The sequence below is a fragment of the Callospermophilus lateralis genome, chromosome 13 (assembly GCF_048772815.1).
Source record: "Callospermophilus lateralis isolate mCalLat2 chromosome 13, mCalLat2.hap1, whole genome shotgun sequence".
Classification (NCBI taxonomy): Eukaryota; Metazoa; Chordata; class Mammalia; order Rodentia; family Sciuridae; genus Callospermophilus; species Callospermophilus lateralis.
In genome coordinates, this window is record NC_135317.1 from 75,494,560 (window position 1) to 75,566,648 (window position 72,089).

At 45.3% G+C, this 72,089-nt stretch overlaps 1 protein-coding gene across 1 annotated transcript; it reads right to left on the reverse strand.

Moving 5' to 3' along the window:
• Positions 1-4,174: 4,174 nt before the first annotated feature.
• On the reverse strand, positions 4,175-48,485 carry Mapkapk2 (MAPK activated protein kinase 2). Its single transcript, XM_076831410.2, has 10 exons — positions 48,133-48,485; positions 9,390-9,529; positions 9,182-9,246; positions 8,820-8,899; positions 8,247-8,373; positions 7,528-7,603; positions 7,004-7,128; positions 6,593-6,678; positions 6,397-6,477; positions 4,175-5,761 (listed from the first exon to the last, which is right to left on the reverse strand). The coding sequence occupies exons 1-10, from the start codon at positions 48,394-48,396 to the stop codon at positions 5,618-5,620; spliced, it is 1,188 nt and encodes a 395-aa protein (XP_076687525.1). The 5' UTR covers positions 48,397-48,485; the 3' UTR covers positions 4,175-5,617.
• Positions 48,486-72,089: the final 23,604 nt, after the last annotated feature.

A 72,089-nucleotide genomic window follows, 5' to 3' on the forward strand; every position in this document is an offset into this window, starting at 1 on the left:
TTTATGACCAGAAAAGGAGACAGCTGAGTGCCAGAAAACCATAGGCCCCTCTGGGTCTTACTGCAAACACCAGCTCTATCTGCACCAGACTCCCGCCAACCAAGGTCTAGGCTGAGATGGTGGTTTCTTTGAACAGTAAACCTTTGACTGGTGAATTCAGAACCACAGGCCTCCAAAGCAGAGGCTGAGAGCTGGGAGAACTCAGCTCATTCTGAAACTTGAAGCCTTGTTACCCCAAGAGGCTGTAGCTGTTTGAGGAACAAGAGAGCCACAGCGGCTTGGCCTGAGCGAGATCACGTTTCACATGAACTCAGCAGGCAGTGGCCTGTGAGGGCAACACCAGACTGGGTGCTCATTTGCACAGCTTTAGTGGACACTTTGCATATATATCTTCCTTGGGATCAGAGAGGTTAAGACTAGTTAGAATTTGGTCACACGGGGGCCTGAGTGACAGAGAGAAAGGAGGAAGGTGGCAAAGGGGAAAACTAGTCCTAATATTTCACTTGCAAATCCAGGCAACAGTGTGAGAGGGTTGGAAACTTAACTGTTCCTGAGAGCAAGAAAATTATGCAAATGAATGTGTTTGCATGTCAGTCCCGGTCCCTAAAAATGACTTAACCCTACACAGGTTCCACTGCCCCAGAGGCCCCACCTGAAATCTTGCAGGCCTGATAGCCACAAACTTCCAGGACAAAGGTTTTAGGTAGCAACTCATCTTCAGAGGAATAATGCCCCCCTCCAGAGGGCAGATGTACTTTCCAAGGTGTCCCCGGGTTTAAGGTGTGAGTGTGTTGAAAATAAAAAGGGTGAAGCTTAAGCACATTAACATCACAATTTGTCCCCAATGGTTCCAGAGGGCTTCTCTCATAGATAGATGGTAGAGGGCCCACTAGGAGTAGGGGATGAGGGCAGCAGAGAAGCATAGCTTTTTAGACTCAGAGGAGGAGAAGCCAGGAAGCTGAGGACCAGTCCTCCCACACTCTCAGGAGGCCTCCAATGCCTAGAGCCATTTTTTTTAATGGATCTTTATTTACTTAATTTATTCATATATATGCAGTGCTGAGAATAGAACCCAGTGCCTCACACATGCTAAGCAAGCGCTCTACCACTGAGCTACGATCCCAGCCCCTACAGCTATTCTTTTTTATAGTGATTCATAAGTTGGAGAACTACAAATGATCTAAGTATCATTTTGTAATGCTTTTTCAGAAAAATGAGCCAGGCATGGACACACACACATGCAATTCCCCCAACTCTGGAGGCTGAGGAAGGAGGATCACAAGTTCCAGGCCAGCCTCAGCAACTTTGTGAGATCCTGTCTTAAAACCAAAAATAAAAAGGGCTGGGGATGTTGGGGATCTAGCTTAGTTGGTAGAGTGCCTGCCTCATATGCATAAGGCCATGGGTTCAATCCCCAACACCACAAAAAAAGGTGGGGGCGGGGAGAGACTGGGAATGTAGTTCAGTGGTAAAACACCCCTGGGTTCAATCCCCAATATTAAAAGAAAAAAAAAATAATGAACTGAAAATTGAGTGGGGAAATCCCTGTTAGATTATGTTCCCAAACTTTGGTTTGGGGAGCAAACATTCTGAATGAGGGTAACCCAGATTGGAGGGGTGGGAAAGAGAAAAGGAACAGAAAGTTTAAGGACACCCCACTAGGAGGGGCAAACCAGATTTTTGTGAAGAAACCACAGGGGTCAAAGATTAAGCTAAATTGCCAAGCAGACAGAAGTTCAGAGCAGAAGACAGAAGGGGCAAACCCACGGTCAAAGGAAGGAAAGATCTGGCTCTTGCAGAGAGAAACCAAAAAGCCAATGGGAAAATCTCTGCCATACTCTCCCCTCATTTTTCACCATCAGAACTGTCCCTCAAATGCCACTTTGAAGGGCTGCTAGGAAGCTCCCCTGTGACTGACTACAGCTCCACCTCTGCACAAAAAGAGCTTCTGCTATTTGGACAGCTTGGTTCTAACATAGTGACATCCATCCACTCCTGTGCACTGAGCTTCAGGAGGACCATACCCTCTGCTTTTCCTCATCAACATCTCCCCCAAAGTCCTGAGAACCAGGCCTGACACAGAGCAGGTGCTCAAGATGAACAGAACTCTTGGATGTGACTGGAAGTCTTCTCACTGGAGAGGCAGCACCACTGACCTGCCTGAAGGATCACCTGGAGCTCTGTAGGAGCAGCCTTGACCTTGCACACCAAAGAACAGGGCTTTCAAAGTCTTGGCACAACCTTATTTAATCCTCATGTGCCTGTATGGGGCCAGGAGCAGCATCACCCCTAAACCAAGGCAGGAATGTGAGGGCTCTGTCCAAACAAAGGATGAGAAGCCAGTGTCCCTTTCCTTTGACCTCATCTCTACCTCTATGTTCCTAAGAGGCTACAGTGCCACCTGGGGTGGAAGACAAGCCCCTCGCTATTTGGAGCAGCTTCTAAGTGTCCAGTCATGTGGATGCAGAGACAGGGAAGACAAAGCTTGCTGCTGCACACAGGCACCTCCTCTCCCTGACAGCTCCTCTGGCCACAGTCTGGTCTTGCAGATTGTCCTTTGACCCCAAGCACAGGGCTCATATAAGAGCCTTGATGTTCAGTGATATAGTACGTTGGTTAGCCTCTCCACACTGGCCTGAGTGCCGAGAGAGGACAGGTGGAGGAAGTCACCCAAAAGGCTCCCAGTGCTGGAATTTGATGTCTCTTCTAAAGAGGAGCTACTCTCAAACTCAGCCAGTCTCACCCTGGACATCTGGGGCACCTAAGAATAGATTTCAAGGCATTCTGTTCTGTGGGTTGAGGGCACAGAGGCTGCCCCTGTCTCCCCGCCCTGGCAGTGCCCAGCAGAGTTTGTTTACATCCACCTCAGTGGAACACCCACTTTCCCCAGCCCTACCAACCTCATCCTCCTCCCTTGAATAACAATTTTCTTCACACCTTGAGCAGACTTGATCTACCCACTCGTCATTCATAACCCTCTGCATTTCCTGTCTCCAACCCAAAGGAAAACCCCAAATTTACTGTTATTATTTACCAACCCAATTGCCCCCTCACCCTAAGGCATGGAGACTCACCCCTGCTCTCAGCAAGAGGATGGGCCCAGCCCGGATCACTGCCCCTACATTTTATTATGGCAGCAACAAGGACATAATAACTTCTAATGACAGTGGACTCTGACAAGGTCCCTTCTCTCTCTGCCTCCCCCACCTCTCCTTCCTTCTTCCCCTTGGAACTTATTGCTCTGATACTATAAAAACAGACAAAAACCTCAATTTCTCTGAAAGTTGAAGTTCCAGCTGGTTGGTTCTCAGCAGAGCTCTCTAGTTACTGGTGTGTCTCTAGAGAGAAATGAACCTCCACAACCATTCACAGATCACAAGCTGAAGGGTGGCAAGTAATCCCTTTAACAGCTGAGGGGATAAGCAAGCCTCTCCTGCTAGGAGGAGGCTGGTGGAGGACAGAGAACACCCAGGCCCTGGGATCCGGACCTGAGTTCCAGTCCATACCAACAGCTGGGTGACCTCCAGTGCCTCCCAGTCTCAGTTCATTTCCCTGCCCATGAAGCAGGGATAAAAATTCATCCTGCCTAGCCTTTCTCCCCTGTCAGCTCTGAGGATGGAGTAAGTCAAATGATCTTGGAGAGAAGCAGTAGACCAGCTTCTACTCTAGGCCGTATCATAAATCAGGTCATCCTGTGACCTTTGAGGAGACTGAATGGCTGGAACCAAAGTCACTTTCAGCTCTGAGGTAGGGTACCTTGATTTCTGCCTGAGCCCTATCACCCCCTCCTGGAATTCTCAGGTATTACACCAATCTGCTCCCTTGATCTCTCCCAGGAGTGAAACCCAATTCATCACCACCCCTTTCTCTCATGACCCCACACGAGTGGTTTCTCCCAAACCAAGGATGCCAGTGCCTGACAGTGGTTGTGTAGATGAAAGAATCATGTGCTGAAAAGCAGCTCGACTCCTGATTCAGTATTTAGCAAAAGAGGAAGGGTTTCCCAGTCTTCCTTTCCCCCGCCACGCCCCCAGAGGGCAATTACTCATGGTCCCCACACCAGATGCCTTCCTCTCTCCTCCCAGGGCCCCCAGCACATAAAACCTCTCTCCACGGGTAGGAAGAACACAGGTGAGCAATGAGGGCCTGAGCCTCAAGAAAGAGAAAGAAAAACTCTCAACTATTAAATCTGTTTAGTAAAGACAAATTCGTTCATACAAAACAACAGTTTACAACAGTCTGAGTGCTTGACACACCATCACAGACAAGGGCGGTGCTGTAGGCACCAGGGCCCTGCCCCCAGACCCAGAGAAGACTCAGGGGCCCTCCACCACCAGCCCCTGAGGGAGCCACCCCCTCCTCCAGAGGGAGGGAGGAATGTGGGACCATGGCACTGAGGACTCTCCCCACGCTGCTGCTCCTCAAATACTGGGGGCACCCCCTCTCATCACAGGCTGAGTCGGGGGGATACAGTGGCTAATGGGCAGGGGGCAAAGTGGGGACATCTTTGGTGCGAAGACTACCCCCACCCACTAGGCCACACAGTGGAAATTTGAGGGAGGGCCACAAAAGTGGTCCTACCCTTGCCCAAAAAGGGTAGCTGGCTGATGCCCCAGAGCCCAGGAGAGATGCTTGAAACACAGAAGTTCTGCAGTCTGACCTACCCGGGCTCACCCACGTGACCTGAGAGGCAGCCCACTGAGAAATGGCTAAAAAATTAAGAAAAATCAACAAGAATGGATTAATAATGGCAAGAAGGGGAAACAGAGGCTGTTCCAGTAGGTCAGTGCCTCAAGAGGCCCTAGGACCAGCACTACATGGGCAGTAGTCCTGAGGGTCCAGACTTCCTGAGCACTGTGACAGTGCCCAAGTCGCTCCTCTCTGCCTCCTGGAACGCAGCTAACAGGCCACAGGGGCCTGGCTCTGGATCTGGACAGGCTTCCCAGGCACTTAGGCAGGCTCAGTGCAGGCAGGGACGGGGAGGTTCTGGAGCCCCACCTGCCCAGCCCCTTGAATGCACAGTCCCAGGCACAGATCTGGGCACGCGCACATGCACACACGCACACACTCACTCCTATCTGTCCAGCACACTGGTGACACCTGAGGACTCTCCAGGAGAGGAGGTGGGTAGCAACCCTTCCAAGGGTAGCCTTGAGCCCCCAGAATGCCTGAGCCAGTGGGGACCCAGGACCGTAGTGAGAAAACCGGGAGGGCAGATGGGACAACACAGGGACAATCCCTGTAACAGTTTCCACAAATGCCCTTGGACAAGCCCCAAACCTTTGCAGTATCCAGAGGGGAAGGTGCGTGATGGGAAGGGGAGTGAGGGAAAGGGCAACAAAAGAGGTTTCATAAAAACTCTTAAGTCAATCACTGATAAAATTGCAAAATGAGCACAGGTGTGAGAGCTGCTTGCTCCCCTCTCCGCAGCCTCCTGGCCCCTCCGTCCCTGGAATGGCCAGGACCAAAGGCAGGATTCAGCCCCTGACGCTGTCTCAGGCTCCATGAAGCTTCAGAGGACAGGAGGCAGAAGTGGACAGTCTGTGTCTCTTCATTTAAAAAATAAATTCATGTAGAGTTATTGCTTGTCCTCCCACGGACAGGAGGGCTCAGCAGCTCAGTGGGCCAGGGCTGCAGCCTCCAGGGCCCGAGCCTTCTTCCGCCTCTTCAGCAGCAGAGGGTTGGACGCATCTTCAATCTTTTTTATCTTGATCTGCTCATAGTCGACACGCATTGTGGCCAAGGCACTGGTCATCTCCTCCTGTGGACAAGGGCAGCGGGGGAATAGCACCAGGAAGGGACAGAAAAAGAGCAAGCCAAAGTGCGTGACAGAGTGCACAGGAGAAGTGAGAGGCAAGAGAGGCAAGGCGAGCAGAACAAGGGTGCAGGGAGGGAAGACAGGCAGTTAGGGGTTCTGCACTGCTGACAGCAGCATCACCCAGTGCTGGCTGCAGAGCCTGCACTGCTCTGCTGCTCTCCCAGGATCCTTCCTACCACCCTACAGAAGATGGCAGAGCCCTGGGATGGGAGTCAGGAGCCCTGGGTCTGGTCCCAGTCAGTCACCAGCTGTGTGACCTAGAACAGGTCACTCCCCCTCTCTGGGCCTCAGTTTCCTCATTTGCTAAATGAGGAGATCATACCAGATGGCCTCTAAGGTCCCTGTTAGGGACTCTGGGAGTAGATGGCTTGTAGGCTACAATACACTTTGAATAAGTGCACAAAACTTCTGCTACAACCTCAGGGAAGTGGCTCAGAGTCACTGCTCTTGTTATTAGGGAGACACTAACGAAGTTAGTGGGCAAGAACACAGAGCCACTCTCCCAGCAGGGCCCCGCTCACACTGGGCACTCGGGCAAGCTGCCTCCCTGAGTCCTCCTGTGCAGTGGCACCACTCACCTTGACATCCTCCCACCGTTCCTTGTCCTCCTTCAGGACCCGGCTGGTGTGCAGTGGAGTTTGAGGGACCTTTGTTGATTGCTGAGGGGACAGAAAAGGGATCCAAGTGAAAGTCTGAGGCAGATAAAGTCCTAGATAAGGACCCATACTAAGTGACATCCCCTTGGACCCAGGTCTCCATGCCTGCCAGGCTTACCATGATCCAGGGGTGGTTCATAAACTCTGTGATGGTCATTCTCTGAGTGGGCTCTGTTTTCAGCAGGTTTCGGATAAGCATCTTCACTGTGGGGTGGGGCAAGTTCAGAGACAGCTCAGGGGTCACTCCCCATTCTGCTCATCACTTTTCAGAGGAAATTAGGCTCAAAAGAAGGTTGTGTCTCAAAAGAGGCAGACTGCCCAACAGCAGTGGCCCAAGGACCACTATGCTATACCACTTGACAAGGCCCTATGCAGCCCAATGGCCCTGGCCCCGCCCAGGCCTTTCACGCAGGCAGGCCACACCCAGCAACCCACAGTGGCACCAGTCACGTGAGACAGATGCCAATGAGCATGTGTGCATACGTGCACATGCGTGTATGTCCCCTGTCCCAGAAGGCTGGGCTCCTACCTTCCTCTGATACTTCTGACCATTCTGGGTTGGGAAATTCATACTGGCCCATTCGGATGCGAGTCTTCATGCCCGGAGAGATAGCAAGGCCGTGGTTGGAATAGAAGGGGGGATACCCACAGAGCCTGTGTCAGACCGAGGCAGGAAGAAAGGGACAGACTAGGTGTTATTTAGGGGCCCTATGCCAGGAATAGGGTGAGAAACAGTCTCTTCTCCTTGTAAAGGTCACAAGGAATGACACAGGAATGACACACAAAGCCAAGGACAGAGCCCAGGAATCCAACACGCCAAGTATCTTAACCACACACATCTAGCCCTTGAGCTAGTTCCTCCCCACTGTGCAGCAATCAGACCACACGAAGCACTGAGAGAAGGGGGTGTGTCGGGGATTCCCAGGGGATCTCCTGTCCACTAGGAAATGCTAACATTCACCTCTTCCTCTTGTCCTGGAGAGGTACGAACCTCCCCAGCTCCCTGCCCCAATACAGCCCAAACCACCCTGACCCCCTCCCCAGCACACTCACAGAATGTACATGATGACACCTAAGGACCACATGTCACAGGACTTGTCATACTTCTCTGGGCCCAGCACTTCCGGAGCTGCAAAACAAAGATCAATGTGGATGGGAACAGTGTGACCCACCCATTTCTCTGTGGGTGATGCTCCCCATACAACCCTCTGGCCCAACATGATGGGACAACTGCAGGAGTGGGAGGAGGAGAGCAGAAGACTCCCCTCCAAGCACTGAACCTGCAGTCAGTTCTTAACATGAGAACACCCCAACCACAAAGACCTCCAGACTTGTGCTAGCCATGTAATTTCACAAACATGCCTTATTCTGTGCCTGTCAGCTGAGACTCCAGAGTTAAATCTGGGTCCCAGACTCTACTGAGAACCTGATGGAAATAATGGTTCTTCTCAGGGACACAGTTCAGGCACCAAAATCCTGCCCATGATTCCAGGCAACAAGTTCTATGATATCTTGGTCCTACCTGAACTCTGACAGTCCTTCTTTTTTTTTTTTTTTTTTTGATGGTGCAAAAGATGGAACCCAAAGCCTCACACATGCTGGGCAAGCCCTCCACCACTGAGCTGCATCTCCAGCCCTGAAAACCCTACCTCTGATGGGATCCTACCAAAACCAGCACAGAAAAGGCAAAAAGACTCTCCCCGGATCTGAAGAGGAGGGGTTGAGAAAAGTCCTGGGGAAACACTAGGCCCCTGGGCCTCCTCTGGACTTACCCACATAGTATGGTGTATAACAAGGAGTGGTCAAAGAGTTATGGCTGGTGGTTTCCTTGGCAAAGCCAAAATCAGTGAGTTTCAGAATGGCGTTGGGCCTTTTAGAGGTGTATAAGAGATTCTCAGGCTACAGAAAGAAAGACAGGCAAGTGAGCACCCTTGCTGAGCCCAGGAGGACTGTCGGAAACCTAGAGGGTGATGGCGGCTCCTTCCCACCCACCCCAAAGCCATTTGTCCAGCCCAGAGCTGCACACATGGGGAACATGGAGCTCATAGTCCAACACCCAGGATAGGACACAACAGTGTGAACACTAGAGGGTCAGAAAACCCACAGTGCTGATAGGGAGAACCCAATCTGAGTGCAATCAGAGAAGGCTTTGCTACTGGGTTTGCAGTTTGTTCATCAGCAGAAAAGCAGGTCACCACAGAGCAGAGAATGACACACTGACCCATTCCACCCTCATGAACCAGGCAGTTGGGTACAGAGTGACTCTAGCAATCCTCCTGCAGGTCTCCAAGTCCAACCCCCGCAACCAACAAAGCACTCAAGCATGGGACATAAATAGCTGGTACCTTAACGTCCCGATGAGCAATGTTGATTGAGTGCAAATACTGGATGGCTTCGCCAATGCTCTTCATGATTTCTGACGCTTCTAGAGAGGAGGGGTGGCAGTGTGGAAGAAAGTCTCAAAGATGTGCTATCAGGTTTGAAAATCCCATACACCAGCCCCCACCCATGCAGCCTGAGGTCCTCACACCCATCACCCACCCAGGAAACCGAGAAAACAGTAGCTGTCCTCAGCAACTGAAGTGACACCTCTGGCGGTGAAAAGACAACAGCCTCAGGCTCTTTCCTGAAAGCAGGCCCAGCAGAGGCCCTTGGTCCCCTACTGCCCTGCCCACCCAAGCCTACCCCCATGACAGACCCTTTCTACCTCTTTCTGTGAATGCTTGGTCTCCTCGGTCCTGGATTCGGCTAAATAGCTCTCCACCATCCAAACTGAAAGAAAACCCACCTTGAGATCCACTACCCCTAAAGAAAGCCAAGAATGTAACATTCCAAGCTTTAGGTCCACACTGAGCTGTCCTCAGAGGGAGAGGCACCTGAGCATGGTGGGGACAGGCTGGGCTGGAACTGCTTACCACTCCATGACAATCAGCAGGCACTTCCTGCCTGCATACAGGTTCTCGTAGACATCTACAATGCGCACGATGTGTGGGCACTGGGAGGCCCGCCAGTGCAGCTCCACCTCCCTGCGGGCCTTGGGACAGTCCTGGAGCATCTGCAAGAAAGCACCTCCTGAGTGACACAGGCTCTGCAGAGGAGGCCCCCCACCCCAAGTCCCTGTTCCCACTCACACTATCCCAGCCCCAGCCCAAAGTCATGGGTGCCTCCTCCTAGATCCTGAAAGGACTCTTGACAGGATCCCTTCAGTGCCTCAACAGCTAGGAGGAGATCAGCCCTTGGGCCAGGAAAGGCCATGAAGGTTACAGAGGCAGGCTGCAGTGGGATATTGGAGCCCATGGTGAAGGGAGGCGATATGGGGAGAAAGAAAGACTTGAGAATGGAAAGGGGCCTGAAGAGGGAAGACTCCAGAATCGGCAGGAAAAGGCACCTCCAAGATCACTCAAACCCGCACATCAGACACAGAAAAATGTTCTTTTTACCCACAGTTGACTTCACTCAACCAGCAGATGGCCTCCAGAGTCAGCCTTTGCTGGTCTGAATCCCCATTCATACCAGCTTTGCAACCTTGAGCAAGTAACATACCTCACTGAGCCAGACCCCTCTTCTTACCTGAACCAAGTGTCTAGATACTAAAAGAAGCTGCACCTTCCCCAGCCTCAAGGGCTGAACTTTGGCTAGTCTGAGCCAATGTCATTGGTTCCATTCCTTTTGCTAGTGACTGGCTTGGGAACAAGCCTATGACCCAAATGACCCAGAAGATCTTTAGGAAATCTACTCAGAGGCTGCCACCAAAGAGTGCATGGAGTATACAACATCTCTCCTGGATGTGGCACCAGGACCATGCCAGTCACCTGGGTACTAGTAAGGGGGTCAGCTGAAAAGGAGAAACCAATGCACTGAGATGACATCACCAAGAACCCCTCATGACTTCTTTGATAAGATTTAAAAACTTTCTTAACTGTTGAAGCTATTTTTGGTAGAATTTTCTTATTGTTTGGAACCTGACATACCTCTCCTGTGTAAAGTGGGGGTAACAGTTTCTTTTTCACAGATATGTTGTAAGGGTCAAATATACTGTAAAGCACCTAGCAGAGTATCTGACATGTGCTCAATAGCTGTTGTTTTTACTACAGATGCCAAAATAATTGAGGCAAGGGTCCTTGCAGACTTTCCATCTTCATGAGAATTCAAGATAAGCCCTTGTAGTACACACTTCAACTGCTTTGGACATTTCAAGGGCTGGGGTGTCAGGGAGAGAGTAAGGTTAGGAAGTAAATGCACAGGCAGAAGGAATTCACCCAGTCAGGGGAAATGACAAGAATCAGGCACTGACTGACCAAGATGGAGCAGAGGAGGGGATGGGTGAGTGGGAGGTGCAGCAGGGAGGGCTGAGAGGCCTGCTAGAAAGCGCATGAGGCTTGGTAAGTAAGATCAGATGACCTAGAGGGAGCCAGATTACAGATGAGTCAGATTCCAGTGAAAGGCAAACACAGAAATTTGCAACAATAAAACTAGCATGCATTTATGCGATGGCCAGTGATATGCCGGGCCTTTTCTAGTTATATAACAATTACCATTTTATAGGATGAAAAAACTGAGGCTCAAAGAAGTGGTATTCCTAAAGCTAAGTTTCTGAGAAAAACAGGCCCAGAACTGGAATCCAGGCCTGACAGACTCCAAAGCCAGGCTTTTCAACCACACAATGCAGTTGTGTTTTGTTGTTGTTTGGTACTAGAGATTAAACTCAGAGCACCTAATCCCTGAGCCACATTCCACTCTTTTAAGACAGGATCTTGCTGAGTTACTTAGTGCCTCACTAAATTGCTGAGGATGACTTTGAATTCATGATCCTCCTGACTCAGCCTCCCAAATAGCTGGGATTACAGGCCTGCACCACTGCACCCAACATATTACCCAGCTGTTAAGAGAAGGCTAGAAGCTGAAATTTCCCAGAGTGACTTTGCAGAGGCAATTCCCCAAGCAGGTATCCAGAAAAAATCACTTAGATAACTCAGTCTTCCTCGGAGCACTCTAAGAATAGTAGTTGCAAGAGGAAAGATCCCCATGGGGTCACACTGCCACCTTGTGGCCGTATGAGAACACTGCACAGGTCCTGAGTTCTGCTACTTTTCACTTTATTCATTTGAATGAATCCAGGAAAAAAGAGAAGAGTAGGAGGCGGCACTGGCTGATTTTGTGTGTATGTAATTCAATTCAACAAGTATTTATGAAGCTCCTACTACAGGCTTGCTGAATGTCAAGGCCAAAGGGAGCCCTAATCTGAAAGTTCAAAGCAGTGGAGTAGAGACCCCCCCCACCCCATGCACACACACACTGGGTATAAAGTTCAAAGAATTTCAAAAATCTTTGTTCAGAGGAAGAATTCTGAAGTGAGAGCCACCTCTGAACCCTGCAGTCAATAAGCCTGCTTCTTGGCGTGTCCAGTCTCTTGGGTCCTACTTCAGAAAGGGAGGACAGGAGAAGAGGTAGACACAGTAAGTGCTCATAATCTGTCCCTCTCTTCCTGTTCTCCAACAAGGGTGTGGAACTGAGATAAAAAAAGAATCCTACATAAAACTCTTTCCCCACAGGGTCGGCTCCCCATCAGTGGGGAAAACAGCAGAGTAGCTAAGGCACTGCCAGAGCCTCTGGCATCAGGAGAAAGAAAAAAAAAAAAAAAAGATGGCCACCCACTACACCTACCATGGTGCCAAGGTAGAAGAAATCCTGAAAAGGCTAAAGGTACGGGAATATGAGTCAAGAAAGAATTTCTCAGATAATGAAAACTTTGATTAGGGAACCATGAACACATCAGTCTGGGGATCAAATATGACCCTAGCATTGGTATCGATGGCCTGGGATTCTAGGTGGTTCTGGGAAGGTCATGTTTCAGCATCACAGACAAGAAGAGCGGGACAGGATATGTTGGGGCCAAATACATAATCAGCAAAGAGGAAACCATGTGCAGTTCCAGCAGAAGTAAGATGAGATCATCCATCCTGGCAAATGAACTCCCATTCCTATCCAAAAAGGCCAATAAAAAGTTCTCAGTGAAATGTTTTCTTTAAAAATGCTTATAACCCAGTGAGCTAATGTGCTATAAGAGTGCTAAATTTAAAGGGCTCAGGAGCAAATAAATGTTTCCAGAGCAGCCAAGCAGGAAAGATCTCTGTCGCCCTCTACAGGCACTTGGGAACAGAGGCCCAGAGAAGGAAAAAGCCGTCAAATTCACTCAGAGGCAACTGTGTGTGTGGTTGTATATCTACAGCCAGGAGAGATCTGGGCCCTGGTCTGGAATTTGTTAATATCTGGTTGCGTACCATTCTGAGATGCTCCAAGTTCAGAAGGCAGGACAATGAAACCTTCCTAGTTTCTTTCTCACAGAGCCCTTGTGAGCAGCTACTGAAATAAAGCCTCTAAAGGGTTTTATTATCAGGAAGGCACTCATCACTGCAAGCCAGCAGCATTACTGCCACAGCAGCAGGGTCATGGCTGACTGAGGCCAGAACTAGCAGGATAGTAGCCTGGTTTCTGTCTTTAGCCCAGTGACTACCACCTGGGCATCAGATCCCTGCTCTAAACCAGAGCCATGCTCAGTGAGGATGCACTGAGGCCAAGCCTGAGTGCACATCTCTGGCATCCCTGAACTTGGAGCACTAAATGCAAGTTCTACTCTTTCTGCCATTGTCAGGTACACAGTACAAGGCAAAAGAGAATTTGCCATCAGAAAGTCTGGTTCACAGCATACTCCCAGACTTAGAAAGTCATCTGCTAGAAGGGGCAAATTGGTATAATACAATGAAGCTGGCCTTAGAAACCCCCGTGCATTTACTATTTTGCAAATCTGTGCCTATCTCCCCCAATATAAGTTTCTGAAGGGAAAGGTCTCCTGTTGTTTCTGTTTACCCCTCCCTTTTCCCTCCCCTCACCCAAGGGTATATGGATTGTTTAGGTTTTTTTTTTTTCCTACATTAGGGAAAAGGAATTTCTGGGCACAATCCTTTCCCTGTTGCTTCTTCTCTCTACATATCTAAACTCTGTCCATAGAGGTTCCTCACCAAAAGTGACTGTGAGTGGGCTGCAAGACATCTATTCTCCATGAAGTTAGTTGAAAAGCAGAATATTCTTAATTCTTAAAGAAACATACTAAGAGTTTTTCAAGAAGACTGGTAATTGATATCTATCCAAGCACATGTTTATCAGAAATCTGTGACTGGATATGAAAATCAAGCAAGCCATGAAAGCAATACCTCCCAATTGGTCAGGCAGGCAGGCTGACATCATGGGGCAGAGCCATGAAGTGCTAAAGATACTTGCAGACAAGTGTGGAAGACAGAAAGTGTAGAGAGAGAAGTCAAGAATGTGCTAATCTGGAGTTCAGGGCTAAGTAAAGAATAGCAGGGAAGGTGGCCTGTGCTCCCAGCCAGAGGGGGATAGGGAAAGGGAGCAGAGCTCCCAGAGGGCTGTCAGGGGCCATAAGCAGAGGAACTAGGGCATCAGGTAAACAACCAAGGCCAAGAGAGTCACAAGGGGAAGGTCCTCTGGCATGAACAAGGACAATGGTGGCCAAAGGGCTTGGGACCACAGTTCTGAGAACCACAGGCTAGAAGAAGGAAGGGTCTTCCTACTAAAAAGCCACAGGCCTTTAGTCACAGAGGGCCTGGGGGGACTGAACAGCATGAAGCCCATGCTAAGCCTGGAACTAATATTATGACTTCCTTCTGTACCACAGAGTTTGTGTCTGAAATTCTTCCGCACTATAGAAAGGTTAACTGCTGCATATGCTATACTTCAGTGCAACAGCCTAGGGCACCTGCCAAGTGTGGCAGGGGTCAGGACCAGGTCACAGAACCCACTGCCTGGGGATGCCAGGATAGTGACAGTGAGGGAGACACAGGAGCTACCCAAATGTAGTTCCAGACCTCTCCAGAGGAAAAAGGGACAGGGCCTTTGATTCAGGTTGTACCTGGTCTCCTTTATCTCCCCTCCCATCTCTATCACAGGGTCCCCCGAAAAGACATTGTAAGCCAAGCTGAAAGCCAGAGAAAAGGAAGGAAATCAGGGAGACCATGGCCTCAGGTGCTACTCACCAGTCAGGCAGATGTGAGGACCATACTGGAAAGGGATAAGCCCAGCCCCAAGGATCACCTCTGACAAGCACTGCTCCTCACTAACTGTGTGAACTCAGGGGTTTCTTAACCCCTTTGTGCCTCAGTTTTCTTATGAGTCGAATGGGATAATTTGATTATTTGCCTCATTTGATGGGGCTGTCATATTAAATGAGTTGATGCACATATAATATGTAAATTACCTAGAACAGTATACCATGCACAGTGACCACTACATTAGTGTTGGCTATTATTATTCTGTTCCCCTTTACCATGTGTTAGTCACACTGGGGTGGGCAGCTGGGATCCTGACCACACCCATTTCACTTACATGGTTATTCATAGCCCTAGGCAGCAGGCAATCAGGGCCCAGGATAAAGGAAGGGAAGTAGACTTTGGTGTGGCAGCCCTGAGCTTTTCCTCCCTACTAACTATACTGGGCAGCTGGAGACAGGGTGTGCGTGTTACAAGGGAAGGAAGACAGCCCTTCCCAAGACTGATTCTGATTTGGTGCTAAGAATGATGGTCTGATTCAGGCACCAAGTGCTTCAGTGTGGTGATGTATGGTGCCCACTGTTCCACAGACCTCTGCATGCACACACACCCCCAATGCAGCTGGGGTCAGGGAAAGCTCTGGGTGGGTGTCGTGTACTAAGCTACCAGCTTTCAGACCAGAACCATCACTCCTATCTGTAGCTACAGACACCTCTTCCGTACCACATAACGGATGGCTGGCCTGGATGCTCTGCAGGGTGTAAAGAAAAGAGTAGGCTTGGGAGGCAGCATTGTGGACAAGTGCCATAACCCCCTGAGCACAGTGCTCAAATGGGCAGCAGGTCCAAGAGGGGGTGGGGGCTCCTTGGGAAATGGCTAAGTACTTCCAGGGGGGCAGCTCACCCACCTCACACCTACCCTGTGTGCTACCCTGGGAAGGGACAGCCTATTTTATAACTAAGATAACTTACTATTGAAGGATTAGTTCAAGGCCTTCAACCAGTTGTCTGTGACAGGCTACAATTGAAACCCTGCTCTTGCAGCTCCTAAAATCCTCTCCCACCTCTTCATGGAAGACAGAGAGATTAAGTTTGCCCAAGACTGTCCATGACATCAGCAGCCAGCAATGGAGGCTGAGAATGCGTTAAGTGCAAACCCTCTGTTGTTGAAATTCCACTTGTGCAATTTTATCCTAAAATATTAATCACAGGTGCAGCTTATTATTCGCCTTAACTAGAAATGGCTAACAAACTCAATACCCAGCAACAGATTGCTTTTTTAAAAATGTGAGTTTATCAACATTTCAAATACAGCATATATGGCTTCAGCTGCCAAGTGCACTATGGGCTGGCAGAAGAGCACCCATTAGCTAGATTGGACTTCTCTTACCAGATGCTGAGCAATGGTATTTCACAGAAGGCTGGCTCCATGCTGCCCTCTGCAGGGCAAATGTGGAGGATAGTATGCTAATGGTATCACCCACAAAACAGTGATGGGGATGGTGCTAAATTCTTGGGGTTTTTTTTGTTGTTTGTTTGTTGTTTGTCTTGGTGGTCCTGAGGATTGAACCCAGGGCCTTATGCATGCAAGGCAAGCACTCTACTAACGGAGCTATATCCCTGGCCTGGTACTAAGTTCTTATACTTGTCACAGCCAGTGGTTCTTAAAGTAGCATTCCTGGTCCCCTGTTAAAAGTACAGAATCTGGACCCCACGGTGCCCTCTTGAATTGGAAATTCCAGGGTGGGGACTAGCAAGCTGCCTTTCAAACCCTCTAGGTGACTGGGATGGGAGCTCAATTTTGAAAGCCATTAGCATTTGTGGTGTCTAATTTGTTGATTTTCTGCACCACCAGAATCCTAGTTTGTTGAAGTTAAGTTTAGTCTTATTTTTTATACAAAATGATACACCTACATTAAGCTTGAGAAGCAGAGGATCCCGTAAATGTGTATGGCCCAGGCCAAGAGCTGTTCAATAAAAACCTTTATGCTTAAGCAGTTTTGTAGTGCATCTGTGTACATGTATCTTTTTGATGGTATGAAGAATTTATTTTGGCTTGATTATTTTAAAAAACACCACAATGAATGTATAATTAATTTATTTTAAATATTAATATGTTGTTACAAGGGCAAAGTAATTTTAGGATTGGTTGCCTCTGATCCCATCTGCTCCAGCTGTTTCTGTCACATTAGTTCTTATCTCTGCCGTTAGTTGGCTTGACATATTTATATTTAATTCTCACAATAAATTAGCTACCATAGTCCAATGAACTAGATATTTTCAAAACTCTGTCTTTACAAAGTCCAAAAAGATAAGTAATTCTTCAGCTATTTGAAATAATTCTCTCTGGGAGGCCAATATTCCAAGAATATGTTCAAAACTATAACTCTAACTTCCATTTTTATTATCCTTTTACATTCTCAACAAGTTGAGAATTAAAAAAAAAAAAGTTTCTCTATTCAATTCATAGACCCCGAAATGATATTTTGAAGAATATTTAATGAGATAATGGATTCCCTTATGTCTATTAAATTTTCAGTCATCATTATTGTCACTGTCTAGGGTAGCACCATGTTTTTTTTCTTTTGCAACACAAATTCTAATCTGCAATTAATTTAAATTTATCTACCAAAAAGCAGTTGAGGGGCTGGGGTTGTGGCTCAGCGGTAGAGCGCTCACCTAGCATGTGTGAGGCGCTGGGTTCAATCCTCAGCACCACATAAAAATAAATAAATAAAATAAAGGTATTGTGTCCAACTACAACATCTATATATAAATTAAAGTAGTTGAAATAAATTAAAAACTAAGTTACAAAACTTTATATACAATAGAATCTCAGTTCAATATGTATATTTATTCATATCCATATACGTAACTAAATCTACTTATGCATACACATATACACATTATATATAAAACAGTGACATTTAATACTCAGTAAATAATTATTAATATCTCTGAAAAAATCAGCACCAAAAGCCTTAAACATCCTTTCCACACTGGTCAGGAGATCGGGCCTGCCTCCAATAGGGGTGAGCATCCCTGATATACCCCCTCATCCTCAAGATTCTCCAGGGTGGTCACAAAGGGCTGATGTTCAACAAAAGGCAAGAAGCTGAAAAGTCACACTGAAAATGACAAATTTTCCTATTTTTTTTCCTAAATATTTGCAGTACATGATGGATAAAAGGCTAACTTGACTCTAGAAAATCAATTTGAAAGATTAACAGCCCATTATAAAAATGGCTAAAGGATAAGAACAGGCAGTTCAAAGAAAAAGAAACACAGATGGCCTAATGAAATATGTTGAATGTAACTCATTAAAAGAGAAATGTTTATAAAAAAACAAGTATAATAATTTCACCAAGCTGGCAAAACTGTTTTAATGTTTGACCAAAACAAAACTCCTGGATTTATGTACAGAGTTTGGGAGAAAAAGCACTTTCTCATATACTCACTGGGTAGGAATATAAATTACTCAATTTTGGAGAAATGTGGGCATATCTATCAAAATGGTAAATGTTCAAACCTTGGACTCGATAATTACACAGCTAGGAATTCATCCTGCAAATTACATTCATAAAGCATTTTAATGGCAAAAAACTAAGTAATAACCTAAATGTCTACCAGTGAGGAACTAGTCAGATAAATGACAGCAAATCCATTCAACAAAATACCATGCACCCTTATAAAAAATGAGGCAGCTCCTCACCTACTCCTGTGGAAAGAGCAGGGTAGTATTAACTGAAATTGCAGACAAGGAAAAGGTGACACTTTGGCTTAATGTTTAATGCTCTAGTTTTATTATTATTATTATTATTGGAACTGAATTCACATTTCTTAAGTAAAGTTTTGAGTATATTCACACAAAAAAGAAGCACACACAACACACAAAAGGTAACTAGTGGTTTACTATAAATTGTAGTAATATGGATGTTTCCTTCTTATATGTAGTTTTCAAATTTCCAAAAGTCAAAAAGGAAAGTACTAAATAGAATGTATAATTCCCTTCATGTGTTTTTATTGTTGTTATTTTGTTTCTTAAGACAAAGGAGGGAAGACATATGGATTTGTGGACGCTTATTTTTTTCTTGGAGGAATTTCCCAAAAAATAAGTTAATAATATTGACCACCCGGGAGAAGGTACTAGAGAGAAACATGTATTTTTCTTTTTTCCTTTTCAATTTAAACTTTCATTTATTGTTTGAGTCTTTACCACTGTATGAATTTCTTTTTTAAAGTGAAATCAAAGAGCTTGATTCTGAGGTGTGGCATGCCTTGGGTCTTACATTAGAAGCCCTGGTCTGAGATGGCTGACCGTTACACATGCCCCAAAGGCCAGATGTCCTCCTGGCTGGAGAGGGAGGGAGCAGAGAAGAGGGATGTCACAGGGCTCCAGGAGGAAGATAGGTCTGGCCAGAGGGTGGAGGGCAGGAGGTTAGGTAGCTGAAGCAAAGGCCTGCATCTTCCTGGAGGACATAACCAAAAGATGATAAAGGGCAGGCAAGGCCCCAAACCACTGCTGCTAGCTACACAGCAGGAAAAAAAGAAATTTTCCATTTGTACTGCACTGATCATGTGCCAGGTACAGTGTATCTATAGAAAACACTGCTATATTTAAACCTCCTAACAGCCCTATAGAGTACAGGCAATTGCTGGCTCCCTTATACAGGTGTGGGTGACCAAGCCCCAAGCAATGTGCCGAAGGCCACCAAGCCAGTAAATGATAAAGCCAAGATTCAGACACAATTCAAACTCATCTCCAGGCTTTCCCCACCCCTGACAAGAAAGGAGGCTTTAACAAGTAAACCCTGTTCTGTTAATGCTAGTCTACTGCTAACCTGTCTTGCCCTCCCCTGAATGTCTCCCATCCTTGCTCTGGTTCCAGGCCTGCCCCATTTATCTCTCCATCCATCAGGCCCCACGTAGAGCCTGGCACAGAAGAGTCACAATGAACACTTACTGATTAAAAGGGCAGGCTGTGCCGTTCAGCAGCTTTACAGGCCATGGCTTTTAACAAAATACTAGGCATCCCTCCCTGGAAGACAAGGGAGATGGTGGGAGGAAGGCAATACACTAAACTCTCCAAACTGTTTTTTTTTTTTGGACCTAGATACAACTCACAGAGGTCATCAAATTAATACGGAAGGATCCAGGTGCAATGGCACATGCCTGTAATCAGGGTGGCAGAGGAGGCTGAGACAGGAGTATGGCAAGTTAAAAGCCAATCTCAGCAACTTAGTGAGGCTCTAAGCAACTTAGTGAGACCCTGTCTTAAAATTTAAAAGAAGAAGAAGAAAAAGGGGCTGGGGGGTGTGACACAGTGTTTAAAAGCTCCCCTGTGTTCAATCCCTGGGAGATTGAACACAGGGGAGTTTAAAAAAAAAAAAAAAAAAAAAAGACAGAAGGAGGTCAGTAGCACTGCTTCCTGCCTAAGCAGCCTCTATCAATCTGGTCCTGCATGACTGCCAAAGCAAACTTAAAATTTTAATTTGAAGTAATAAATGCAGGCTCATCTTTATCACTCTAATTTAGTGGGATGCAATTGGGAGGTACAGGGGGAGGGAGAGAAAAGATGGAAGAAGAAAATGAAAAAGTATTATGTGTGTGTGCATGCACACACACACACACACATCCCTGTTCACAATTCCACACACCTACCACTGGAGTAACAGCTGGTAAAGAAAGAAGGAAGAGAATTGGAAGACAGATCAGTACTATGGTAACATAATACAGGAGAATTCATGGTCAAGGAGAAGATATGAACCAGTCCTTCCCACACTGTTAGTAAAAATGACCCAGACACAAGACAGCAAACACAAAGACATCTGTGACAGAGAAGTTCAGTCTTTCTGCTAAGAGCAGAGCACCTGGCAAATTCTTGTTTTATCTAACTCAAGACCTCAAGGGAACAGTAACTTCGAACTAAATTCTGACCAGGAAGGAAAATCTAGTATATTATGTTTAAAAATGCACACATACCTTAGCTAGCAAAAACCACATTAACAAGAACACCACCACACTGGGAGGAAGCAACCTTATTGATTTAGAGTTCAAAGTAGAGAAGAAGGAAAAAAAAAAATCTGGGGACAAAATCCATAGTTTAGCCTAGACCAACCTATAGACAGAGATCTCAAAAGGGATTGATCTGGAAAAATCCAGTCTATCTCTCTCTAAGGAGTGAATTCTGACCATCTAGCATAATCATCCCCTGAAGAAAAAAGCAGGTGGCAGCAGCCACAGGGAGTCAGATCACAGCTCAGGGAGAACTGAGGAACTCAGATACTAAATGATGCATCCAAGACCCAGCTACAGCCCATAGGGAAGCCAGAGCACACCCACTGGGCAGGCCCTCACAAAACAGAGGGAAGAGAGCTCATGGAAACACGAGTACTACTAGAAGCTAGGTCTTCAAGCCACATCCAAAGTTTAGGCAGCAGGGGCTAATGGGAGAAGTTTATCCCTAGTCTGTCCATTTTTTCTAGCAAGGTGAATGCTCTTCAGACTAGAACAAGCTAAACACTTATAATTACTCACAGCATGTACATGCTCTCAAGGGAAATCTCAAATACAGCTTATACCAAGAACCAGCTTATAATCACCCTCAATGATTCAGTGAAAAGATCCCAATCTTAGAAGAATCACATCCCAGGGTGCAGCAAGAAACTGTAGTGTGATTCCAGAGCCACTGTTTGTGGTGATGGTCGGCAGCCCTGTGCCCTGCTTTGGGGGCAGCACATTTCCCTCAGAACCCGCTATGCTCCATCCAGGCCCTAGACTGAGCACCTGGGGTTTCAAGGGCTCACAGTCAAGAAGGAAAATGAAACAATATGTAGACAAAATTGTGTGAGAGCATGTAAACAACATGTCTGGCATTTTTGTTGTTGAAAGGGAAAGGAATAAATAGGACAGGCTGCTTAACATAATAGCAGTCCCTGCAAAGCTCTAGAACAGATCATGAACTGGACCTTCACAACCCAGCCTGCAATCCCCACAAAGCCATGGCAAACTAGGTTCATTTGCTTCTTAGCAGAATTATTAAATTATAGCCCAGAGGAATGCCTTGACTGCTATGAGGTGTACTTACAAAATCTCCTTCCTGCCAAGCCTTTGGGATGACAATGAAAGAGGGAGTGAGATGACAAAGCATTTAGATAATATTTGCAGTTGCTATAAATGACCAATAATAAAGTGTCAGTTAATGGCTTGAGGACAGCTGCTGAACAAACGCCAAACTGAACTCACTGCCCCTCCAATTTGCTCCAGGATCTCAGTAAATGGCAATGACATCACCATCTAGCTGGGTTCCCAAATGTAAACTGCAAAGTACTCAACCTCAGTCTCTCTCCCTCTTTTCCTCCATCATCCACAGAATCAATCCAATTGTGTCTCTGGAAAGATCTCCCAAATCCATCTTCCCTTTTCCAGTTTCACTTCCTCTTGCTCAGTAAGCTCCTTTCTCTTGGGTGTGTTCTAACTGGTTTCTAGATGGTAGACTTACTCTGTCCCACTACTTCTGAAAGGCAAATCTGCACAGGACATTTTTTTCCCTTAAATATCTCCACTGGATTAAGTTCTGAACTTGGTCTTTCCCAGTTCCTACAACATATCATCTCTACCCCATCTCCCAATAGTCCCTATACTTAAGCTACACTGAACTTCATGACTTCAAACGAGCCACGTCTTTTCATGACTTTATGTCTTTATGTCCCTCCAAGACCAGCACAATTTCACCTCCTGTTCAGGCAGAGTTCACCTTTCTTTCCTCTATTCCCATAAGAATCACTGAACACCTAGGTCGATACTCTGGTGTTATTTGCAAGACAGTTCCTCCTACTAGACCTCTTGGAGGCTGGACCAATGTCTTGTTCATCTTCTAAGTCCCAACCCCAAAATGTGGCATTTAGGAGGTACTCAATAAATAGTTGCCTGTCGAATCAACTCAAGAGCACCTACAATGACAAACCAAGCCTTGCCTAATATTTTACCAACATACTGGCTGAAGACATAGTAGACAGCAAGCTTATCAAGCTTGCAAGTAATAAAAAGAACTAAATAAGAACAAGATGGTCAGTGTGCTAGATATTAGATGATTAAAGATTATAGTAGGAGAAATATGGGCCAAAACTAACCCCCAAAAAGTCATATACGAGTGTTCCCAAAACTCCTCCACAACAGCACAGAAAGAAAAAGAACTCTCATTCAGATCCAGGTAACAAGGGAGGGAGCAAAAGCTCTGAAGCCAGCGTCCCTGGGGCGGGGGCCAGCACCACCACTCACCAGCTGTGGGGCCTGGTAAGTTCCCTAACCTCCTCACACCTGCAGCTGCCTCCTCTATAAGACAGGGTAACAACGGTCTCTATCTCATAGGGCTGTTGTTTGGTTAATAATAATAATACAACTGCATTTATAATTAGGCCTACTCAATAAACTCTTTTTACAGTTTGTTCTTTTTGTTATTCAAAACTGATTCTAATCAGAGGGAAGAGAAGGTAAAGCACTGTGGTTAAAGCAGTGGCTCTGGGACACCACCTTCAGCTAGTAGCCTACCTGGCCTGAGTCAATTTTCTCACACTCAAAATCGCCACCATCCTATCCATTAAACGGGAATCATGACAGAAATGGTTCAAAGGTACTTCCGTTGTCATGTATTTTCATTTGGGAAAAAAAAATGGAAATAAACTTTTTATCAATTTAAAAAACTGGTGAAATAATGGCACATCCACATCATAGAATAATGAGCAATTATCAAGAAGAATGAGGTAGAAATCATAATTTTTTCTATTTTCAAATAGAAAAAAGTAAACTGTAATTATGTACATACATTTTTATACATATATTTTTATACATACATTTTGTACATATATTTTTATAAAATGTTTTGAAAAAGCAAAAGAAATATTATGTGTGTGTTTACCCATGCTTTCATAAATATAGGCAGACCTTGCTGTATGGCCATGCAATCTTAATTTTCACTGGAAAGAATCTAGATTGTTCCATGACCTTTAAAAATGTTGTCAAAATGTTTTAAAATTTTTCTGTCAAGTTATAAATGAAGAAGGAAATTTTAAAACAATAAACCTCATATGTATTTAGTAAACATGTTGAAAACATTAGAGCACTGAGAACGAGGACTTCATCTCTGTAGAGCTCTGGTAGTGGTGGTGCTGCCCCGCCCCAGGGCTGCTGGCCCCAGCGCCTTTGTTCCCTCCCTTCTTACCTGGATCTGACTTGAGAGTTCTTTTTCTTCCTGTGCTATTGTGGATGAGTGTTTTGAACTCTCACAATGACATTTTTAGAAGTTAGCCTGGGCTCACACGCCTCCTACTGTAACTTTTGATTTCAGTGTGTCTGTAAAAACCTTATCCAGAGCAGTCTGAACCATGCCTGGCTTCTCGCTAACATGCACTGCAGTGAGAACATCTTTCCCAGGCCTTCCCAGGCCTTCACAAACTGTCACTTTCCTTTCTATTTCACCAAATGTCAGTTTCTAACATTTTATCCTTTGTGCTTTCAGTTGTGAAACATCTCCAAGAGTGCTGTTGATGTGACGTTTTGTCCCAGTGTCACTTCCTCTGGGACTCTTCCGCATTTGTCAAGACCCTTTCCCCAGTGTCGTCAGCATGCTGCCTTCTCTGAGTTTCCCCATCTGCACGTGCAGAGACTCGGATGGTGACAGTGTCCACATCCCCACGTCATCTGTCCATTCTATAATTCCATTTATGTTTGGCTCAAACTCCACTTCCAACTTTACTATTTTTCATTTCTTTGTTGAAATTTCATCTTTCTTCCCCAATTCCCTCTACTGATTGCCCATTTTTATAAAATATCACAAGTTTCTCACAAGGAGACAAAAAGGCAACTATACACCTCCCTGTGAGTGAACTGAACAGATGGACAGTGACCAATCACCAGCTGACTCTTAAAGGACAAACATGATTGGTCAGTGACCATAATGAGCATCTGTTATGTACATAGTGATTTGTAAACTGAAGAGCTAACAGCAAAATTTGTACTCTATGCAATGACTCAGAGCTAATACACCATGGCAACTGACATTTGAGCCATGCTGTTGGGGGACTGATGTTATTTAATCTGTGGTAACAGAAATCCATGCGTATTACAACTATGAAAAAGTTGAAGACTGTGTAAAGAACATAACCTGGAACCATATTCACAAAGAGCAAAGAATGATTGCCCTTTTGGGAAGAACTATGTCTTGGGAATAGTTTGCAACCAGGGCAGATTTTGTCTCCCAAGGGACATTTGGCAATTGTCTGGCGAAATTTTTATTGCCACAACTTGGAAGGACAAGTTGCAACAGGCATCTAGTGAGTAGAGGGGCCAGGGATCCAGCAAATTCCTACAAAACACAGGACAATTACCCACTACAAAAACATATCTGGTCTAAAAGTACAGTAACACCAATGCTAAGACACACTATTTTATTTTATTTTAAATATTTATTTTTTAGTTGTAGTTGGACACAATATCTTTATTTTTTTTATTTATTTTTATGTGGTGCTGAGGATCGAACCCAGGGCCTCACACATGCTAAGCGAGTGCTCTACCGCTGAGCCACAACCCCAGACCAAGACACACTATTTTAAACCAGAGTTTTTATCAAGCTAATTTTCATAGTGCCTTTGTCATTAGGTAGTGGCCAAGATGAATGAGATGATGGCACAGAGGAAGAATGCAATCGGTACTGTTAACTTGGGAAGCTTGAACTGAGCATCTGAACACCACCTTAGATCTGCGGTATGTTTACAAACATTAACTCATCTGATTTGACACTATGATGTTACTGCCAAAGAGTTGCTATTGCCTTCAGCTCATTGACAGATCAAGTACCTGGGTCAAGAAAGGGATCCAAACCCAACCCCACTCTGACTTCTCACACATCTAGAATCTGAGTGTAGACCACAACTACATTCCAGTGCTCAATTCTAGGCAACATGTTTGAAAAAGAGTATTAAACTTCTAAAGGAGGGCACCAGGATGGAACAGATCTGAGAACCGAACCATGACACACAAGAAATGGCTCAATAAACTAGGGCAATTGGCCTAAAGGAGTAGTTGAGGGACTGGATGTGGTAATGGTCATAAAATGGCACAGGATTGTCACAATAAAAGGGCTAAATTAGTTTTGTCCTATGTGGTTCCTCAAGGGAGGAATTCAAAGAACTATTCTATAATAGCAGGAGCCCTATACGGATGTCCCCCTCCCTAGAAATAGTCCTGCAGAGGCAGCCAAGTGGGCTCTCAAGGAGAATCTTATTTTGGACAAGAGACTACTCCAGATGAACAATAAGGCACTTTCTAATGCAATCTCGGGTGCCAGGTACAGTGAGAGGGCAGGGCAGAGTCTCCAACAGGAACAAGAAGCAACAGCCTCCCAAGCCTGGCAATCACACTCCTAGGTATATTTACTCAAGAGAAAGGAAAACATTACATCCGCAAAAAGACTTGTGTGAGATTGCTCTACGAAGCTTTATTCATCATGGCCAGAAACTGAAAACAACCAAATGCCCATCGACAGGAGAATGGATAAAGAAACCCTATCATATCCATAAAGGGAACACTACTTTGCCTAAAAAGGGACAGACTACCAATAAATAAAATCATGAGAATGAACCTCACACATAAAAGTTCATACAGATTAACCCATTTATATGAGGTTCCAGAACAGGCTAAATTAATCTATGGTGAAACCACTTCATAAGTGTGATGATTTATAAGGGGTTAGGTATGGGGATGGTTGGGAAGGAGCATAAGGGAACTAACCAATGTACAAAAAAACTTTTGTGTGTTACACATGAAGGCATTTTGTGTGTTACACATGAAGGCATTATTCCAAATACATCAAATTATGACCAAAAAGTTGTGCATTTCACTGTGACATAAATTTTACCATAAAAAAAAAAACATACAAGGGGCTAGGGTTGTAGCTCAGTGGTAGAGCACTTGCCTAGTGTGTATGAGGCACTGGGTTCAAACTTCAGCACCAATAAATAAATAAATAAATAAATAAATAAATAATGTTCATCTATAAATTAAAAACAGAGTTTATAAATAAAAGTATGAATAAGTATATTAAACTCTAATTAACTCCTGTGTACACTGAAATGTTTGAGAGTGAAGTACACCGATGTCTACAACTTATTATGAAATGGGTCCCCAAAATAAGATAGACTGTAAATGGACAGAGAGATGTGAAAAAGAGTAAAAATAGAATTTAGGTGGTTGTGCTTCTCGGTGTTCGCCACGTAATTCTTTCAAGTTTGCCACATATCTGGAAAGCTTCAAAATAAAAAATTGTGGAGAGGAGGAAGTAATAGCCAGGAGTAAGCACCAAAAAAGGAATGGAGAGGTGGCTTAGAGGTCATGAGAAGAGACCACAAGGAGAAGGAGAGAGCCAGTTTCAGCCTACACAGGACCCTTAAGGCCAGAACTGCAAAAGGCCTGGCTGACCTGGGAACAGGCAATCTTGGCCAAGATGGAGCACAAGTAAGGTTAAGGCTCAGACCTTTGCTATCATGAGCTTGTTCCTATGGGACCAGTTCCTTCATTATGTGACTATGTGGCCGGGGGCAAGTCCTTACCCCTCTTGCCTTGGCTAAAGTGATCAACATACAAGGAAAAGATCAGCTTAAATGATCCCAGGTGCAGTCTACTATTCCAGCATCTCTGGAAACCAATTTTTTTAGACAGGAACCAGGGAACGAAAATGCCAATCATGACTTCAGTGGGCTCTAGTGGTTTCATAGAGGCAAAAGGCAGGAAGCCTGCTATTGTATCAATATATCCTCAAAGAAAGAGCCTAGGTACAGACAAGCCTCAACCATCTCCATGTGGATGATCCATTCTATAGATGAACCACAGCAAGCACTGAATCCATTAGCAGAAGAACCCTCCCCTACTCTACCCTCCCACACAGCCAGTAATTTCTGGGACATACAACATTATGGAAGTCCAAGAGAATTAAGGAGATACATCTACCAGAGAAAGAAAATTCACTGATATTCTGAAAAGCCCAATTTCAATATTTTAAAATTACCTACTCTACTACCATCCACTACCCCCAATGAAAAGGATTATTTCAACTCACTTACTTATAAGACTGTCAGTTTTCTTTGGTATGGTTTAACTACTCTATAGTTCTTGACTTCAAGGACACATGCTGAAGTTTACCAACTGACAGAAGAATATACTAGAAAGTATACAACCCTGGATCTAGCTCCAGTTCTGCAGCTACTCACTGAGTATCTATATATAGACAAGTCACTTCACTGTCTCCTTTGAATAATCTAAGACAGCCTTGCCTAGCTGAGTAGAGCCTGTAGATTCTCCAGAGAAGCACAGGGGACCCAGGGAATCCCTCCTAGACTCTAGTACCTACATCCAGCCCCTTTTTTCTCTGCCTCAGCCAATCTGGTTTCCAAGGCAACTGGAGTATCTAGTGCTTCTGGCCACAGATCTTGAAGAAAGGGGATATATAAATGCTTCTCAAACCAAAGGCCATTACCTCACAAACCAAAAACAACTTCTGGCAGGACTTCCTTCCCACCATTCTCCTTGGGGGCAGGTGAAGAACAGGCAGGCTGCTCAGAGATCAGGACTCATAAAGAGAGAGCCTGGAGGAAGTCTCCAGAGTGCCTGGGGTAGGGAAGTCCTGCTTCTCCCCAGAAATAACTGTGGCCAGTCACCCAGGGGAAATATGGGATCTTTATCATGCAGGATAACAAGATACTCTGTTTAGGTCCAGATGTGCCACAGCTGCAAGTAGGGCCATGACAGGAATTAGGCAGCAAGGCTAGGACCTATGGAAAAAAACAAAATGAGGGCAGTGCCATCGTCTCCCAAACTACATGGCTACCATGAACTGGCTGCATCCACAAGGGTCTTACCAGCTGCTCAGGACTGATGGAAGGACAAAAACGGGGAGAGCAAGGCAGAGAGCAACTACAGGGGACTCAGTCACTGCTCTGCTGTCCAGCCTTGAGGGACAGTGACAAATGGCTTAGCCCACAGTGCCATGAAAGGAAAACCAGAAGATTCTTCTGAACAAGTAAAACCACACCCCGGGCTAGGAGGTAGGTAAGAAAGAATTTCCATCATGACCAATTTGTCTAGAAAAGGCCTGAAGGTCTGTCTTCCCAGCAGCAGTGATGCATCCCCAGCTGAGGGGGGAAGGAGCATGTCATCGCATCTCCTCTCTTGCGCCCAAGCCCTCTCCACCCTCACCCCACATCCACCTCAGTGAACTCAGAGATTCCTGGCAAGGGCTTCCTCCCTTGGAGCCATGGCAAGTCCTAAGGGTCAGGATGCTGGTCCCTCCAGAGACGCTGGAGCCTGGGAGTCTGCAAGTACAACCTTGGTTGGCAGCAGTGGCTAATATTGCTATGTCCTGTACAAAGCCAGCCCACCCAGACTTCTGGGGGCGGGGTGCTGGGGAATAGTATCTGCACTTTTTTCCATTAACAAAGGGCCACCAACCCCAAGCTGGGTTTGCTCCTCCCTCATCTGAGTGATGGGGCCTGACAGGGAGCAGGCCAGAAATAAAGGAAATAAAGGACACCTCTCCCTAGTTCTTGATGAGGACAGGCAAACTCCCTCTCTGTTGGGAAGGTCCAAAGAGAGCAAGCAAACAAAACAACAACAAAAATAAAATAAAATAAAAATCAATCAATCAGAGAGGAAATCCTGGTCCTTCCTTAATTATACTGTGGTAGTCCAACACTGGAAGTGTATAATCCCCAGGAAGAGTGACTGATTCTCATCCCACATTTCCATTTGTTCCCAACTGCTGATTTCCTTAGAAATAACCATGGTTTGCTGCTAAGCCGTGCCAGAAGGGCCTGAGGCCTGCAACAGGCTCCGGGAAACCCCTATCCCTGGGTCTCTTTCCAAGTGAAGAATCCAGCAAGGCCTCCCAGGCATTTCTCAGGAAGCTAGCCATCTGGGAGACGATTCATTCCTACCCAGCTCCTGCCCCCAGTAGTCTAAAAACAGTTCCAGCCCAGACTCTTAAATGTTTAAAAAAAAAATTCCACAAACTTCAAACTATTTCACAATTATAAATGCCTTCATCTCTACTTCCCGGGGTAAAGTGAGCTGAGTACCTTTCTGCCTTGGTCCATACTCTAGAGCCCTTTGATGGGTAGAGAAGAGAGAAAACTCCAGCCCACCTGCTTCCTCCCAGCTGTACCCTCCAGGGTCAACACCATCTCCCCCAGGGGAAAAAGAGAATGCAGAGAGACAAGGGAGCTAAATCTTGCTTCCCTCTACTTCCAGGATTAGTAAGCAGCTGCCTCCAGATCCCCAGCCCCTCCTTTCTCCACTGCCTAGGAACTCCAGGCAGCCTGGGCCTCAAGTGGGGTATCTGCTGATTGCTCCTTCACCACCCCCACACTGCAAAGTGCCCAAAGTGCTGCTTCCCAGGCATGACAGATGTAGCTGCTATTCAGTGCTTTCAAGCCAGGACAAAAGCACAAAGCCAACAGGGATGCAGACAGGGCCAACTTCAATAGAAGCCACCTGCCGGGGCCCTTCTCTGCCACACCCCCCAGCATGCATACACACACACACACACACACACACACACACACATACACAAACGCACACCTTTTTCAAAGCTCTCAAATGTGTTGATCCAGGTCAAGTGACTTTTTTCCTGAACCACTGGACGATTCTCTCAAAGGAGAGATAGATTTTTTTAATTGTCATTTCTCAAACAGTACCCTGTAGGATGTTAATAAGTAATGTGTAAAAATGGGTCCTATAATCAGAATCACTAGGTTAAACAAAGTTAAACAGATTCTGTTACTGAAGAACTTCTCAGAGCCTTAATGTGGAAATGTGTACTGCTGAATGTTCCCATTTATGTGATCACAGAGCATCTCAGGATTGGCATCAGTGCTTGGAGAAATTCGTGGCTTCTTTCTCCATGTTTACCCAGCCCCCTATAAATAAATCTTCTATCATCTGAGAACATAAGAAATACCTTTCTTACATGAGTCCGCCTCCATCAGCTCCCACTGAACAGATGAAAGAACAGATAAACAAATGCATACACACTGGTGGCACATTCAGGTCCAGTGGTGATGAAGCTTCTGAAAGGACCACTGAAGTTCATGAAGGACTGCACCTCTGCACCACTCAAGCCAAACTTGGCTGTGGCTCCTCTGTGCTTATGTCACCAAGAAGGCTTTGGCCCCCAGATGAGTCAGCTGGTTTTAGTCCTTTATTAAGTCCTCCTCTGCCCAGATGTTACCAAATGTTTTACACTTGGCTATAAGGGTAACTGATGGCTTCACTCAATGCACAAACTTGGGTGGGTAAGTGAGAGTCACTACCATAACCATCACACATGGTGTGGAGATCAGCCACCACCACCACTAAGCCAGCAGAGAAACCTGAAAGGACCAGCAGGAAGGCCAACCAAGCTCAACCAACAAGAGGCCCAGGACACTGCTCACCCAACCTCCCTCCCACCACAGTAACAATTAGTAGAAGATACCCAGACATGACATAAAGTTCCAAAATCTCTCAGAAACTTCCTATTCAAACCACATATCCAAGATTTTCTTTGGATTTGAAAGTAGCACCCATCCCTCATCCCCCAAGAAAAAATACTTGCCAGATAGACCCTAACTTTGGATTGGAAAAATATAGCCCCTGTACCTTTTGGGTAAACCTGCAAAAAGTAGCCTCTTTGATTTCCTAGAATGGGCTTTTTGCTTTGTTCATAATAAAGCAGACCATGAAAGGGTGTCTTCCACTGAACTCTGTAGCTGAGTACCGAAGCAGGTGTGCTCACCACCCACACAAAGGTGGCAGGGCCTTCTCCAGCCACACTCTCACATACAACAAACACACAAACAGGAAGCCTCCACCTCTCAAACAGGCTCCCCTTGCTCTGAAGCCACGAACCAGACCGCTCTGGCAAACTGTTTCTTAGAACGCCTGAGTGGAGATGCAGATTGTGGTTAGTGTCTGGGTACCAACAAGATGCTGGGGAATTCCTCACACTCTGGTTCTAACCTAAAAGGAGGAGCCCCTCCTCTCCCACCCCCAGTAGCATCAGAAGAAAACAAGATGAGTATCCCCCCAGGAAGTGCTAAAGGATCTGAATTTTAAAATAAAAATTAAGCACTTTTAAAAGTATGTGCTTTAACATCTTAGAATAATGGTCAGAATTTATTCTTACCCTAGTTTTCCCAATGTCTCTTCCTGCCTACTGACAAAATGAATCCAACCTATAGAAACTGGGAGTGAAGAGAATACTGCCAGTACTTCTCAGGAAGCCTTTCCACCCAACACTCCCCAGCCAGCTCCACCCACCACAGAGACCAAAATCATAAAGGTCCCTTCCCTGCTACTGCCAGCCAGGTCTGTCCCCTGGGCTCTTCTTGGGGCTGAGAAGAATCCTTTGGCTCCACTCATTATTCTAATGATCTTCTCTAACTGGGCGGGGATATGTCTGGAAGTAGCTGCTTCTGAAGCTGACATAGTAATGCATGATTTTTAAAACTTTATTGTTTAACTACCAGTTTTGCCTCTGAGGCAGCCAAGACTCATGCCCTGCTTGTTAATTATCAGCTGCTAAATAGCACTTTTCTCATTGGAGCTGATGAGCTCCAGGCCACTGAGGGGAAGAAGGCTGCTCCCCTGGGGCAGCCTCATCAGAACCCAAAAAAAGACAAGTACTCCCATGAAGTGCCAGGCACTCTGCTTGCACTTGGGGATACCAAGCAAATGAGACACTGTCCTCATCTTCAAGAAGCTCTGTCTGGCAGGGTAGAACATGGTGGTGACTATATAATTCAAATTCACAGCGGCCATGCAGGCAATATGAGCTGCCAATAGCACATCTAATATGGTTAACTCTGAGGACATGGGTAGATAAAATCTTACAAGAGCCTTGAAGGATGAATATAATTTGACCAGAAAGGGAACAGATGAATGACCACATGGAAGGCCAAAGAGGAAATGAAACACCCCCCACATGCATGGTAGGGTAAGAAGGATGGGTCTCTCCTGGAAGGTGAGGGTGGAGTAGTGGGTTACTCAAATATCACGTTTAGGAGTTTGTCCTTTACACTGGAGGTAAGGGGAAATCTACCAAAGGTCTTGAGACAGAAGTGATATTTGTGATCATTTCTAACCAGGAATGGATGGTAGAGTCCCTCACAGAAAACCAGATGAATACCCTTGAAGAGCACATGTTAAACACACAAACAGGAGCAGAAGGCAGACAGGTAGGAAGTACACATAGGCCATACCAGCTGGATGGTTCTTGGGACTCCACTACTGAGATTCAGACCTTTCCTCAGTCTCTCAAAAAAGGCAAGACAGTCAGAAGGATCCTGGGAGTGATTCATGTGTCTGCTTCTCCCCAGAGCATTTGGCAGATGAGGCACCTGAAGATATGCCTTGACTCCAGGTGTCAGGGACCACACCACAGCATGTTTGAACCTCTGCTGAGACTAAGTGCAAGAGATAGAGGTGACATTCTGTGAGGCTCTGGATGGCAAGGATTTCTAAAAAAGGAGTAAGCACCTTGTGGCTGGACACATGTGAGCATCGTAAGATAAATGGATGGTTACCAAACCCAGATAATTCTCACTTGGGAGCATACTAAAAATACATATTCCTCAATACCAACACTGTAGAATTTGGGACTCAAAAAGATACAGAGTGCAGCTCAGAAAGTTGTACCTTCAAACACTACTCAAAAGTGAATCTATTAACCCAGGTTGGGATCCACAAAGCTAGATGACCATCTTGTGTTGGGATGTAGTCCTGAACAAGACAAACTAAATGTTTTTAAAGATCCTTTTCTAAATGATTACCTCTATTTGCTCTCTGACCTGAGCCTCAAAACCTTTCCTCATGCCCATCAAGTAAGTCCCCTCCAGCTCAAATGAGTCTTTACCAGGGTATAGAACAATTATCTCAGAATCCTGGGCTACCTAAGAGAATGTTCTGTGATGATAGAACGCTCTCCATCTGCTACACAATACTGTAGCCAAGGACTGACTACTGAACACTTGAAACATGGCTGGTGTGAAGGAGAAATTACATTTTAAATTTTATTTAACTTTAGTATTAATTTAAATAGCCATATTTGCCTAGTGGCTAACATATAAGCCAGTGCAGTTCCTGTGGGGAAAGGTTTATGTGCCCACATTGGGATCCAGAAAACAATCACTCCTGCCCCACTCTCTCCACCACCACCCTCCCGGAGCTCATCTCCAGTCTTAAGACAGAGAGACTAACTTCAAAGAAAACAGCAGGAAAGGAGGAGCTCTGTGTCAGCTGGGCCCCAAGCAACAGGTACAAGGGAACAAACAGCCCAAACAAAAACTCTCACTGGTAAGGACTTTACCCTCTTCTGCCAGGGAAAGCAATTAACACCAGCAGCTGACTTTTACCTGCTGCCTTCCCCTGCTTCCTCAGAGCAAGCAGAACTCCTCAGGGATGACCTAGAACATCCCTTAGCTGACAAAAGGTTGATTATACTAGAACTTTTGAGCTGTGCTAAGGTATAGAAAGCCAAGGGAAAGGAAATGAATCTCAAAAAAAAAAAAAAAGACAAAGTTAGTTCCATTACTTTTCCAGACCTCAAAAGTTTTCATCAGGAAAATATATCCTCTGTACATTTCCAAATACAACTGGATTCTTGCCCAGCTCCAACACACAGAAAAAAACTCAAATCTGACCAAGGACTCCAGATGAACATGTATGGTCTTTCAGCCTTGATTTCTGCCTCCTACACATATTTTGAGCCATTTTTCCCAGCTTCTGCGTGGACAGTCTTGAATCTACCAACAAGGTAGATCTGAGTTGAAAAACCAGTATTTCCTCCACCTTCTAGGATATGACAAAGACTAGAGTGGCAGTGAGAGGCCAGGAGGGTATCAGGAACCACCTGTCCTGTTCAAACAGCTCTCAGCATATGGCAGAGGCAACCAGCAACTGTCCATGTGTATAATGACGTAAGAGACTTTTCTGGCTTGGAGGCAATGGACAAGCTTACTCAAGGTCCCCATAATCCCTGTTTTAGCTTTTTCCCTCACTGGAAACCAGCTAGACTGCTGCAGCAACACAATGTCTCAGAGAAAGGCAGACTGGACAGTGCAGAAGGGGAAGAAAGGCTGAAAGAAAAACTACATCTGGGACTGGGGCTGTAACTTAGTGGTAGAGCGTTCGCCTAGCACCTGTGAGGCACTCAGCCCCACATCTACATCCGAAAGACATTATGGACAAGAGAGTAATAACCATCCATCAAATATTAGAAAGTTTTTCTGAAGTTTACTGGTAAAGTTTTCTTTCTCCCCCTCCTCTCTTCTTATTCTATAAAAAGAAAGAAAAAGAAGAAGGGGAAAAAAACATGTTGCAACTTCCTTTTGCTACAGCACATGCTCAGGAAAAAAACAGACCCAACCATTGCTTCACTCTCCCATCTGTGCTAGCGGACAGCTCCTTCACAAGCCCTGACCTCTGCTCACACAGCTCCTGAGACGCAGGAAGCCAAGACAGCCAGACCTTAGGGCCACAGAGCTTCCCAGCCCCCTCACCTGCAGTCTTCTGACTCCTCCACCTAGGAAGCTAAACATAAAAAAGATAAGATTTTTTGGATCAATGGAAGATAACAAAACATCCGTCACAGCTTCAGCCCAGCCATTTCTTTTCCTATCCATTCTATACTTCTCCTTGGCTCTTTGGGAAGGTCCCAAACATTTCCTTTTTTTTTTTTTTTTTTTAAAAACATTTTTTTAAGAGAGAGAGAGAATTTTTTTTTTTTTAATATTTATTTTTTAGTTATCGGCGGACACAACATCTTTGTTGGTATGTGGTGCTGAGGATCGAACCTGGGCCGCCCGCATGCCAGAGGAGCGCGCTACCACTTGAGCCACATCCCCAGCCCCCAAACATTTCCTATTTTCAGAAAGATTCCTGGAGAAACAACTCTCCCTTCTCAGCCAAACAAAAGACAAGAGTACTCAGAAGTCCCTTATCCTTTCTAGAAACAATTCTGCTGGCCATCCTTTCTCTTCATTCTCCCCTGGGAGTGTTTAAAGTGTGTATAATCAAAGTGATCCCACCCTTTACCCCTCTGCCCCTCTGCCTTGGAGATCCCACGTTTGTCTGCATCCATTTTTGGCTACCCAGTTGCCCTGACTCTGCCATTCATCTGCCATGAGCTCCCTGAACCTTTCTCTGGATATGGTATCTGAGCACCAGGCCTATGAAGGTCAAATGGTAAAGTGTCTGAAAAAAATATAATCTGGATATTGGGGTGATCACCCCTTCTCAAAACTCGGAAGTCCCCGAGGCAGAGTCAATGACTTGTTCTTATCAGTGTAGCAATTTGTACAAAATAAGCATTCCATAAATATTTGATGATAAAACAAATTGCTAGGTCAACAAGTACTGAATTCTAATGGAACTACTAGAGAGGCAGGAACATGGGTGATAAAGAGCGAGGTCTTAGAATCAGGCACTCTCAACATCCACTCTGTCTGGCCTGTGCACTTGCTATTTCTTCTGTCTAGTGCTTCCTTCCCCTTCCCCAAATATGTATCTTCAAGGCTCACTCAAAAGCCTCCTCCACAGTGAAGCCTTCCCTGATCTTCCATTTAAAACCACAATGCCACACCTATACTCCAGGCATTCTAGGGCCCTTCTTCCCTACTTATTTTCTCCTTTGTACCTATCACCATCTGACAAGCTGTACCTTTTAACTGATTGTGTTGTCTTCCCTTGCTGGAATGCAAGCTCCAAGCACACAGGATTATGGTTTTTTGTTTGTTTGTTTGTTTGTTTGTTTGCTTTTGTCTGTTTTATGTACTGATACATCCCCAGAGCTAAAATAATGCTTAGCACTTACCAAGTATTCAATAAATAACTGCTAAAGAATGAATTATTCTGAACATGTCTGAACATGTTTCCTCTTCTGTAAAAAGCACACTCTGTGGTATTATTTCAAGGATTAAGGAGGGTATAAGTAAAACACCTAATATAATGCCTATACATGGTATCTGCTCAATAAAGACTTGTTACTAATCCAAGAAACCTTCACAGAGTTGCTAAGCTTCCAACAGTGTGCTGAGTGACAGAAGACTGTTACATGTATCAAAGTCAATCTGCTGTTCTGATCCATCCTTAGAGAAGCTTTAAAAGTCATTCTTGGCACTGCTAATTAATTTTCTTGAGTAGAAAGTTGCTTTGGATCTCAGGGGATAGAAGGGACCTAGGGCAAATCCTGCTTTAAAAGGCAGGGGTCTAGTCTAATCTGCGAGAAAGAATCAACCCCCATTGTTCTAAAATTCCTCTCATCTCATATAGCAGAGGTATTAAAAGGGTCTAAACCCAAGGGGATGACCCTGACTATGCTTCCATTCTGTGCTAATCTTGCCATCTGGGCCTCCTGATGGCCAGTCAGCAGGGAAGACAGGAGGCATGCATGGAGGAGAATAAACGTTTATAAACACAGATGAATGAATAAAAATACTGCAGCCAACAGAAGAGTGAAATGATATTTGGTCTACAGAAACGGAAAGGATGCCCTCTGTCTTGGAAGCTCTCTAAGACCCAGGCTGACTACTTCTTTCCCAGCATCAGGTACTTTCCCAGCAGAAGGGATGTAGTAACAGTGATGAAGAAAGAAAAGCATCCATGCAGAAGTACTTCTGGTCAAAGCTAAGACCTTTGACTTAAAATGAGGAAACGAGCCTGGTGCACTGCAGTGAAAATGAGCCTGGTGCATGCCTGTAATCCAAGCAAGTTGGGAGGCTTAGGCAGGAGGATCTCAAGTTCAAAGCCAGCCTCAGCAACTTGGCAAGGCCCTAAGCAACTCAGAGACCCTGTCTCTAATAAAATATATAAAAGGGCTAGGGATGTGGCTCAGTGGTTAAGCACCCCTGGGTCAAATCCCAGGTACCATAATAATAGTAATCATAATAAGTAAAATGAGGAAACTCAGTGAGGTCCAGAGAGGTTTTAGGGCTTGCTCAGAGTCTCATATGTAGGGTTAGGAGCCAGTTCTCTAGGATTCTCCTTCCTGTACAAATCCGCTGTGCATGGACACAAGTAGCCCCATAAGGTTCAAACCTCTGACCTCAGTCCCAGGAACTTGATGCTCAATGCTAGTCCCTCTTTCAACACAGGAGTGAAGCCAGCAGAGAGATAACCCTGGACATCATCTGTGTGTCTCTGTTGTGTGTCTGAAGCTAACAAGGAAAATGCCAAGAACTGTACAGATAGGCACATTTCCTATCTCCCTCCCTCAGTTAAAGTTCTCCAAGGGGCAGAAGGGTCATCTTCATAATGGAGCAGGAAAGGGAGGGTCCCTAGAACAGGGAGAAGGAGAAACATCAATTTTTGCAATTCTCTTACAAAAATGAGAATGAGAACTCCATACACAGAAACACAAGATACCTTCTTGAGTCAGCAGATCTGAGTGGGTGGAAGGAAAAAAAGAAACGCATGGAAGATGCCTTCCAGCAGACAGAACAGTGACAGACATTAAGGGGGATGAGCTGCCATGCCCCCAAGCCCTGAATTTTTTTTAAATGAGGGCATACAGTCACTATATAGAAATAAGAGGATACCATAAAATTGAAGATATGAGTCTTTAAGGAATTTATAATCCAATCCAATATCTAAAGAAACATCTTACAGATGCAGAGATGCATTTAAGAAGTGAAATGACAGATGTCTTGGCAATTAGACATGCAGGGAGGGGAAGACAATTTTTTTGTGTGTTGGGCATTGAACCCAGGGCCTTGTGAGTGCCAGGCACAACCTCTGCCCACATCCACTACACCCACCCCCAGCCCCTCACTTTTGGCATGAAAGGCTTCACAGAAGAACAACCCTTTGTGCAGGGCAGAATAGGTAGGTATAGACAGGGCAGGACAGGGAGGGGCAGAGAAGATACAAATGGACAGACACAAAGGTCTAGGCATGGAAACCAGAATTCTATTAAGGAAACAACAAATATAAGTCATTTAAGCTTAGGTAGGAAAAAAGACCTGGGAAGGATCTGGATATCTCATATAAGCAGCAGTTAAAGGAACCCACTAATGGATTTACTCAGGGAAGCTTCGTGATCAGAGCTGCACTTCAGGCAAATGACACCCCCACACCCCCACATACTGTGGAACTGCAGGGGCAAGACCTTTACTCCACATCAGGGTTCTCAAAATAGACCCTGTTTCTACTGCTCACCACTATATTTCTCTATTCCTTCCTTCTCTAATTACACCTGCAATACAACTTTATTTTCTTTCAAAGAATCTGAGCCAAGGTAACGAATGAAGACAGTCTGTGAATCAGGAGAGAGGGTGCTACCTTCCCTCCTCCTCCTAAGAGCAGAGGGAAAAAAGATCACAAAGGGTATAAAATCACTGAGATTGTAATGTCATGTGTAGCTAATAAAAATAAATAAATAAAAATAAATAAAATGAAATGAAATCACTTAGAATCACAGCAGCTCTGCTGGACAGGACATAGTGCTTGTGAGCCTGGAGGTCAAGGGAATAACAATACCACTAGGCACTTCTATGACATAAGCATTAACAAAATAGTTACTCTATTTCATTTACTCTCTTCGGCTTTACAAGGAGCCAGCAACCTGGGCATCTGTCCTGAGAGGGAAGAAAAGCACAAGATGACCCCTTGGTGGTTCCAGCAAAGCTCCAGGGCACACGCAGTCGCAGTCACAGTCGCAGTCCTGTCACCAGTCCACCTGCATTCCTAGAATGCTCTGAGTTCCACACACCACCCTCTGAATGCCTAGAACTGCCCCTTCGCTCCCCTGCCCCAAGACCTTTCGCATTCTGCAGAAACCAAGCATGACAAGCAAGCTACAGACTCTTCACTTGGAGAGCTCCTGTGAAGTTAGGTCTTTAGAATCCTACTGCCTTCTCCAAAGAATCATAGACCAAGGCAGGGATGGAAGAGAAAGGGTATGGCCATTTCAAGGACAGGGACTCCTTCTGTCAGAGTTAAAAATAAACTCTTAGCAACTACATCCAGCTCCTCCCCTCCAGAGTCCAATGGGCCTTGGCAAATAAACCTTTCCCTGCAGAGGAAATGAGGAAACAGACCCAAGAGGAGAGGCAGGAAGACATGTATGGGTATGTAACTCCACTGAGGCACAGGACTCCCCAAGTCCCACCTCCTGGCTCATATCACTCTCCCTACAACCAAACAAACCTTAATCCCAGAAAATGCACAGAACCTTCCTGTACCATGATTAGTACCAACAACTGTCCAGGGTTTGGAAAAATCAGAAGAGAATGCCAAAGTAAAACTGAAGGAAATATTCTGCCCGGCATCCCTTGGCTAAGCAGATACTCTAGCTACCTGCACCTATTTCCTTAACTTGCTCCACAGATCTCCAGGGTCCCCAAGCAGTAGACACAGATCACCAATACCTCTGCCCCTGATGTCAGGGGGTAAAAGAAATGTTTGGTGGTAGGGAGAGTGATATGAGCCAGGAGGTAGGACTTGGGGAGTCCTGTGCCTCAGTGGAGTTACATACCCATACATGTCTTCTAGGGTAACTAACATTCTGCAGGTGGTTGAGCAGGGAGGCCCAGGGGCCATGGCCTGACTCAGAAAGGAGGCCCCAAGAGCCAGGACCCAGTTATTCTTAGAAGCCAACAAGATGAGGTCACACTTAGAATGCGGTAACCTGAAGCCTCACACTGTGGAGGTGGAGAGTATAACTTAGAAATGGGACAGGAGTACAACCAGGTAGCAAGCTCAATCCCACAGTGGTCAGTGTGAGGGCTGGGGCAGAAGATGCCCCATTCATCCCATATATCCTCTGGCAAGAAGGCCTGCTCAGAACTAGAGCCTGGAGGACCCCAGAGCTAACGGCAAGCACGGAGGCCTCATTTGCCCTCCTTTATCTAACCTTTTCCCACTGGGGAACAGGCAAGGCTGCTTCAGAGAGCCTCTGTACACATGATTCTAAATGTCTGGAGAAGCACCAACACAACTCATCTCCCAGCACTCAGAATACTGAATTAGCCAAACTGCCTACCAAGCTCAGGCTGGAAGAAAAAGGGGCAAAGTTGCAGGGCATGAGTGAGAAGTGTGATAAACAGGTCAGCAGTATGGCAGGAAGACCTGGGACAGATATCAGGCCTGGCTGCAGCAGTGGCAGGTTTATTTTTAGCTGTTGGGACAGAGGGGCTGAGTAACAGTCCTGGGTCCTGGGCAGGAGGCCAGACTGTCAACGTCCACTGTGGGCTGGGAGCTTCCTAACAATATTGATATGACAAAGTGATCAACCTAATCATCTGCCACAGAGGGCAGGTAAGGAGTCCTGCTGGAGGAGGAAGGCATAAGAGTTGACACAGAGGCAGTCCACAGGTCTCCCTTTTAGTTTCCTTCAATCCCCAGGATTGGAGAGATCTCACCTTTACTTCAGTGTTCAAAAGAAGACTGTCATGGAGATAAGCCAAACAGAAAGAAGGCATTAACAGTTCTACTCCTCCAGATTTCCAGCTTCTCTGAGACAGAAAAGGCCGCCAACAGGCAGTCACAGAGCTTCTCCCTACCTTTGGCCACCTCTCTTCACCTCCCAGATGAGTCCCAGATGGGCACTGGCCAGGAGATGCCTGGAAATGTCCCTCAAGAATAAGATGCCCTTTTGCATGACCCTTTTGGAGAGCTCATGTTCCTAGTGGAAGGAACACACAGCTTGGCTGAACTTGGAGGGGAACATTACATACAAATAGGGGTTGACCTTGGGGCTATGTCCCAGGCTCTACCATCTGCCAGCTGGCATACAGAGGTGTTTACTGGACCAGAGAATAAAGTCCCCAAGAACTCTACAATGCCACAGGCCAAGTCCAATCTCATGCCCCTTTCCTCTGTGCCTCTGCCTCTCTTCCTTGTCCAACCAAATTGGATGGCCTGATACACAGGAACCCACAGTTCAGACCCACAGGATTGAAACCACGGTTCTCAGCATGAGTGAACAGGTATGAAAGGAAAGAGAGCAGACACCTGTAGGCATCTCCTTCTCTTCCTGCTTCCTCAGACTCCAGGTTTCACTTTTTACCCAGCCTCTCTGGCTGAATGGAACTGAACATAAATCCTAATTTCCTTGTCAGGTCTGGGATCAGCCCAGCTGTCAGTTCAGAACATCCCACCCAGAACTGTGTCTGCAGAGCACAGCCACATAGACAGAATAGGCTTCTAGCATCCCATGATTTCAAGTGAGAAGGTATTATGGAGTAGGGAAAATAAAGAATTTCTCATCTCCACTTTGTACCACGACTACACTAAGATCTCAAGGGAAGAGAAGACACACACTGTGCTGAATTACATAGCCCATCTCTCTGCAGAGTCACCAACTGGAACGCTTTCCAAGTCTTCATAGAAGAGGAGGAACAGCTGGTCAGTGATGATTATTAATTAACTGGACACAGGCTGCCCGGGAGCCCAGCATTATGCCTACCAAAAGGGCATCACACTGGCCCAGATACTGCTGATGGGCAGACATGGAGTAAATCAGCACCTATCCTGCCGACCTGGCCTCTGGCCTCTAACACTGCCTCTTCTGCTATCCCACACTGCCAGTACTCAGGGGCTACTGAAGCCAGACCCTGTGATGTAGACACTAAGGCCCAGAAAGTTTAACTGACCTATTCAAGGTCACACAATAAGTTAGCAAAGCACAGAGGCTAGAACCAGTGTTGTTTTCTGGTTTTTGTTTTGTTTGGTTTGGTTTGGTTTGGTTGTTGGTTATTTGGTTTTGTTCTTTGCTTTCTTATCTAGCACATAACCCATAGAAACAGTCTCATCTCTACTTATAATATAGATATTTATATCTTAACATACAAAATATCAGTATTTTCCTACAGACCAGAAAAGGCATAGTAACCTGATGGACTACATACCTGGTACATATTAAGCTGCTCAATGGGATGTCCTCTTTTTCCCTACCAATGCCCCCATGTATAAATAAGGTGACCTATGTAGAAAGATGAGTTGGTGGAGCTCAGTTTTTGATTGCCATATTTATCACCCCAGTACTACCACATTCTAGCAACCAAAAAAACAAGGAACTCAGACCAAGAGCAGGTGCCAGGGAACCAGGTCCCAAGGCAGGGCTCTGATGCTGACACCAAGTAAGATCTTGGATGTGCCACAGAACCTTTCTGCACTGATCCAGCCTCTTCCTTAGTGAGATGAAAGGAAGCAAGAAAGGTGACAGACATCAACTCCAAGTCACTATTAGTTATGGGTCCCTTTACCCCTGGGCCTGAAACCATTACCAAGAGGAGCTGCGGCCCCTTCATAGAAGAACTCTGGCCTGTCCACTCATCTCCCTCCAGGACACAACCACCTGGAAAGACTCAGTACAGGGAAGAAAGAGAGAGGCCTCACATGACCCCTGGAAGGGACTGAGCAGAAGAGAATAGGAGGAAAATGTGAATTCCTGTGCTACAGATATCAAACCACCAGGGAGAATCCTGGCTGGGAGCATGGCAGGGTTGCAGGGGAATTATGAAACAATTCAGATGCAGATGCTCTTGTCACAGCTCTTTGCCACCTTGGCTGATATTCCCCCTGGCACAGACCCCTCATATCCTGGGCTCTGTGAGTGACAGGAGCTTGACCCTCCCCCAGCCCCAGGATTTGGTCAGGGATTAAATTTGCCTCCAGCAGTCCTGAGGCTTGATTCCTCCAGGCCCTCCTCCAAATCCCCAGCACCTGCTTCTTAAGTCAAATTGTAGATGGATGATGGCCCAATCCCTCAGGTCCCAAGAGATCAAAACATCTTCTCAACCATGGATACCAATATCTCCTTGCTCCTGAAAAACAGGCCCTTTGTTTTCCAGACTCCCACCAATATGTGGCTCTGAGGCCCTGAGAGGGCTTTTCTCTCCCCTCCTAATAGCCACTGATCTCAGATCTTAGCTGGAGATTATTTTCAAGCTCCATCAAAGCCCAGAACTCGCTAGTGAAAAGGGACCATGAGCCAACTCAGCTTTGATCCTGCCTCAGTGATGCCAAGAGCTCTGGTGTAATAGAAAGGGGGTCATGGACAAGGCCAAGGGTGATATACCTGGAGGCTTCCCCCAAGAGAGGTATAGGGTCTCTGAAAGCAGAAACCAGGCCCTTCCTTCCAAAGTCCACAAACCCCAACCTCTGTGATTCTAAACATTTATTTATAACAACTTCAAGCCCCTCAAACACTTAAAACATGCTTTGATACACAGATGGATTAGGTTCACCCCAGATCCCAGCAGTGACCAACCCAGGTCTCCTGCTCCTCCCACTTTGGCTTTCCACACATGCGACCTCACTAGGTCCTCCAGCAGACCTGCTCATTCAGAAGCCCAGGAATGCCCCCACTGATACCAGTCAAAGCTTCCCTCAGTTCCTTCAGCCCTCACAGACAGCTCTCTTTTAAAGTTCCTCTATTCTAACCAACACTTAGCCCCCAGACCAGCAAAGTCCAGTAGAACTTTCAGCAAGGATGAAAATGTTCTCCACTCCTCAATTCTGAAGCCATCAGGCACATGAGGTTACCACACACTTGAAATGTGGCTGGCTTCAAAATTGTGATCCCTTGGCCTCAGCCTCTGAAGTCATTGGAATTACATCACCACACCTGGCACAACTGAATTTTTAACTTTTAGTTTTCATTCCTTCCTGTTCATTAATTTTAATAGCCACATATGGGTAGTGGCTACTATATTCCACAGTATAGCCCTAGACTATATTTGTTAATTTGCCTCCTCCAAATAGGATTCTTGACTGGCTCTACCCCCTCCACCCAAATTTTACAGGACTATTCATGTGGTAAGTGTTCAGCAACCTGTTAGCTATCTGGAACCACACTGGATATAAAAGAGGCTGGTTTGGTCAGGGAGACTCCTTACCTTGTGATTCCGCCCGTCAAACCCCAATTTAAGATGCTATCCAGCCACATTGCCCTCTCTCTCACAGGTGCACAGATAAGGTGTGCTGATAGGAAGCCACCTGTACTGGGGGGACGAGGGAGTTCTAGCATTTCTCCTTTTCAGTGTCCAGACCACAAGTGAGAGGCTCTAATTGTCTCCCTTTCATGATGCCAAGGGAAACCACACCAAAGTAGCACTTACATGACTTGCAGAGGGAGGCCCACTGGACAAAGAAAAGAAGAATCTACATTACCTTGTTTCCTCTAGTCTATGTGATGGAAAGATAAACAGAGATCAGTTATGGCAACATTCTATATTTTGTAAGGCAATAACAGGCTTCACCTAATCAGTGTTGCACAGCAGAGTAGGACAATAGTATCAACTTTAATTAAATTTACTCAGCTAATACCTGAAAGTCTCCATGACACAGTGAAGCAAGAAGCAATGGAGGAACCACATGGGGAATGCAACCAATTTACACGCAAATGAGTTGAGACTTGGTGTCCCTACCAAAGAAATAAACAGAATCCCCATTTTCTCGTATAAATAATAAAAAATAATATTTCTATCAAAACTCATTGGTAGAGGGAAAAAAAAAAAAGCTTGTTACCACAGATTCAAAACTCATGGAGCTACTGAGTTTGGAAGCTGCCCTCCAACTTTGGGGATTGTGGTTGGAAGGTGACAGATACTCACCCAGCAACCGCTGGCAATAGCCAAAGGAGGACCTGAGGGCATAGTAGCTCTGCAGATTCAAGGTACCTTGGAATAGCAACCATCCCCATGTCCATCAATGTCACTGTAGTTAGGAAGTAAGGAGAAGCCTGAGACCAGGAGTCAGACGACCTGGGTCTAATCCTGCCTCTACCAGGTAAGTAGCTGTTTTGAAGCAAGCCACTCCTTCAATGTGGGTCTTGGTTTTCTCATCTGCAAAATGATGGGGTAGGATGAGATGACCCCATGAGCCCCTTCAAATTCTGCCTGAAGTATGGGTACAACTAAGAACTTGATAGAAGAGATGATGGGGAGAAGTCACAGCACCCACTGAAAGAATTTAAACATCTGCCCTCCAAGATGAAGGTGAAGCAAGGTGAAGGTAAAGAAGCAGCAGGGTAAGTTGGGACCATTTTTAAAGCACTGATTTCACTTAACAGGGCAAAGAGGTCACCAAGCCACAGGGTATCCAGGCAGCCACCACCTCCCATCAACTCCCAGGGCTACCTACAAGATAGCAGACTTTGGAAACCCCATTACAGCCCAGCAGCTGGCCTCAACCTGACCTAAGGCTTCAAGAATGGGCTCAGCACACATGTGAAGGAAGGTCTCCTGCCTCTTTCTCAGGTACCTTTCCAATGGAATCACCAATCCTGCCTGTCCCATCACATCTTCCTTCCTTGCTTTATAATCAAAAGACCCCTGGTTTTGAAAATTATTTCACTATTCAGCACCTAAAATTAATCAAAATCTAAGATCTGGAAATCTCTTTGGTATATGTCTCTAGAGCAGGATTCTTTGAACCAGATTCCCCCACAGCTGTAATTATGTCTTAGCCAATATTTGGATATGAAAGTGCTGTTGACACTGCTGTCAGTCTCCAAATGCCTCATCCTCCTTTCTTCCTCTATTATTAAGTTTTAACACAAAGCTGTGTGGGAAATCTACAATTTAACAGTTGAGTCAACTTCTAAGATCTGGAAGCAGGCTGCCTGTCAAAACAGCAGCCTCTGACTTCAATCTTCACCCACTTCTACCTGCAGAAAAAATAAGCTATGAGTGTTATTTAATATACTCACTTTTTTCTTTCAAAAATATTCAAAGAAAAATTCCCAAACTTCTCTCTTATTAGTTACAACAAAAATCTGAATTACTACCCAAAAGCATTTTAGAGGGTGTGTGTCTATTAAATAGAATAAGAAACAGGAGTTGAGAGCTTTTATTCTGAAGTCTTTATATTTTTTCCAGCTAACCAAGAGAACAAACAGCCAGTGCCCCCAGACTGCTAAAGCTGAAAGTAGATGGCATCTCAAAAGAGACAGAAAACTCTGCAGGAAAGAATGTCCGTCACTTCCTCAACAGCACAGGTTAACTGTGGTCAAATTATATTCATTCACCTCTAATCTCCAAGGTCAGAGCCATGGTCCATCCAAATACCTTTCCACCTCTCCTCTTAGTAGCTAGTATGGAAAGAGAAGTCAAAGGCACACATAGTACAGTGGTCAAGACACTGATAAATTCCCTCTCCAACAATCAACATTAAGCAACAATTGAGATCCCAGGACAGAAAAACTTAGAGTAAAAACCAAAGAAATCTGATAGCACTGAGGATGAAAGCAGCAGGAAAATAGAGACTTTAAAATCTAGAAATTGGACATGACTGCCATATATATATCTGGGTTTAGTGTTTGATAACTGAAATACAGCTAGCTGTGTGGGCTGAAAGGGAAGAGGAAAATATAACACAGGAAGTATTTCCCTCCTCCAATCATTAAGACACCCCAGGGGAAAGAGACCTGCCCTGTCACCTTTAGAGATGTGGTTGGACCTGAAACACTTCTGAGAAGTGAACCTTTTTGGTGACCCTGAACGACCGGCTCACACTCCATCACATCAGACCTCCAAGTCCATTCCGTTTAACTTCTGAAGTAAGTGGTGTGGCCACGAATCCCCATCTCTCCCTCCCATACCACCTCCAAAAAAAAAAAAAAAAAAAAAAGCTTGGGTTTCCCCAGTCCAAGAATAGCGTTTCCTCCTGCTGTCCATCACTCACCCGAGGCTGGGACCTAAGAGGCTGTCTCGGATTTGCGGAATCAGCGCCTGGCCGAGCTGAAGCTTGTAGACTGGGTTTACAAAGATCAATGGAGCTATGGAAACAGCAGACAACGCGCCCCGCAGCCTGCTAGCCTCCCATCTGGGGCCTCACAGGCACTGGAGGTAGGAGGGGGCCTGCTCCGGGATCAAAACAATCCCTCCCCCGCGCGCGGAGGACGGTGTCCCCGCGGAATCTCCAGCCCCGCGCCTCCTGGGCGGGTGCGCCCCACCGCGGCACGGCCGCCCTCGCAAGGCCCAGGGAAGTGAAATCACACATTCCGCCTCCCAAATAAGGAGTGAGGCTAAATAAACCTCTGAGATCCGACTTCTCCAAACCAACCGACCAACCAGCTCAATGAGTAATGGGTCTTTTGTGCCCGCAGAAAGAAAGAATGAAGGGAGGGAAAGATTAGGAGCCACAAGCCCCGAAAATCACTTCCTTGAGATCTGGTGAAATAAGCAGAAGTGGTCCCGAAGCCAGACCGTTGCGACTCGGCTGGATCCCGCTCAAACCCCAAAATGGCAGAGTCCTCACGAGTCCTCTAGAGTCCCCGCCACTCACTCCCGGAGGTGACCGGAAACTCGGTCTCCGCGGCGAGGTCTGCCGGGACCCGACCTTCGCCGCCACCCTCCCGCCTCTCGCCGCGCACCCCCGGGCACCTCGGGCACCCTGACCGGGCAGCCCCGCCGCGGCCCCACAGTCGCCTGGGACACCCTGTCCGAGGTGAGGGTCAGCACCAAGCGCTGACCGCCCGTGCACTGCGGCCGCTCCAGCGAGCTGGGGATCCGTTCCCGGAACCCCTTTCCGACCTCGTCCTCCCCTTCCCCGGGCCCCAGACCTACTTTGAGAGCGAATTTCTCCTGGGTCCTCTTGTTGAAGATCTGCAAAACTTTCCCGTTGATGCCCAGTCCCAGGACCTGGCTGGTGACCTTGTAGTCGTCGATGATGGCGTTCTTCTTGATCTGCAAGCTCGACTTGACGTGGAACTGGGGGAACTGCTGTGGGGGCAGCGGCGGTGGCTGGGCCGGGGCGGGGGGCTGCGGTGGCGGCGGCGGCGGGTTGGGGAACAGCACCGGCGGGGTCTGGCCTTGGGAGTTGGACAGCATGGTGCCCGGAGACGCGGGCGCAGAGGCGGGAGGGCCCGCGGCCGCCCCCTCCTCCGGCTCGGGACGGGGTCCCCGCCACCCCCCGCCCGGCTGCGAAGTTTGCTCCGGGCTGGAGCCGGCTTCCCCGCCCCGGCCCGGCTCCAGGCTCGGCGGGTCGCGGGGCTCCGTGGGTCCCGCCGTGCGCCGCTGGCGCCCACCGGCCCAGTTCCCTCCCTCCCTCCCTCCCCCCGGGGGCCTGGCGCTCCGGGGAACGCGGGACGGCGGGGGCCCGGCCCGGGGGGAAAGCGGCCGCGCGACAATATACCCAGCCCCGGGGCCGGCGGCCGCGTCACAGGCTCGTCTGCGTCCGGGGCCGGTCCTTAAAGGGGAGGTTCAGGGGGGTGGGGCTTGGGGAGGCGTTGGTGTGGGGGAGGGGCGCGCCTTAAAGGGGAGGATGCGAGGCTCGGGGAGAGGAGGGAACCCTGGGCTGTGAGGGTAGGGGCTAGGGGCTGGAGGCTGGAGGTTCGGAGACGTGAGAGGGAACGAAGAAATCCTAGTTTTTAACAGAAGACACGTAAAGGAAAGGGAGTCCTATGAAAGTAACTCATTCCGATGGAAAATCTACTGTTTTCCAGTTGTCTGGACCTTTTAGACAGCAGCAACGAATAGGGAGAGGGGCTGTATTTTGAAGGAGAGGGATGATTGGTAAGAGTGCTGCTAGATAAGACCTCAAGGGTGAGATGGAGTTGCAAAGGCCATTCATTCCAGGAACAAATGTCAGGCAAACATTAAGTTGTTTTCTTAACTGGAACATTTTCCTCTAAGTTTTGCATCTGTTTACTCATTACTGTTTTCAGTAAAGATTTATTACTCTGTAACCATGAACAATGTAGTAGTGTGCCTTTGAACATATTTATGTAAATAAACTGAAAGGAACACAGGATGAGAAGAGGATGGGTGAAGCTAGAGGCGGCCTGAATTCTACCCCCCACAGCCTTCCCCGTTGATCTGCTGTGTGATCCTAAACACCTCTGGCACTTCTCTCTATGGGAAGAACAGCTATATCTTTTCATAGACTTCTGGACAGAGTCCGATGGGATAATGTAGCAAAGGGGAAGCTCTGGGAAATGGTTCTGATTTCCAATGTGGAAAAATTAGTCCCTGAGCCTACAGCTGTAAGGAGAAGTGGGTACTGTTAAAGAACTTTGCCTACTTCTAGACTGGGTTAACCAACTCCAGGTCTCTGAGGAAGATACCAAAGATCTAGCTGAACCCCATAGCATAGTCTAGTTCAGGAAGGGGACTGGGGAGGCCCAGACTTGAAACTGCCAGAGGGTCTCTACACACATTGTGGTGGGGTTTGGGGATGATCATTAAATACATTCCTGCTGGCCTCCCTGCTTTTACCAGTAAAGCAGTTGAGAAATGAGACAACGGGAATAAAACAAGTGAGGACAAAACCTCAACTTAATTATAATCCTGCCAAATTAGAGAATGAGGCTTGACCCATAGCCACACATGGCCCCTAAGATATACCAACAAAACTCTGGAGAGAAGAGAGCATCCTTTAAAAAGAGCCCATGGGGACACAGTCCTGGTGGGTAAGGCACAGGCACAAATGCCTCCTTCCTCCTCAGGACTCAAGAATGAAGGATGGAGTGAAGTGCCAGAGTCACCCTCCCAGCTCTGTCCCTTCCAGGACAGCAGGGCTCACCCATGGACCAAAGAGGAAAATGATTTCACTAATGTAAATAGCTGCTCTTGTCAAGCAGCACTTATTTAGTGCCTACTGCATACAAGGTGCTATGCTTACCCCTGAGGTTATGAACAATATTAATCTGGTGGCGAAGGAGACAGATGCCGGCAGACCTGGGAGGGGAAGACGGAGGGATTCAATTCTGTCTGCAGCTGCCCAGAGCTTCCTCCTAGGCTGCAGGATAGGTAGGGGTCCAGGGCCCTGGGATTCCCCCGATTCTTCAAAAACTCTAACTAAGGCTACAGGGAATGGAAAATGCTGTGGCCTCGCCAGTTCTGCAGATAGCTGTCCTATCCAGGAAGCACACACAGAGATGTCCCGGGCCTGAGGAAGGAATATAGGGATGAGGAAGAGGAAGGCTTCAACTGCTCAGACTTTTCCTCAGGTGAAGGGGGGTCCCTGGTGTGGTCTGCCCAGGGCTCTGAGTTGGTCCTTTGCAGAAATTCACTGGGGCCTTTCTGGTACTTGAACCAACTCCTTTCCACAAGGCTGGAAAGAAAATAAGTTCATTTGCCCTTTCAGAGGCAGCAAGGTACACTGGGAAAACCACAGAATCTAGGTCGAATAAGCAGAAGGGTCTCCAGACATGTTATCTTTGAGAAGCCACTTAACCTCTCTGTATCCGGAGTGGGGGCAAAGACTAATAAAATCTACTTTCAGGGATGAGTGAGAATTAAGTGAGAGTATTTATGAGAACTTTTCATAAAGCATAGCTATCAGTTATCATGCTATATTAAATATCACCATTGCTCAGGCATGATTGGCTTGCTCCTCTACTCTGTGTCCACTGCCTAGGTGTTTATAGACTCTAACATTCCCTGACATCAAAACCACCATTCTACCTATATGGAGTTCTGGGGAGATGCTTTGCACTTCTTCTGGCCTACAGAAAAGTATTTCATTTATCATTACAATAGCGCTGTGAGGTAGGCAGGACAGATGTTATTATCACTATTGTACAGATGAGAAAGAACAAACTGGGGTGCAAGGGGCCTTCACATATCTAACCAGTATCAGAAAAGAACTTACCACTCAGGATCTCTTGCCAAGGGCTTCCTTCTGTAGTTCATCCCCTCAGTTATCATCCAGTAGGCATTTGTACTGTTATATGCCAGGGCACATTGTACTTCTGTGTTGCATTCATGTACATGTATTTTCTGGGTATTTATTGTGTGTACAGTCTCCACACACTGCATTATGTATCCTGAGAGTCTTCTGTGGCCCATTTAGCCCTTGATAACTCCAGGAGGAATCCCCAGCTGGGTTTCGGTTGTCCAGTTATTCCTAGGTCATCAGGCTTCTGCGTCTCTGGGCCATCTGTTATGAACTACTTAAAAAACTTCCAAAATTGGAAGTCTAGGTTCAATAGTACATGCCTGTAATCTCAGCAATTCAAGAGGCTGAGGCAGGAGATGACAAGTTCAAGGCCAGACTCAATTTAGTGAGACTTTCTCAAAATAAAAAAATTTAAAAGGCTGGAGGTGTAGCTCAGTGGCAAAGCATCCCTGGGTGCACTACAAAAAAAAAAAAAAAAGTTGGAAGTCGGAATGGAGGTATAGCTCAGTAGTGCAGCACATGCTTAGCACGTGTGAGGTGCTAGATTCAATCTCCAGCACCTTGCACACAAAAACAGTTGAAATCTATACAAATAGATTTCTATTTTTGTCTATTGTTGACACACAAACACACAATCCCTGCAAGACAGCACACACAAAGGCAATTTAAGAAACTCAGGGATATAGAATTGGATTAATTATAATACTCAGTTCATGATATAACTCGATCATTGGATCATTGGTCTATTAGTTAGTTTCAATAATGCAGTAGGCATCTGTGAACCACTACTTAAAATAAAAACCAGGAATTTGACAATAACATACACTGAAGGAGATGATTCCTCTACCTTCAGGCCATCCTTGTATATGTTACTCAAGATAACCATTATCCTGAATCCTACGCTCATTTTTCCCTTTTATGTAGTTTTATTTCATGAAGATGTTTGAAGGTATTATAAAAAGATGGAACTCAAAGTGTCTTAAAAAGGAAGATAGACTAGGAACTTAGAGAGCCCTCACAAATTCAGTGAGACTCTGTCTCATAATAAAACATAAAAAGGGATGGGGATAGGAGCTGGGGATGTGACTCAAGCGGTAGCACGCTTGCCTGGCATGTGTGCGGCCCCGGTTCGATCCTCAGCACCACATACAAACAAAGATGTTGTGTGCGCCAAAAACTAAAAAGTAAATATTAAATAAAAATTCTCTCTCTCTCTCTCTCTCTCTCTCTCTCTCTCTCTCTCTCTCAAAAAAAAAGGGGGGGCTGGGGATGTGCCTCAGTGGTTAAGCACCAGGAGGAGGAGGAGGAGGAGGAGGAGGGGAGATAAATGAGTGACTTCATCAGCAAGATGCAATTAAAATAAGAAAACATCCTGGCATAGTTTCAAAGTATCCTCCACCTTCTCATGGTGATGATAACGATGATGACAATGATTATTGAGTGACCAACACTGTGGTCAGCTCTCTAGTTGCCTTGTCTCGGCTAAATCTCATAAGGATCTGTAGCTGAGATTGTTAGCTCACTCCCCAAGATAATGCCTATTTTTCCCCTCTTTGACCATGAAGAACCCCCAATATTTAGCTAAGCATGAGATTACCTGAAATAAAACACACTTCCCAATTCCTCAAACTCTATTACTGCTGATTGCATTCATGAGATTTAATTTCTAGCCAGTGACTTGTAAATGGAAATAGTTGAGGAAAAGAGATGGGTCTTCCTCCCTCTCCTTTTTTCTCCTTCCTGTTGGCTGGAAAGAAAATTTAATGGCTAGTGCTTGAGCATTGTCCATGAAATAGACTACAGGTTGTGGATGGGAAGCACAGACCCATCTTATCAGCCCTGAACCGCCTACCTACACTTTCATAAGAAAAAAAAAAAAGTATCCTTATTAAAGTGACTTACGTCCTAGGTTTTCTATCACTCACAGCTAAACCTTATCCTAACTAGAACCCAACCTCATAAGGATGTACTTTTATCCTCACATATGAATTAAATAAAGGAGAAAAACTGAGTTCTAGAGAAATTAAATAACTCTCCAAGGGTCATTCAGTTATCAAAGGACAAAATTCAAGTATTTCTGAGCCAAAGTTCATATATATGTCCTGTACTAAAAGTCCTGAGCAGAAATATAACCACATATTCTTCTTGATGTCTGAAATATGGTGCCTATCATTTCCGGGCAGGAATAACCTAAGAGGTTTAGACTACACCTGCTGTTTTAGATCAACTCTCTCACACCCCAATTTCCCTCAATCTTGGCCTAATCTCTTACAGAGCTTAGGTCTATGTTCATTTGTATGGCTGAGTGCTAATATAGAAGTCCATGATAATCTCTCTATCAAAGCTTCCCCCACCCCGCCTTCACACCATCAAGGAGTATACATTTCCTAACTTACTATGATGTGGCATTATGGGTGGACGATCGAGAGTGGAAATCTGTGGAGGTGGATTTCTTGAAAATGTCCAGATAGGATCTCTGGATGAGATAGTCATTTATAGGCTAGTGGACCTTAGACAAGATACTGCAGGAGAGGATGTCCTCTGAAATCTCATCCTTGAAAAGGACATTGACTTGACACCCAGGAGAGATAAGCAGTCTTCATGTCATAGGCTAGTATTTCTTAGATAAAAATGAAAATTTTTCCAAAGAAACAGTGACAGATACTTGGAATCATTAGTCACAAAAATTTTCTGATCCAGAAAAATGACTTCACTGCTTTAATCTCAATGACATCTGTCATCCCTTCCATCACACCTTTTCTGAAGGTGCTAAGGGCTTATTACCCAAAGTGTCATTAACAACGCCCTTCATGAGAACATTCCTGGGCCAAAGAAATGCTCTGCTCTTCCATTGGCAATGTCCTTGTCTGTACCAATCCTTTTGACCGTTTAAGCCACAGCAAGGAGCAGCTGTAGCAGTGGTTAGGAATGAGAATGGAAAGAGAAAGAAGGAAGTACCCAAAGGGGAACGGAAACTTTACCTCTGCACATCAACAGACGTAACATGATCTAAAGGGACTACAAATGAGACTAATTAGGATTATAGGATGCCTAATTATGATCCTGCCTATTAGTAGGAGATGTATAGGTGAGAGAGGCAAATATCCACTTGGATTCAAGAAGATTCAAAGCTGTCTTCCCATGCTACAGGTTCTGCCCCCATCTACCCTATGTCTGGCACACAATTTGCCACTCAGATAAACATGCAACATGGATAATAAATTGGGGAAGGGAGAAAAGAAAAGGGAACTTGCTGTCCAGGAACACAACCAGGGTGGGTCAACTGAAAAGATCAGTCAGCAGATCTTCTGGGTGACCAAGTTAACGGTTGGGATTTTTCTCCTTTCTTAGGATAAATAAATGGAAGTGAGAGGGAAGAGATGTCCACGTGTATACAGGGAATGAGGAGTTTTCCTAAGGGTAGAACAATAAATGAGAACACAATTTTGTGGTAGCAGAGCATACAAGAATCAAGCCTAGGGTTCTGATCCTAGCAGCACCACACTATTTCTTTGAATAATAAAGGAGAAGATTGTATTCCCTAGATTTAATAGATGAACAACATTTTGAACTGTTCTTGACACAAGGTAATTGGCTTTTGTAAATGTGAGCTATTGTTATATGACAGGTGCTCTAATAAGAATCATCCCATTCAATTCTCTTGACAATGCTCTAAGTAATATTATTTCTGCTGTTTTCATCCTGAAAAAATACTATGGTTCAGATCTGAGTCGGTGGTACAGGTTTGTATTCCCAGCTACTCAGAAGACTGAGGCAGGAGAATACCAAGTTCAAGGTCAACCTCAACAACTTACTTAGAAACTGTCTCAAAATAAAAAAAAAAAAAATTAAAAGAATTGGGGATTTAGCTCAGTGATAAGAATCCCTGGGTTCAATGTCCAGTACTAGAATTTTTTAAAAATGTGGCTCAGAAAGATCAGCTGTCTTAGTTTAAACCTTGAAAGTCCTCCAAAGACGTATGCTTGGTTCTCAAACCATGGTGCTACTGAGAAGTGGTGGGGCCCTTAGGAAGTGGGGCCCAAAGGGAGGTTTTAGGGTCACTGGGACTGTGTCCTCAAAGAGGACTGTGGGACACTAGTCTTTTTCTCTTTCTCTTTCCTTCCAACCACAAGGTAAACAGGTCGCCTCCATCGTGTGCTCCCAGGATGTACTACCTTGCCTCAGGCCCGGATGTAGCAGGGCCAACCACCACGGACCAAAACCTCCAAAACTGTGAGCCAAAACAATGAGAAAATGTCATGGAAAGCTGACATTTTTTAAACTTGATTATCTCAGGGTTTTTTTTGTTTTGTTTTGTTTGTTTTTATTTTGTTTACAGTAATGGAAAGGAAGCTAGCTATCACACCAGCCAAAGTCATTCAACAACTAGAGGGGCAAATCAGAATTCCAATGCCATTGCAAAAAAAGAGCATTGGTTGGAATTCTGATTCATCCCTTCTGGTTGTAGAAAGTCATTAAAGCAGTAAGGTCTTTGAAGAAGCATTTAAGCAGTAGGTCCTTGAGGAAGGACCTAAATAGATGAGGTATATGTTATATATTCAGGTTGCACATCCCTTATCTGAAATGCTTGGAACCAGAAGTGTTTTAGACCTAAGAGGTTTTTTGTTTGTTTTGCTTTGTTTTATGGATTTTGGAATATTTTGAGTGTTCCTAATTTTGAACTCCAACAAAATCCACAATTTTCAAAAATCTGAAGCCTTTTGAGCATCTTGTCAGGGCTCATATTTTTGAATTAGGGATGCACAAGCTGCATTGTTTTGTTCTTGCTCATCCCATGACAGATAAGGAGGAGCTAAGCTTTCCCTGACATTTCTCATAAAGTTGTGAAAACTGCAACATTGTAGAGATTAAAAGGATACACGGAGATTTCCACATTTGTCCCCTTCCTCCTCCAAGGACCACATATACACCATCATATAGGCAGGTGTGTGACCTTAAAAACTCTCAACTCACAAAATTTCTGGTGCCTTTTTACACCACAAGAGGAAGTTCTGGTTTTTGTGTGGTCCTTGTAGCATATGTTACAGGCAAGTCCCTTTCCTTCCTAGAAGTGCATTCATTGATTCTGGGGAAAGATTGACCCATGCCCCTGGATAAATGTCTAGAGCCTCCTCCAGTTGGGTAGTCATAGATGTCCTGGAAGAGAGAAGTTAGCATGTGGGCTAGCCTGAGACCTGCATCCACCCCACACACACCCAGTAACTTCCTGTCCCCTTTCATGGCAACAAACATTGACATAGTACCAGTTAGTGCCAGATGTGCTGGGCATGGAATGCCCAAGACCTGTGATGTATGGATCACCTACTGGAGGTGCCAGACAACTCTAAGTGCCTTGTCACACCACACACATATGTACATATGATGGTCATATACAAATTGTGTATATGTAAACTATACACAAAATTTACGATTTAACCAGTTTTCAATACACAATTCAGTAGTATTGAGTCCATTCACATTGTTATGGAACCATCACTACCATCTACCTCCAGAACTCTTTTTATCTTGCAAAAGCTGAAACTCTGTATCTATTAAACAATAGCTCCCATTCTCCCCTCCTTCCAGCCCCTGACAACTACCATTTGACTTTCTATCTCTATGAATTTGCATATTTACCTCGGATAAATGAAATCATACAATAGTTGTCCTTTTGTTCTGGCTTCTTTCTTCAGCATTATGCTTTCCAATCCATCCATGTTGTATCCTGTATCAGAATTTCCTAAGGCTGAATGTTATTCTGCTCTATGCATATACTGCATTCTGTTTATCCATTCATCCAACAATGGGCACTTGAGTTGCTTATTTGCTGCTGCAAATAAGGTCACTATGAATGTGTGTACACCTATCCATTTGAGTCTTCACTTTTAATTCCTATGGGTATATCCCCGGAAGTGGGATTGCTAGATCATGTGGTGATTCTATGTTTAACTTTTTGAGGAAGCTACCTAGTGTTTTTCCATAACAGCTGCACCATTTTATATTCTCACCAGCTGTGCACAAGGGTTTCAGTATCTCCACACTTTAGCCAACTCTTGTTATTTATTTTTGTTATGTTTGTTTTATTAATAGCATCCTAGTGGAAGTGGCCTTGAAAAGGATTAAGCACGGTGCTCCAGCACTCAAAAATGGAAGAGATTTATCTAGGAAGCCCACAGGAGTGACATTTACCTGAGTTTCGAAAGATAAGCAAGAATTCTTCAGGCAGAGGAGGAAAACCACACAGGAGAAAGAGCTTAACATGCACACAGAAGTGGAGAGAGACGAAAATTTGTATGGCCTATTTAGAAGCACAAGTAGGGTCAGCCCGGCCTGGGCTGGAATGTAGTTTATAGGGCAGAATGTCAAGATGTGAGGCATGAGCCAGGTACAGTGGTCCATGCCTGTAATCCTAGCGGCGAGGGAGGCTGAGGCCAAAGGATCACAAGTTCAAAGCCAGACTCTGCAAAAGCGAGGTATTAAGGAACTCAGTGAGATCCTGCCTCTAAATAAAATACACAATAGGGCTGGGGATGGGACTCAGTGGTTGATTGCCTCAGAGTTCAATCCCCAGTAGCCCACCATCAAAAAAAAAAAAAAAAAAAAAGAAAGAAAAAGAAAAAGAAAGACAATATGTGAAGCATGAGGCAGAGTCAAGAGCTAGAAATTCCACTCAGGTTTTGGACTTTGGAAAACAGGGAGATATTGGTAATATATATGAAAGTGCTGTATAAATTATAACATTTTATGACATAAGAATTTAGAATGATTAAATATATGGTTCAGTGGCATTATTACCTCCACATGTGTGGCCCTCACCACCATTCATCTCCAGAACTCTTTTCGTCTTGAAAAACGGAAACTGTACCTGCTCCACAATAGCTCCCTTTCCCCACCGGCATGATGCCCAGGAAGTGATGGCAGTTTCTGGCACCTATTCAGTAGGACACTAGCTCCCCAGGGTGCTGAAACTGGTCCATTCCCTCCCTGTTGGTCCCAAGTACAAAGGTAAGCGAGTAGCACAGACGGTCCACCCCTGTTAACTTTTCAGGGTCAGAAGGGGATACTGCAGTCCCGTACCTGGGAGAGTTGTGGCCTTTCAGGCAGTGAGGACCTCCCTCCTGGCTGATGGCACCCAGCATCAGGGCCCCATATTAGAAGATTCTGAGTCATTCAGACTCAGAAAATCTTAAAGCCAAACTACTACCTGCCTTTGACAATCCCTTCTAAGCCTAACTTACTTGGTCCAAAGGATGCCATCTTGATGCTGTTGTCTCACTGTCCCTTCTGCCATGAGGACAGAAATAAGGAGATGTTCTCTATATTTGACCTATAAGAAATGTACAGATGAGGCTGGAGTGGTGGCTCAGAGGTAGAGTGCTTGCCTGGCACATGTGAGGCCCTAGGTTCAATTCTCAGCACCACATACAAATAAATAAATTAAATAAAGGTCCATCAATGATTAAAAAAATATTTAAAAAAAGAAAGAAATGTACAGAATCATAGAATTTTTTTCTTTGTATGCATGTGTGTTGTTTTGTTTTATTTTGTTTTGAAATTTCTGATACATGCTCATGGTACACAATGCAAAAACCCAAAATGCTATATATAGTGTCTTTCTCTTTCCCACCCAAAGCACCCCCACCCCCAGTCACACAGTTCTCCTCCCAGTTTCTTCTTGTATCCTTCTAGAGGTATTTAAGCCAGTCCAACTGTCCACCCAGGAATTAACAGAGATTACGTTTGGCCTAAATCCCAGGAGATTTGATCCTATGGTCAGAAGTCACATTGTTAAGAGGAAAATCTTGGCCCAGGGCATGCACGCAAAGTCAGATGCTCTGAGAATTCTCCTGATGGAGGGATAGAGTAGGAGTTGGGCACATGAGAAAGGCAGAAGGGGACCAGTTCTGAAAAAGGAGAGATGGAGAAGGACACTACTCTGGACATCCCCCCAGAGCTGACTGATTAAACATTTGTATTTGAAAATCAAGCTGGTGCCAAGTCCCCTCTAACTGAGGCCAAGGATGACCAGAAGGGGAGCCAAGAGGGGCCTGTGGGCAGCCTCTCCTCTAGGCCTTCCCCAGGCAGGTCAGGGCTGAGCAGAGGTGTTTCTTCATGTCTTGGTGTAATCATAGCTGCCTGGCCAGAGCTCCCGCCCACGTCACTGCCCAGGAATCTGGTTCTTGTTTACCATGAAGACCTGTGGTTATTACAGAGCCCAGTGGCCCTACTCCAGCTTCCCAGAGAGCTTATAGAAGAGCTCAAGACCGGGATAAGGAGAATCGATGAGTAGGAGAACCAGTGAGCTACCCAGGATCCTAACCCTCCCGGGACTTTCTTACCAAGACAGGGACCAGAGGGATTCCAGGGCCTTCCCCTGCCAAGACACCTCGGGCCTCTTCCTATAGAATTGGGAAAAGAAAAAACAGGGAAGCAGGAGAAAACGAAGTAGAAAATGGACAAGAAACCAGGAAGAACTGAGTTCAGTGTGACAGTACCTATCGCATACTCGCTTTGTGTTAGGTACTGGGTATAGATCAGTGGTGGAGAGCTTCCCTCACATGTGTGAGGCTCTGGGTTGATCCCCAGCACCACGCCACCAAAAAAAAAAAAAAAAAAAAAAAAAGTAACAGAAGCCTGGAAAGGGTGTGGACTGTGAACCCTCTGACATTTATGTTCTGCTAACATTGTCTCTATCCCCAGTGGCTTGCCAAATGTCTGTCACATAGTATGCCACTTGTATTTTTGCTGGATGAATGAATTGGAGGCTGGTGAATGGCAGATAAAGGTAAATAAAGAAAGGTTGGGACAACATTTAGTTTCTGAGATGACTGTGGTCCCGTGTGTTGACTCCGTCCATGCTCCAGAAGAGCCCTACCACGTATTACTAAAATCCTTCCAGTGGCCCAGATGAGGACACTGGGGCCCAGTTAATCTAAATGATTTCAAGTAAGGCTTGGAGAGGGGGATCTGAATGCAGAAAGCAAGGACCCAACACCTGTCTTCTTAGCTACCATGATCTCCAAATGGAGAGATCTGCAGCTGTTTGGGAACAGAGAGCTCTGTGGTAGAGGTTTTCTTCAACCAATTCCCCTGCCATGATTCAGATCCCCATCTCAACCCCCAGATGTGCATCTATGGGCCCCTATTCTATTCTCAGAAAGCACAGCAGAGATGAAGACTATCATTTCTGTCATGAATGTCATGCAGACCAAATGCATCACATATGTCATGTGTCATTTTTTCTCAATGTCTTTTATTTGTTTGTTTGTTTTGGGGATACCGGGGATTGAGCTCAGGAGCTCTTGATCACTGAGCCACATCCCCAGCCCTATTTTGTATTTTATTTACAGACAGGGCTCATTGAGTTCCTTAGAGCCTCACTTTTGCGGAGGCTGGCTTTGAACTCACAATCCTTCTGCCTCAGCCTCCTGAGCCACTGAGATAACAGGAGTGCACCACCACACACAGCCCCCACTGTCATTTTTCACATGCATGTCACAGGCACCACTTTCGTGTGTCATTTGTGCCACCTGTCACATGTGTCATTCCGTGTGTCATGTAAAATGTGTTTTGTGGGGGCCATTTTTTATCCATGTTATTCTTCATACTTTTCACCTACGGCATTTTTGCATGCACTGCATTTTTGTCACAGGCCACATGTATCCATGACATAAGTGACATATGTGACAGCAGTGGCATACAACTCTTGTCTGTGTCACTTTTGTCGTGCATCTTCTGTATCATGTGTTGCTTTCATCATGTGTCACATGTGTCATGTGTCAGGTGTGACCTGCATAGTGTGTTTCATTTATTCTAATAAGTTGTATAAAGTCATGTCAGGTATATCAGGTCAGGTTCTGTTCTGTTCTGTTACTATTTTATGCTATGTTGTGCTGTTTTTGTGGTAAGAACACTTAACACAGGGGTGAGGTTGTGGCTCAGAGGAACAGCACTCGCCTGGCATGCGTGAGGCACTGGGTTCGATCCTCAGCACCACATAAAAATAAAATAAAGATATTGTGTCCACCTACAACTAAAAAGTAAGTGTTAAAAAAAACACTTAACATGAGATTTTCCCTCTTAGCAAATCTTTAAGTGGACAAAACATTATTGACTTTAGATTCAGTGTTGTACAGATGTCTAGAGTTTATCATCTTGCTTGCCTGAAACTTTATGCCCATGTCTACTGACTTCCTATTTCTCCCTCTCCCTAGCTCCTGGCATTCAACAGTCTATTCTTTGATTCCATGCATTTGACTTCAAATACCTTAAATAAGTGGAATCTACATAATATGTCTTTCTGTGACAGGCTTGTTTCACTTAATATAATTTTCTCAAGGTTTGTCCCCATTATGTTATAATGAGACATTTCCTCTGGTATCCCATTTTTTAAGTCCATTCCTCTATTAATGTACATTTAGGTTGTCTCTACATCTTGGCTATTATGAACAGTGCTACAATAAACAATGAGTACAACTATGTATTTTCTTAAGCCAAGATTTAAAAATACTAATTTGTTCAAGATTTTGGTGTGAAAGATATAAAAAGATGTGGGCCCCAGGGACCAGGACAGAAGCACAATGTCTTGAATGGGTAAAGTGCTCTCTCCTTCCTCTCTTTCCTCCCCTTCCTTAACACCTCCTCCTCCTCCCTTGTTCTGTGGATATTATTCAAATGAGGAGGTATTTCTGAAACTCCAGTTTGTTTCATTTACTCCCCACACAGCTGTCTGCTCTTTTCTTCCTGGGAAGTTGAGCTTCCAAGGTACTATGAAAATCAGGTCATTTTCACTGTTTTTCAATGTTTCCAGAGGCCAGAGTGCCACAAATAGAATGTCAACATGGGATAATTGCATTGGCCCTGACATGCTGCTTTCTGACTACCATTTATCCATAATCGATTCCTGAGGAAAAGACAAAGGACATGAATAATCAACCAAGCAGATGGAGTGTCAGGCAGCCAAGCCAGGAGAGAAAACACGGCTCCCTGAAGAGAGAAGGAAGAAAGGCCTCTGGCCCTTGGAATGTGTCCACTGTGGGGAAAAACTGGCTGGAGAAAGGCGCAGGGCTCAGACCTGACTTGGGCAGATAAGATGTGTGTAGCAGGAGCTAAGTGATCAGTGGCCTTGACCTTTTACACCTCTGACAGCCATGGGGAGCTCTCTGTAGGAAATGGGGAAGGAAGTAGTAAGGAAGCACCCCAAAAAATATCACATAAAGGGGAAAAGACAAACATTAGAATAAGGCTGAAAGATCACCGAAAGTTCTGGAAACCACATATTTAGAGACACTCCTTATAACTAACACACACACACACACACACACACACACACACACACACACGGTAGAGGTTGCCAGAGTCTGTTTTCTCTGGCTGGCTTCTGCTTTGCTTTTAGGTCCAGCTGAGGAGATGAGGCCAGACATTTATCACTGGGCAGTTTCACTTCCTGTTTTCTCATGCTGAAAGCATCATCATCATCATCATCATCATCATCATCGTAATGATAATAATAATTCCACAGCCTTGCCTCTGCCTTCTGTTTACCTAGGGCCTCCCAGAAGTGTGTGTGTAAGTAGAAGTTGGGGGGCGGGGGAGGTTGTGTAGCCTGTCTCCACTGATTCACAGCTGAAGGAGGAGGCAGGCTTGGAGATCGGGTTGGGGGATAGCAAACAGCAATGGAAATTATTAAGCTCATTTTTTCAAAATGAGGAATATAAGTGGGTTGGTACTTCCCCAGATGACTATTTTCACCAAGGAGACATTTGTAAATCCCTTCTTCAGAGGGCCTCCAAAAAGAAATCCTTCTCTAAACCTTTTCATCCTCCAGTCTGCCCCAGTCAAGATAATTTTTGCCCAAAATCACACAGCAGATCAGGAGGGAAGATAGGACCAGACCAAATACTTCCTCTGCATCTATCAAGAGCTGTAATTAAGAAGGGAATTTCCAAATCTATGGGGAAGTTGCAAAGTTGTTAGGAAAAACCATAATTATTTCTGCCAAGGAAAAAAGTATGTAGTTCTTACAAACTCAAAACCCTAGGACAATGAGAGAGTCCTGAGAATGACTTGGGGATTATGATGAGGGTAGGAAGGATAGCTTCCGGGCTCAGGTCAGGAAGGATCACAGGTTCATGGAGCAGAGGTGTAAGAGCTGTGCTTGAAGAACAAAGGTTGAGCACTTGCCAGGCTCTGGGAATTGAGAGGGAAGTGGAGGAAAGCGGGGGAGGGAGCCATTATCTTGATGACATAGGTGACACAGTCCTCTTTAGGTCCTGCCCTCCCCTTGGGGATCTGAAGAGAAGGGGAGGGAGGGAGGAGGCAGGTGGCTTAAGAGTCCTTTCGAAATGAACGAAAAAGACAGGTAAAGAGAAAAAATAGAACCACCAGAGAGACCTTCTAATTAATTAAATTTAAAAGAAAAAAAACTCCCTCTCAACACAAAGACAGGCAGACACACACGCCACCCAGACACACCCTGAGACACTCTCTAACTACACTAAGAGCAAGAGAGGATGTGATATCGCACATTTACTTATTGTGATAATTATTGTTGCTGGATCTCTTCCCCCCACCAAAGGACAATCAAGAACCTGGGGCTGGATGATGAGTGGCAGGTTAAAAATGTGAAAATGAGAAAAGTCAACTGTGACCCCATGAATAATCAACCTCATGCTGTCGGAGTTGAATCAGTGCAGGGAGAGAATAATAATGACACTGAACTCCTTCCATAGTATTCACTCTATGTCGGACACAGTTTTAAGTATTTTTTCCACATATGTATTCATTTAACACTTGAAGCAACTGTGAAATAGACAACTTCTATGCTGATGATATTGTTCATATTAATTCATGCCTTCATGGTCTTAGCATCACTGAGCAGATCCAAGCCCAATTCCTTAATCCCTCACCTCTGCTCAAGACCAGTTTGAGCACCTAATTTGGAGGTCCCAGTGCAAAATGAAAAGGTAGAGTTCTTTGTTCAGAAATTATTAAGAATTTCAGGACAGTAACAGCAAAGCATTAAACCTACTAAGCAAAGGTCTCTGTGTGACTACACTGGTCTTCACCCATGAAGCTGGTCCCAAATAGAACCTCCTGGAATTTTTGCAAAGAACTTTTATTATCTACTCTATACATGCCTAACTACCTCAAATACATTGGCCTTCTGTGAAGAGCTTTGTTGAAGAAGGCATTCCGCAGCTAAAAGGAAGTTCAAAAAACGTGAACTGGGTGACTCTGAAATCTCTCTCCTATTGCTGTATTAGGAGATTCATTCTTTTATTCATCTCTCCTCATACCCAACCTTTAGTGGGCTGGCAATTCTTGCTATATCCCTGTATCCTACCCTCTTTTCCATCTCCTTTGCCAATGTCCTAGTTTTCTCTTGCCTAGAATATGCCACTGTATCCCTAAGTAGATTCCCTTGCTTTCACCCTCATTTTCCACATCCTTCATGCTGCTTATTTGGGGACTTTTCCCCTCCTACACTGTCAATATCTCCAAGGCAACTGCTCCATTCCCAGTTACCTGTGCATTTCCTCAGTGTCCCTAAGAGTTGCTCATGCTGGCTGGGTATTTATGCAATGCCTCCCTTGGAAATACCTCTCCTTTCCCATCAGGCTCATGTTCTGGACTACAGCTCAGCCTTTTGAATTTAATCAAGACAGTGCTGCCCTTCAGTCTAAATTTCCAAAGGAAAGTATGACATCCAAAGTCTGATCTCACACTAAGGGTGAAATGTGACCAATTGGAAAGATTAGGACAATTTGCTTCCTAGTGGGTTAATAAGGGATGGTTTAGTAATAATGATGAGATGTTCTGGAGAAAGCTAATGGGCGTTTCTTCCTTAGGAGGCTTATTTGGCTTGGCTTCAACAAAAGGCAGAGAGGCCTGATTTCCATAATCTTTACTACCCTTTGTAAAGTAATTGGTTTATTTAAACAATCAAGATCATTTTAAAGAGTGATGGTCTTGACTGCTACTTTAGGTAAGAAACCACCACAAAGACGGCTTACTTCAAGGTTTCAAAAAGTCCTATCCTGAGCAGGGCGTGGTGGTGTGCACCTGTGATCAGAGGGACTGAGGCAGGAGGATCTCTAGTTCAAAACCCAGTCTCAGCAATATAGCGAGGTCCTAAGCAACTCAATGAGACCCTGTCTCTAATAAAAAGGGGCTGGGATGTGGCTTGGTGGTAAAGTACCCCCGGGTTCAATCCCTGATACAAAAAAAAAAAAAAAAAAAAAAAAAAAGTCTTACCCTGATTTTGTTTTAAACCTAACCTAAATTACCTTAGGTCCAGAATGTGATAATCTCCCTGTATCAGTTAGGAAGCATTCAGCCAAAAATGTCACTGGCAGTGACTTAAATCATAAAGAAGCTAACACTTCATTAGATAAACTAAAGGGAGGCGATCTCAGGTTGTTGGGCAGCTCCAACAAATCCTCAAGTGGCATTAAGGATCCGGGCTAAGGATCCGGGCTTAGTATCCAGACCTCAGCTTCCAGCTCAGCTCATCACTTGGTTGCTGCAAAGAGACTGCAAGGGCTGTAAGTGTCACATTCTCACACGACATGGTTCAACAGAGCAAGGAAAGAGTCAGGGGTAAAATAATTATTATTTTTAAAAACCAAGGCAAAAAGTTTTCTTGAAAATCCCCCTTCCCTTCTGTAACTTATTTATGAAGGGAAAAAAACATTTCCCAGAGAACTACATTCAGATTCCCCTTATGTCTCATTGGCTGAAAGTGAGTCACATGGCCACTCCTAAACCAATCACTGCACAGGGGAGCCGGAATTCCCAGGACTCCTCCCCAGGAGTGGGGGCGGAGCTTGCCACCACTTGATTCTTGCCTGCTGAAACAATTTCTGTAGGAAGGAAGGGAAGGCGGGTAGTTTTTGAGTAGGTAGGAAACAGCATTTGCCCACGCCCACCCAAGAGGCTCCTTACTCCCTGTTGAAGTCTTTCTTGCCCTCACTCTTACTTCTCCCTGCCTTCCCGGTTTCTCCTTGTCCCCTCTCTAGCAGACTCATTTCAGGAGCCATATAACTGTTCCACTTCTTGTCTGCGCTTCCTCATCTGACCACTCAGTGCTTCAGAAATCTAGCCTTGGCTTCTACCACTCCTCCTATCGTCTCATCTTAGCTCACTCTGTCACTTTAGATCTTGCTGCTGGTTTTCAAACTTTGCACCAACCCTTCTTTTTCTCAAAACCCTCTCCCACCTCGATTCACAGGACATCACGCTCTGCATTTTACTGCTGTATCCCTGCCCATTTCTCAATTTTCTTCAATAGTTCTTCTCCCCTGCCAGCCTCTGGAAGGCCTGAGCTTTCTGGGGTTCTCCCCCTGACTGTCTTTTCTAATCATTTTGTACTACTTCCCAAGTTTCAACCAGCCAACTCCACCCATGACCCCCGAAACTACAAATAAAGCCCAAATATTTCTCTTGAGCCTTTACCCACAGTAGACTTCTATTACTGGGTATCCCCAGACACCTTAAATTCATCATCCACAAAACTAATTTCATTATCTATAAAACACACACACACACACACAGAGAGACAGACACACACACTTTTATTCTGCTCCTCAGAGAAGGTACTTGGGGCTTTCCATGTGATGGCCAATGCTGCAGGATGACCTTCACTCTTCACTGTCACTCAGTCCCAACATCAGTCGATTACCATTTCCAGATAACTCAACTTCCCCAGTGTTTCCTTCTCTCCATTCTTATACCATTGCTCTGCTTCAGGCACCTGCCAGATTCCATTTGGATTATGGCCCCAGCATTCTAACTGGCTTCTGGCTCCTGATTTCCAATCCAATATCACCAATAATTTAATTGGAAATCTGACCCAGGGATTAAAAAATATTTCAGTAGTTCACATAACCTAGAGAAATGGGCCCAATTCCCTAGTGCCACCTGTAGGGCTGATCACAGCCTGGGCCCCAAAGTCAGAAGCACTATTTTTAGAAATTTAATTTGTAAGTCTTGTGTAGGTTAGATCAAGAAAGGGAGGAATGGTGGCAGGAAAATCAGTTGAGGCCACTCAACACTGTTTTTAAATCTCTATCATCACATTTGGTGATAGGCCCACATTTCCTAAATTCATATTGCCCCTTGAATATACACAATCCCCAGTGGACTTTTTTATTGATTTGAAATGTAGATGTATTACTTCATTTGAGGGTTTAACTTTTCCAATGACTTCACCTGGTAAACAGAATCATACCTCCAATAGGGCATAGATCTTGGCTAGATCACTTAATTTTTCACCAATTCCTTGTTCCTTGACCTTGAGAATAAATGTGCCAAGTGATTGGAATGAAGGGGTAGATGAATGAAGCATTATGGAGAATGATTGATAGGTCTGAGTTACTATTAAAACTTGGGTGCCCATGATAAGTGTTGTGCCCTCTGTCTCAGATGAACATAACCATGTTGTTGATTTTGGATATAGCAATCGATATGATAGTTTTAGTTTAGAGCATGAGAGGAGTGCTTCTTTATGAGGAGGAGCAGATTGGGAGAGAAAAGAAGAGAGAAAGAACAGATAACATCAACAAACAGATCACTACCACTCCATCCAATAAAATAGAAATCCACAAGCTCAGTTTCAGATAAAGTCAAAGAAAGTGACATCCTCTTTCAATTTAATCAGCATTAGCATCCCAACATGAAAGGACTGAGATACTGGGAGGTATTCTCTTTCTCAGAAACTAACCAAAAAAAAAAAAAAAAAATAGCCAATAGATAATGGAACTGGTTGAAAAGGAGATGCACCTGTGAGATTCTCTAGTAGGAGGAAGAGAGTGAAAACTCCAAGGTAAAATTAAGTACTTGGGATACATCACCCCATTCAAATGTCATGCAGTAAGGCAGGAATTATTATTCTCATTTTGTGGCTTAACCAAAACAACAACCAAGCTACACACTTAGTAAGGGGCAAGGACAGTACTCGAACCCTGATCTTTCTGACCTGAAAGCACATGCCTTTGTTATCTTGCTGTGACCAACAGTGGCCATGAAGTCTCCCTTCCCAGGAATAGTGATCTATCTGTACAGATTCATTCATTCATAAACAAATCCTTATTGACTGCCCATTATATGTCAGACACCCAAACAGACTGTAGGTTGGTTGTGGTTCTGTTTGGAAAAGGGGTTTTCAATCCCTGGCTACAGAATTCAGTGACTGTAGGAAACCAGGGCAGCTACAACCCCCACCCTTTTGATGATGTTGGCATCTGATGAATTCCCCTGGAGAAGGACTACAATATCATGGCCATTACTTGTCTTCCCAGGCTAAGGAAGTGTTATGGTTTGGATCTGAAATGTCCCAGAAAGGCTTATGTGTTGAAACCATGATCCCCCATGTGACAAGTTTCAGAGGTGGGAGTTTAAAATTATTTGAGGGCTGGGGATGTGGCTCAAGCGGTAGCACACTCGCCTGGCATGCATGCGGCCCGGGTTCCATCCTCAGCACCACATACAAACAAAGATAACTAAAAAAAATAAATAAATATTAAAATTCTCTCTCTCTCTCTCTCTCTCTCTCTCTCTCTCTCTCTCTCTCTCTCTCTCTCTCTCAAAAATAAAATAAAATGATTTGATTGTGAGGACTGTAACCCCATCAGTAGATTAATCCATTTCATGGGTTAATAATTTGAACAGACTACTGGGTAGTAACTGTAAGCAAATAGGGCATGGCTGGAGAAAGTAGGTCACTGGGGGGACTATATCTAATCCCTGGCCCCTTCCTGTTTCTCTCTCTACTTCTTGGCTGCCATGAGCTGAGCACTTTCTTCCATACCCTTCTACCATGATGTTTTCACATTGAAGCCAGCTGACCCCCGACTAAAACTCTGAAGCCATGAACCCAAATAAATCTTTCTTCTCCTAAGTTGTTCTTGTCAGGTATTTTGGTCACAGAGAAGAAAAACTGACTAACACAGGAGGACAGGAGGAGGAAATGCCACCAAGAAATCCAAAGGTAAAAGCTAGACTCCAGAAGTCTCTCAAAAAGTCCTGGGTTATAAATAGGCTCAGTCAGAGTTTCTGTAGAGGAAGATAAAAAAAATTTTGGAGGCAGATGTGGTGATGACTGGACTGTTGTCCATGTGGCATCATGAATGTACTTGATGTCACAAAACTGCATGCTTAAAAATGGCTTCAAGGGCCAGGCACAGTAGCACACGCCTGTAATCCCAGTGGCTTTGGAGGCTGAGGCAGGAAGATCGCAAGTTCAAAGCCAGCCTCAGAAACTTAGCAAGGCCCTAAGCAACTTAGCAAGACTTTATCTCAAAATAAAAAAGGCTGGAGATGTGGGTTGATCATTAAGCACCCCTGGATTCAATCCCTGGGACCAAAGGGAAAAAAAAAAAAGCGGGGGTGGGGGGCTACAAAGATATTTCATGTTGTATATATTTTACCACAGTTAAATTTTTTGAGGAATATTTAGCAAAATTAATTATTGAAAATAATTTTTAAAACACACTATGCAACCCTTCTGTTAGATATACACTTATCCAAAGAACTAACTATTTGAACAGCTCAGGTTATTTACCACTGAGCCATATCCTCAGCCCATTTTAGTTTTTATTTTGAGACAGGTTCTCACCAAGTTCCCAGGGATATTGCTAAGTTGCTGAGGCTGACCTCAAACTTGCAATCCTCCTGCCACAACCTCCTGAGTTGCTGGGATTACAGTCATGTGCTACCATGTCCATTTTTGTTTTGTTTTTAGAACAAAGATGAAGAAAATTAATGCCAACTGTCCTTCATTCCCAGTGCCTGAGAGCAATAGCTAGACTAAAATAATTTATAGTAAAAGCTTCACTAATTTACCTGTGGAAGGAGAGTCACAACCATGGTCAAAATGTCTCCCTAAAGGATGACAAGAATTTGTTCTCCTGGCTTGTTTCCGTCAATAGCATCCAGTGTCTGCTAGATAAAGAGTCATAGTGCATATAAAAGGAAGTTCCAGTAAGATATCTAAAAATAAATACAAATACTAAAAAGACTGTTAGGTGGCAACAAGAACAATAACAAATAAGATCAGGACTCCTCCCTGTGTCTTTCCAGCCTGATGCCATCATTACCAGGTCATTCTGTCCTCCTCTGGCCGTCAGCCCTAGGCAGCTGGAAAAGGTGACTTCCCAACCAGGATGGAAGGAGGCTGGCAGCCACGAGGAGCTGAGCCATGTGGAGTCTCAGAACCAGCATGAGTGACCGTGACACTAGCTTTGAACAGATGAGACCACCCAGGAATGGGACTAACTGGGTCCCAGGACCAGGAGGCAATTTGCCCTTCCCCCTGCCTGTGATCACTCTCTCAGCCTCCCTGGGAAGCAGGCAGTGCGTTTAGCATCATCTCCAGCCTGACAATATGGAAAAAGCGAGGACTGCATAAAGATATTCCAACAGGCTGTTTCTTTTCCTCCATGGGGCAAAAATGGAAAATGCCTTTCTTGGTGTTCTCCTTGGAACCAGACTCATGTCACTGCATAGCTCAGAGCTTTTCCACTAGCACGTCATTCCATCATTCCGCAAAACTGAAAGAAGCCCCTACCCAGGGACCATAAGGCAATCAAGAGAAAGAGAGGAGGAAGTCAAAAAGAGAAGGAATCAACCCTGGTCTCACACCTCAGGCTCAAAGGCATTCGTTTCAGAACCCTAGGGGAAACACCTCACCAAGACCTCACCAAGACCTCACCAAGGGTGGGACAAACTGCCCCTGGTAACTTTTTCCCTACATCCACCACCAGGGGGGGGAGTTGCTCCACATCGGTGGTCTTTCTGCACACTAAGGTATTGGCTAAGGGTGGAAGCCCTTAAGGATCTAAGTCTTTTCACCTCTCCTCTGCCTGAGTATTGTCTGAATTTACTCAGCATCTGTCACGCTGTTTTAGATCAAAGGCATTGCAAAGATCACCTGGACCCAGGCAACTGGCTGTGTCCCCTTTTCTTAAAGGGATCCAGACCCCACTCCTCATTTGTCTGCTGTTCCAAGACTCTTGGTGTAGACTATTGGCTTCCCACAGCCCCTGAGGCAGGAGCCACACTAGAGCAGGTAAGCCCTCAGGTGACCATGCATTGCTCTCCCCCACAAAAGGGGGTCTCCCTTCTGCCCTTCTGCCATCACCCTGCCCCCACCCACCCCCAATGGCTGTTCCAGTACCTCTTCCATGCCCCTCCTCATACACATGCCAGCTCTAGGTCCACAGGGCCTGAGAGCAATAGCTAGAGCTTGGCCTGCAAGCTAGAAGCCTGGAGTCCCTTCCTTTGCCTTGAGCTCCTTGCTCTAAGAAAGTGCTTTTGTAGAGGTGATTCTGGGCTCACAAAACCCCATTTAGAATCTACTCCCACCCCCATTTGCCCCCGTGCATCTGTTTTAACTTCATTCCATCTGGAGTCCTCAGAGGAATGGCTAATTAAATCAAAAAGAGCTGGCCTATTTTTGGTGTTCTTTAGCTAAGACCTGGGGGAATAGCCACAAATTTTGGAATGAGCCCCAGGAAGACTGAAAAGCTCTTGAGTTGGCTGATTATTCTAGGATTGGCAGGTCCTAAGTCCCACAGGCTGGCTGTTCCACTTAAGGTTGTATCCTGTTCTCTTGGTTGTCAAATTTTAGGATGGGGAAAACTGGAGGGAGGATGCTATGGTTTGGATATGGTTTAAGTGTGTTCCCTAAAGGTTCATGTGTTGGGACGCTGGTTCCCAGTGTGGCCATATTAAGAGGAAGTGGGACCTTTAAGAGGCGGGGCCAAGTGAGAGGTCATTAGGCCATTGGAGGTGTGCCTTCAGAAGGGATTAATATGAATTCTAGTTAGTTCTTGAGAGAGAATTGTTATGAAAGGGCAAACATCTCTGGCTTCCTGTCTCACCATGTGATTTGTCCCTCCCA

Coding starts and splice junctions, on each gene's coding strand:
- Mapkapk2 (XM_076831410.2), bottom strand. CDS start 48,396: ATGCTGTCCAACTCCCAAGGCCAGACCCCGCCGGTGCTGTTCCCCAAC. Junction 9,247..9,389: donor CTGCTGATTGTCATGGAGTG/GTAAGCAGTTCC, acceptor GTTTTCTTTCAG/TTTGGATGGTGGAGAGCTAT. Junction 8,900..9,181: donor CCAAGCATTCACAGAAAGAG/GTAGAAAGGGTC, acceptor CCTCCTCTCTAG/AAGCGTCAGAAATCATGAAG.